This window comes from Erinaceus europaeus, chromosome 4 (assembly GCF_950295315.1).
Source record: "Erinaceus europaeus chromosome 4, mEriEur2.1, whole genome shotgun sequence".
Lineage (NCBI taxonomy): Eukaryota > Metazoa > Chordata > Mammalia > Eulipotyphla > Erinaceidae > Erinaceus > Erinaceus europaeus.
The window spans coordinates 47,173,863-47,245,951 of record NC_080165.1 but is presented as its reverse complement, the minus strand read 5'-3'; the positions used below and the strand labels follow the sequence as shown (position 1 = coordinate 47,245,951).

At 39.5% G+C, this 72,089-nt stretch overlaps 1 protein-coding gene across 2 annotated transcripts; it reads left to right on the top strand.

Annotated features, from left to right (window-relative positions):
• Positions 1-23,407: 23,407 nt before the first annotated feature.
• Positions 23,408-46,735, top strand: MYLIP (myosin regulatory light chain interacting protein). Of its 2 annotated transcripts, none has more exons than XM_060189330.1 (7): positions 23,408-23,741; positions 24,773-24,963; positions 38,372-38,557; positions 40,140-40,337; positions 40,524-40,688; positions 41,985-42,405; positions 43,402-43,588. In XM_060189330.1, the coding sequence occupies exons 1-7, from the start codon at positions 23,655-23,657 to the stop codon at positions 43,507-43,509; spliced, it is 1,356 nt and encodes a 451-aa protein (XP_060045313.1). In that variant the 5' UTR covers positions 23,408-23,654; the 3' UTR covers positions 43,510-43,588. The 2 variants fall into 2 exon arrangements, with proteins under 2 accessions (XP_060045313.1, XP_007539332.1); XM_007539270.3 differs by lacking the exon at positions 43,402-43,588 and adding an exon at positions 45,180-46,735 and having other exon boundaries at positions 23,409-23,741.
• Positions 46,736-72,089: the final 25,354 nt, after the last annotated feature.

Sequence of the window (72,089 nt, the reverse complement as noted above, 5' to 3'; positions counted from 1 at the left end):
AAGATTACTTTCTCATTAAAGTTATATTAATTCAGAGGCTACTATACTGTTATCTACTTAATAGATAACTAATAATAATTTTCTTCACATGGTGACTAAAGAGGGCAGGACAATAACCTAAACAGAATTTAAGAAATAGTAGCTGTGAGTTCTGCTGACCCCAACACTTGTTATGACTTTTAAATCTCTGGCCCTAGTTTCCTAGCCCATAAATTAAATCAGTAGCTGTATTTAAACAAATTATACAGAAAGGCAGAATTCTTAAGTGCTTCATCACATTACTGGTGTTTCTACTGGACTGTTTTTCCTTTTATTTTTGAATGTTAAAATATTAACAACTATATCTGCTACAAGTCCACAGCCATGAACCAGAGAGAGGTTGCCTGCTTGAGAAATGGTTAATATTACTCCCTGTAGTGTGTTTTACTTATTTCTGCTATCAGTTTTAGATTACACAAGACACAAGGTAGTAAGCATGCATTTTTAGCTAGACACGGGAAGTTAAAACACACACACAAAGACATGTATATCCATATAAATATATATGAATGGTACATATGAAAGCCTTGCTAATTTCCATTAGAAGTTAAAAGTAAATTGTTGTATTTCATTTAAATAGTGCTTTAGAAATAGCTATCAGGCAAAATATGATGTTTATAAGAACTTTTGCAGGCAAACATTCTAAAAATCACAAAGTATGCTCTAATCTCAATACTTTTCTGAAACCTCCACCTGTTTTAAATCTTTAACTGCCTCAATTTTGTTCTGGGTAAGCCAGTTTTCCTTTTATTATTCTTGCAACTGGGAAAATGACTTCCTTAAGTTTTCTTGGAGATTCTGTACTATGAAGTCTTTCCACAGTGTCAACATTAATGTGAACGTGTCATGATTAGGAAGGTTACTTTCAGTCTAAGTTCAGAGAAGTAGGGATTCTTCCCCTCCAACCCTGTACAAAACTCTAGATGGGTATTAGGTGTGTGTGTGTGTGTGTGTGTGTGTGTGTGTGTGTGTGTGTGTATGTGTGTGTGTGTTTCTCCTCTTTTTAACTTAAGCAAACAAATGCAACAAATGCCAAGTTATTTATTTACAATTCTGACTTACTTAAATAGACCCAGTAAAAACATTTAACCTGTTTTATCATAATAGTTATACCAGAATCCAACTTGTATTCAACATCTGCCACAAGTCACATTTATTTTTAATATGTGCTGAATTTTATGCATATGTCTACAAATAAAACAATTTTAACATTTATAATAGCATCTATGCGCAATACAAATGTTCATGTAGCTTCTTGTGTATGCCTGTTACTTTGCTAAAAACTGAGTATTCAAAAAGCAAGGGCAAAAAACAAAATAAAAAATATACTAGAGGCTGTATGAGTTACCCTCTCACTTGCACTCACATCTGGATTTGCTTTGTTATATTCTTTTCACCAAAAATGCTCATTGTGTGTTACATTGCCATGTGAATGACCTAGGTTCAGGCCCAACTGGAAGCTTCAGCTCTCTCTCTTTCACTCTCTTTATTAGCTTCTTTATTTCTCTGTATCAGAAAAAAAAGAGAGAGCGAGAGGAAGGTAAAAAGGAAGGAAGGAAAGAAGGGAGGAAGAAAGGAAGGAAGGAAGGAAGAGATGAGCCAGCCTAAGTAGATAGAATCCAAACAATGTAAGATGTACTCTGATCTTCTATGTAGGCTATGTTTAAAATATGCAGATTGTATTCATATATGTAATTAATGTAAAAAATCATACAGTTTGACTCCAATGTACAGAAGAGAGAGAAAAAAATCTTGTAAAACTGGTGTTACATGCTCTTGAACTAGAAAGTTCTTTTTCAATTATAAACAACAGGTAGTACTTTAACACAACAGAGTTTAATGGAACAGGCCTGAGACTGTCTTCTTTAGATAGGCCTACTTTCAATGTTGTCCTAAGCTGTCTTAGAAATTTGCAGCTGGGAAGGATTCCCACAAATCTCAGTAATGACAATAATGACTAACTGTGTCAAACTGTGCAAACAGTAAATTATATGTTGAATACCAGCTTTCTCTTTGGTAATCTGCAATGTTGGCACCTGCTAGAAAAAGAGCCCTGGTGTAGTGCATACCAGGTACTCAATCTCTACCAAAATTTCCTGGTAGACAATATTGCACACACACTGTGACAACTCATACTTAGAGGAATTCAGTGCATCTGTGTGACTCCACTGGGAGAAGACCCTGAGAAACTAGTACCTAGTTTTCCTGGGATTTTTCCGTTATGCCTTTCACTAGACTTATGGTAATTGTGCCCAGTATCTTCCCATTATAATCAGTCTTGGCTCTGACTATGGCAATATCCTAGTTTCTGTGAGTTCTTCTAAGGAATCACCAAATCAGGGAGTGGGCTGGGCTGGGCAGCTAGATTTAACACAGAGAGAATTATCTAATATTAAGTGGCATTTAGTGTTTTATTCAAAAAAAGAATATCACTATGTCAAGGGGTTAAGGAAACAGCTTGAGGGAGTAGATAGCATAATGGTTATGCAAAGAGACTCTCAGGTCTGAAGCTCCAAAGTCCCACGTTCAAACCCTTGCACCACCATAAGCCAGAGCTGTGCAGTGCTCCAATAAAATTTATTTATTTATTTATTTATTTATTAAAAAACCAGTTTGAAAGATTTCCACAGGTCACACATGTACAAATTTAACACTGAAATAAATAATGCTAGAGCAGGAGAGATATCTCACAGGGTAAGAAGCAAGGCTATCATGGGTACAACTTACATTCAGGGTATTAACATCAACACTACAAAACTCTTTCAGAAAATGCAACTGGAAGGAATATTTCCTAACTCATTTCACGAGGCCAGCATTATCTTGATACTGAAACCAGACAAAGACATCACAAAAAAAGAGAAAAACCAATATCCCACATAATTATCGGTATAAAAATATTCTACATAATATTATTAAATCCTTCAATGTGGAAAATGAAATTAGGTGTCTATACTTGCTTTAATTGCCTTCATTCATTTTGTTAATTTATTGCAAGCATCAAGACAAATCTTATTCATAGCTTGTATAATGTTATGTGTTTCTACCTGAAGGGAGTTTTCACCTTTCTTTTGTGTGATCCAGCCAGAGAAATAGTAGTTTCCTTTAAAGTCTTTTGATGCTACACAGAAAGATGATAGGAAGGATTTCATACTCTATGGGGCACTTAAATATCACATGAATTATAGTATTATTGCATAATACAGACACCATGTGGTTCCAAGCACTTTCCCCAGACCTTGCCCTATGTATCTCTTCTACTTGGCTGTTAGAGTTATATCCTTTAGGATAAATCAGTGATCTGTTGATTAAACCAGTTTCTGAATTCTGTGAGTCACTTTAGCAAGTTAATCAAGTCTGAATAACAGGTCTGAATAACAGGAATAACAGGTCAGAACCTGGGCTTGCACCTAGCACCTGAAGTCTAAGGAAAGGGCCATGAGAACCTCTAATTTGTAAGCCAGTTAGTCAGAAATACAGGTAACAGCCTGAACATAGTACTGCTAATTCAAGTGAATGGTGGTCTGGGGATACTGAGCCCTTTGCCTACAAAATCTGATGCTATCAGTAGTGTCAGAAATTAGTTGACTTCTTGGACCCTTCCTCCACTCCCTAGTGTCGAAGATTTGCTTGTTGGTATAGGGAAACTATCACACACTCACACTGCAATTGGATCTCAAGAACACTAAACAGGTTGTAACTTAGCTATGACTTGCAAGATCCTCACTAAAGTGGATAAAAATGCACTTTACTAGCCTATTAAGCTGAAGGTTGGCAATCTTTAGTGACTATATTTCCATGTTGCCTGTGTGGTGTTGCATAAAGAACTCTGAATGAGACCTAAAAGTAGGAAAATCAGACAGTTGGGGGACAGACAAACTGGTCACTGGTAACAAATGACCTACTGCTTAATGTAGCTCATAACCTTTTAGAGAAAACATTTTTTTACTTCACTCAGGAAATATCATAGTCATTGTCATATTAAAATAGATACTTGGCTTCTGTATATATACAAAGACAAATCTTTCTGTATGAACATCTCTTTGGCATGATACAGCTTTTTCCTCATGTTAAAAGTTATTCTTGTATCTGAAATTGCAGGTTGGTATTACAGGAAGAGCTTTGTAATGATGTTCTTTTAATATTTGTCTAGAGGCAAGGAAATAATTTTCTAATTAACAAGGTTCAAAGGACTTTCATATGACTAGGGTACAGAGTGCTTTGAAAATTAAGAAACATAGATTTAAAGTTTAAAGACTCCTGAAACTTCCTACTACTTTTCTAGTAGCCTACCTATCCAAGTACAATTACCTGCTAAACATTATTTGGGAAAGTAACCTGAGTAGTTAATTACTACCCTAAACCGACAGAGTGGGTAGAATAATACTAATATTTATCCTTTGAAGTAAAGCTACTGAAGTTTCAGCCTGCTCATTGTAGAGGTTCATATCAGAGGTTTATTTCTTTGGTGAGTTTAAAATACTGCATTGATATTTAAGTAATTCTATGGGAATACAACATGGTTAGTTTTAAGTCGTGTTTGTAAATAATAAAAGCAATAGCCACATTGAAATAAAGAAAAAAATGTTTGTACATTTCTCCCAACCAAACGAGCCACAATCAACATTTTTGTGCGTTACCTTCCAGGTTATTTTCATGCACAAAATTTGTACATCTTGTGACTCAGGGTAATCCCAACGGTAATCATTGGATCTGTATGAGATCCTAAATGCCATCCCAGGTACCACATATATCTAAGTAATTACTTCACTCTGAAATGAAAAACCCATAGTGGACCCTGTTTTCTGCATTCCAGTATCCCAAGTGGAGGGCTCTGATTGTAGCCAACCTGCTCTCACCTATTTGTTAGCACTTTGATGGACTCTGTTTGTAACCAATCAGCCTGTGCCACACCCACTTTGAAACTGATAAAAGCTGGTACTGCGGTGCGAATGAGTGCAGGTATGGTAGGAATCGGCCTGTAACCTGTTACCATAAAATTAACGTAACTCCCTTCCCTCCCTCCCTAAGACCTCAGGTCTCATTCTTTGGCTACTTTGAGCTATAATATGGAATTTTTATTATAACTTCTCTTTAATACCCACTCTTATTAATAAATAAGTCTTGGAATGTTGGGCATGAAGCCAGCCCCACCCCAAAACCATCCTGCATTGCTTATACTATGGCCTATTTACATAATCATTGTTTTGCCTGAAAGATCCCCACCCATCCCATTGATCTATCTTCTTTCTACTTTGAGACCCACCCTGCCTGCAGGGTAACATTAATCCCACTAGTTAAAACCCTCGCAACACTTGCTATGGAAGTTTCTACCTTCCAAGCATGCTTTTACCTTTCTCCACCCCCTTTCCTAGCCATTTCCGTTTCCAACTTGCCACTTCCTGTTTAATCCTATAAAAGCATTGGTTTTCTGATAAATAGATCCTTTTTTCCATTACCATGCTGTTACAAGTTCCTGAGTCATCTATCTCCCATGTTGCTGAGTGAGTAGCAGCCCAGGCTGAGTCCGGTCAAGTTCTCTCCAACGCAGAGAGCACGTGCTGGGGGAAGAGGCACCCCCACGCTAGCCCAGCATTGGAATAAATAAATATGTACTTTACATTCTACTCATATTTCTCTACTTGGTGTTAAAATTTAAATCAGGGGCAGTGCCAAGATGGTGACTTGGAGACAACACCTAGTGTGAACGCTGCAAAGAAGCTGCTTTCAAACTGGGATTCTTGAGACGCCATCAGGTTCCAGATGCTACCATGATGCCAACTGGACCTCCCTGGGCAGACAGCCCCACCACTATGTCCTAGAGCCCTGCTTCCCCAGAGCCCTGTCCCACTAGGGAAAGAGAGAGACAGGCTGGGAGTATGGATCTACCTGTCAACGCCCATGTACAGCAGGGAAGCAATTACAGAAGCTGGACCTCCCACCTTCTGCACCCCATAATAACCCTGGGTCCATACTCCCACAGGGATAAAGTATAGGAAAGTTATCAGGGGAGGGATGGGATACAGAGTTCTGGTGGTGGGAATTGTATGGAGTTGTACCCCTTTTATCCTATGGTTTTGTCAGTGTTTCCTTTCTATAAAAATTTTTAAAAAATTAAGTCAGTATAGAAATAACAAGGCAGAGGATATAGGCAGTGCAGCACCCAAATAGAGTGCACACATTATCATGAGCAAGGACCTGGGTTCAAGCCACATGCAGAAGGGATACTTCAAGAACAGTGTAGCAATGCTGCAATTTGTCTCTTTTTCTCTTTATATATCTCCCTCCTCTTAATTTCTCTGTTTTATCAAATAAGAAAGGGAAAGACAAGGGGAAAGAGAGAGAGAAAAAGAAAGAGAAGAAAGGACAAAGGAAAAAACGGCCACTGGGAGTGTTGGATTCAGACTTGCAGGCACTGTGCTACAGCAATAATTCCTGAGGCAATAAAACAATTTTAAAAAATTAAAAGAATAAATGAACTTTAGAAAGAGAGAGAGAGAGAGATAGGAAAAAGGAAGACAGAGCAGGAGTTCTGTTGTGATCCAAAAGGCTTTGGGCAGGTTCTGACTGCTCTCTGCTTTTGTCTTACATTTGTTGAGTAAAGACAAAGCTGGGTAGAGAGGTCTGCAGAAGACTGTTCCACTTAGGTGAGATATGCATACAAATGCTAAGGAGGTGTTGGGGTTCCTCAGGGGGAACTAGCCAGCCCATTTCCCACTTCCCCACCTGACCTGTTGGCCACCAGGAGACAGGCAGAGAGCAGGGAACCACGGGCTAGCAGAGGCAGAGGCAAGCTCTCTTAGGGGTCTTCTAGCATACTGTGGCTGAGGACAATACACAAACCTCCTTAGGGTACTATTGCGGGGAACTGAACATCTTTATTGATGCAGTTACAAGTTTATAAAGGGGTAGCTGTGCAGAGGAAGTAGCCAGCTGGTCAATGAGGTCAATATCTCCTTATAAGGGAAAAGAAAGCAAGGCAATGAGAAGGTATGGATGGTGACTCAGGAATGGGGAAATAGAAATAGAAGGAAGGCGAAGCCCACCAGAAGAGGGGAGGGGTGAGGTGATGCACGAAGCTGATAGGAAGGTTGGAATTCCCCCAAGTACTCTGGCTGCATCTTGCTCTACCACCAAGCTGGCATGCCAATGGAAGTCTGATAGACAAGCTTCCGGGGTGGGGGGTGGGGGGTCAACTATCCATGCTCAAACACACATTAGACCCACAAGGAAGAAAGCACCTAATGGTGTATTGAGATAGTTGAAAGCAGGATTTACCTTCTATGTGACACTCTGTGTTTATCTGCATTTCCTGTCTTGTTTGGGGGTTTTGGGTTTTTTGTTGTTTATTTGTTTTGTTTTGTTGTTTTAAGCAGGGATCTCACACATACAGAATCTCAGTGCTTTGGTCAAAGAGAGAAAGAGTGACAGAGAGAGGAAGAAAAACCATAGTCCCAACCCTTTCCTCATTATTCTGCCTAGGTTTGAAACTGTCACATAACCTAGTAAGCTATCTCTCTGGACCTTTCTCCTGATATTTAGATTGATTCAGGCAGCCCTTCCTTTAATCATTTTCCATGATCACACGGGTAAAGGACAACTTAGAAGTAGAAGTACAGACAGGATAGCTAAGAGACAGTGGGCATCTGGTTATTGAAGATGGTAGAAAGGTTATGTGCACAGCCCAGGTTATTATAAAGAGCAGGGCCAGGTGGTGGCACACCCAGTTGAGCACACACATTATCATGGGCAAAGAGCCAAGTCCAAGCCCAAGCCCCAGGTCTCATCAGCAGATGGGAAATTTCACCAGTGTTGAAGTAGGATTATAAGTGTTGCTCTTTCTCTCCCTCACTATCTCCCTCTCCTATTTTAATTTCTCTGACTTATCAAGGACAAAAAAAAAAAATCCAGGAAAAATTAATAAAAATAAATATATGATTATCTAAAAGAAAGAAAAAAGAGTAAACAGGCCATAAAATTTTAACAATCCCAGCAGATAAGGGAGAGAACAATAAGCAATGAACTCTTAGAGTTTGATAATAGTAAGAAGTGAGGACTTGCAAAGCTTTGAAAATCCACAATTTGAAACTTTAGCCAGTAATGGATGTCCAACTCAACCTCTAGCAACGTTGCATTTCAACCTATCTCATTGGAATTTGATTACAGAAGTCAAATTGTCAAGGTAATTAGAAGTGTATGCCTTAGCCTTTTCACTTTAGATCTCCAGATTCCCTATCTGAAAGTCTCTAATATGACACTTGATTAAGAAAAGTGTATGAGAGCTATCACAGAGAAGTCCTGATCTTTAATAAACAGTGCATTTCTTTTATGATTTATAGGAATGCATTGTGCTATTACATTTAGTTACACTGTACTATTGATTATACATTAAAAGGGATTATTATTAAATTGAGAGATATTCCATAAGATCTGTATTCTTTACTCTATCAGTGTCATGAAAAATAAAGACTAATCGACCATTTCAGATGAAAGAAAGGCTAGTAAGCCATATTTTCCATTGTTCTTGAGGACACTAATGAAACAATTGGTGAGATGTGGATAGTATAGGTTATTGTTATATAGCAATATTTTATCAGTTCACTTTTTATTCTGATGATTGTATGCGATTCTGTAAGAGAGTATACATATTTTTTAATATGTGGCTATTGAATATTTGCATTATCCTTAAATTACTTGGGGTTTAATATCCCATCATGTCTGCAATCTAGTTGAAAAATGTTTAGGAAATCTTAAATATATAAAGAGGATGAGTAAAGTTAATATGATCAAAGGCTAGCATGTGAGGACACTGCTGTGAAATTCTTTATTAAATCTAAAATTATGTCAAAGTATTAAATAGTAAAAGATATATTTTAAATCTTAAAAATATTTAAGATGATGTTATTAGTATTCTATAAATATTACACAACACAGACAGGATAGCTGAGAGACAGTGGGCATCACTGCTCAGAGTCTGGTTATTAAAGATGGTAGAAAGATTATGTGCTCAGCCCCAAGTTATAGAAAAAAAAAAAAACGAGGACAGGCGGTGGCATACGCAGTTGAACATTACCAGGGCAAGGAGTCAAGTTCAAGCCCCAGGTCCCACCTGCAGATGGTGGGATGATTTTAATTACTGATAGCTTCGATTTTCCTTTCCATGATATATACTAACATTCTAATAGCAAAACACAATTTTACATTTAAAATAAAAGTAAGGGGGGCTGGGCAGTAGTGCAGCAAGTTAAGTGCACATGGTGTGATGTGCAAGGATGGGAGTAAGGATCCCGGTTCAAGCCCCCAGCTCCCCACCTGCAGGAGGATCACTTCACAGGTGGTAAAGCAGGTTTGCAGGTGTCTATCTTTCTCTCACCCTCTCTGTCTTCCCCTCCTCTCTCCATTTCTCTCTGTCCTATCCAACAACAACGATAGCAATAACAACAATAATAATAACAACAACAATAAGCAACAAGGGCAACAAAAGGGCAAAAATAGCCTCCAGGAGCAGTGGATTCATAGTGCAGGTATTGAGCCCCAGCAATAACCCTGGAGGCAAAAATTAAATTAAATTAAATTAAGAAATTAACTGGTCTTACTATGTAAATATTGTCACAACCAGCAACTCTCATCACTCATGGACCAGTAGGAATTGTCTAATACAATAAATACAATTTACATAAATACAATTGACTAATTGTATTTATGTATGTATGTTAAGTATTGATTGATTTTGCATATAATTATTTCTTTTCTTTATTTCTTTTGTTAGTGATTTAATAATGATCTATAAGGATACAAGATAACAGGGGTATAATTCTACACCATTCACTAAAGTTCTGTATACCCTTTGGTCATCTTCCTCTAAGATTTCCCTCTGAGAGTGTGGGCCAAAATTCATTTTGGGCTACAGATAAAAGAAATTCTGGCTTCTGTAAATGCTTCTCTGCTGTATATAGACATTTGCCAGTTGGTTCATACCCTTTCACCCCCAACTGTTTCAAAAACTTGGTAACTGAAAAAGCAGTAAGATATAAATTAGGACAAATAGTTTAAAAATAAATAAATAAAAATAAAAAACAAACAAACAGGAACCAAAGAGTAGGATTAGAGCCAATGAGACTAAGAACCCTAGAGTGGAAAAAAGCTAGGATGTCTATTTTAGGTGGTACTAGAAGCCTTGGATTTTGCTTGAGCTTAGTAGCTAACATGACAGTAGACTAGAAATATTATCTGGGAGGGTAGTTGTCAAGAGTGGAGAATTGCTGGGCTATCGTGGGGGTGCCTCTTCCCGGGCACATACTCTCTGGGTTGGAGAGAATGCAACCGGAGCCAGCCTGGGCTGCTACTCACTCAGCAATGCGGGAGAGATGACTCATGAACTCTTGGTGGAGTGGCAATGCAATGTCTTTATTGATCAGAAAGCTAACACTTTTAAACGGTAGACCCAGAAGTGGCAAGTCAGAAACAGAAATGGCTAGGAAGGGAGAGGAGAAAGGCAAAAGTGGGCTGGAAAGGTAAGAACTTCCTTAGCAATCATTGCAAGGGTTTTAACTGGTAGGATTAATATTACCTTGCAGGCAGGGAGGGTCTTGAGGTAGAAAGAAGATAGATCAAAGGAATGGAATGGGTGGGGATCTCTCAGGCAAAACAATGATTATGTAGATAAGCCATATTATCAGGAATGCAGGGTGCTTTGTGAGGCTCCTCACAATTACCCGACAGAGAATGGCACTTGAGAACTGATATAAGGCAGAGAAAAAAAAAATCATATATACAATTAACTGTTTACATCGTTCTGACCCAGGGCCCATGTCTAGGGTATTGGAGAAAAATTATGATGCATTTTGGTTTCTAGGTTGTCATGGTCTCCTTCCCAAAGAATTGTGAAGGAGATCATAGTTTCAGGCATTTTTAAGCTTTTATTCAAGAAAAGTCAAAGAACACACAGAGAGAAAGAGAGAGGGAGGGGGAGGGAGGGAGAGAGAGAGAGATATGTAGGCAAAAGGGCAATGTGGCAGTGAAGCTGATTTTTTTTTTGCACTTGTAAGGCCCTACCCTTATTCCCTTTATATATATCTATATTTATATCTATATATCTATCTATATATATATACATATCTATATATGTATATATATAGATATAAAGATCTTTTAAAATGTATTTTTATTTATTTATTCCCTTTTGTTGCCCTTGTTGTTTTTATTGTTGTAGTTATTCATGTCATTGTTGTTGGATAGAACAGAGAGAAATGGAGAGAGGAGGGGAAGACAGAGCGGGGAGAGAATGACAAACAGTTGCAGACCTGCTTCACTGCCTGTGAAGTGACTCCCCCGCAGGTGGGGAGCCGGGGGCTCGAACTGGGATCCTTAGGCCAGTCCTTGTGGTTTGTGCCACATGCACTTAACCTACAGCGCTACTGCCCAGCACCCCCTTATTCCCTTTCTAAGCCACACCTATATTTATTATCACTTTCAATGTTCTAGGTTTTTCCATTTCCCTCTCAGGTAAGGGAAACAAAGCCTAACTTCCTCAGCGGTTTTCCAGATTCTCCTCCCTCTTGGTAGTGGAGACTAAACCAAAAGCTCTTCCTGGTCACAAGTTTCTGGTAGCAGTGAAACTAAGGTTCAGTTATGACCTCTCTGGTCATAACTTCTCTCCGACAGTGTGCCCTTATAACTTTGATGAGAAAAAATAATACAGGTCAAGGGACCTGGGGGTAGCTTAAGAAGTTAAGTGCACATGGCGGTTAGGATTAGGTTCAAGCCAGGGCTCCCCACCTGCAGGGAAGGTCGATTCACAAGTGGTGAAGCAGGTCTGCAGGTGTCTTTCTCTCCTCCTCTCTGTCTTCCACTCCTTTCTCCATTTCTTTCTGTCCTATCCAACAACAATAACAGCAATAATAACAATGATAATAACAGCAACAATGGCAACAAAAGGGAAAAAATGGCCTCCAGGAGCAGTGGATTTGCAATGCAGGCACAAAGCCCCAGAGATAACCCTGGAGACAAAAAAAAAAAAAAAAAAAAAGCTTTGACTCAGAAAAACAATATTAAAAAAAAAAAAGAATACAGGTCAATGTTAAACTAAATGACCTCATTTAAGGACCTGATTTGTTTCTATATCTTTTCACTTTAAGCCACAGTTTCCAGGAACCCATTGATTTCATTACCGAAGACTTATTGTACTCTCTTGAACTTGGAGATTTTTCAACATTTTCACAGCTAGATGAGATTTATATGTATACACACACACACACACACACACACACACACACACACACACACTTGAAACTAGTTAAAAATAACCACAATCTGAGAAAGTGTTCTTTCTTAAAGTGGAGCTAGAAGAGAGAGAGATGAAACATATTACTCTTAAAAGTATCTAAAAGGATTGCCTATTTGTAACCCATCACAGTCCCGAAATCTAATATCTGCCCTCGGTAATTTGTCTGTAGTAAATAAAAATATTATTTATGCATGACATGACAGTGATATCGAGCTATGTGAAATCTTATTTTCCTGAGTATACATTTGCTCTAGTCTATTACAGCAATGTTAATTATAACTTTGTATTAGCAATCTTTCCATATAAATTAGTCCCCAAAGAGATTAGATTTAAAATACTGTGTTCCTTGCATTTACCTTTAGCAACTAGATTCTAAGGGAAAAAAAGAAAAAGAAAAAAAATGGATTGATGCAAAAGAATAAAAAATAATGAAATTTAATTTTTAGTATTTTGAAAGGAAATTGGTTTGAATGTAAGATTTTTGAATAGAGACACTTTATTAACTATTTACATGCTTAATTCTATTGGACTTTAGAGGAAAACAAACAATAATATAAAGATATATTTATTTTTTGAGAGAGGGACCAAAGCATTTACAGTTCATGCATCTAAGGAATGTATTCTACCAGGTGGGGTTCTCCTACCCTCATAAACCTAGTGTTTTTAAATAAAGGGTATAATTCAGATTCCAATGTCACTCCAACTAATTCCCATGTACCTTCAAGCTCATTTCCTCCACCCCCTACTGCAGCTATTCAGAAGCTTCAAAAGCTTTTGCACTGACAAATTCCTCTTCCCAGAAGGTTTTCCCCAAGGATATTCACTCTCAGAACTCCATCTGTCTTTTCCTTCTACCCTCCCATCCTTCGGGTTTTGCTTCTAAAATTTTCCCCTTGACCCTTCCATGGTCAAATTATATACAATTGCATATCATCCCCTAACTTTACTAATCTGATTTTTTTTTTTTTGCTTAGTATTTATTGAAGTAGAGCCTAAAATATTAGCATTTGTGGGTTCTTCTGCCCAGGGCCCGTATGTGCTTAAAAATATTAGAAATAGAAAACAGGCAAACTAGGAAGTGGCACAGTTCATAAAACATTGAATCCTCAAGCATAAGGTCAGTTCCCACAGCCCATGTGTCAGTGATGCTCTGGTCCTCTTGGTCCTCTTTCATTCTCTTTCTCAGTCATGGAGGGAAGGACCTAAACTGTGACTGAGGATATTTTACAGACACCTACCATGGGGAGATGAGAACTTATCTATCTGTGTATCAACAACCATACTGTAAACTGTGAACACCCAATTATAAAATTATACTATGAACTGTTAACACACAATTATAAAAAATAAAATAAAATACAAGTAAGAGTCTTCCGGGTTTAAGAAAAAAACAAATGGGAAAATTGGCATTACACAATGTGGAGGCAGGGATAGTCCAGATAGCAAATCTGCCACACCTGGTGTCCTTCCTTGTCTACCCCCCTTAAAAAATTTTTCTAGTGCCTGATCTTTTCAGTCAGTCTACCTCAAGTCCCCATGCAAATGACTTCTCATTGTTTTCCCTACATTGAATTGGCAATGGAAGCTTCATTTTCTGCCCTGGGGGCTTGGTGGTGATGGGGGGAGGGGGTGGGGGGGGTTGGAGAGGCAGAGGTTCTTTAGACTTTTTCTTGCAAGTGTTTATTTCCAAACCTGTTGACTGAGGAGAGAGGAGATTGTATCTTGCTCATTGATGTTATTACTTACTTGCTTATCTGGTTTGTGGTCTGCTTCCCTTCCTGGAATGTGACTACCATGATGGTGGCTTTCTCCTGTTGGTTGTTTGGTGTGATTTGTTTCTTGAATACATGAATGAATAAATGCTAAAGCCCGAATTAATATTCACAGCAATAAGTAATAATGATATCAATGGAAAAAAATTGTGATGTGCACTGCCAAAGCTACAACTTACAGTTATTTTGTTTGTTGAGTTGCTTACCTTTACTTTGGTACTCTTTCCAGTGAGGATAAATAAAAGATACATGTTAAAAGTGTCGGGTAGCGCAGTGGGTTAAGTGCACATGCACAAAGCGCAAGGACCAGCATAAGGATCCCGGTTCCAGCCCCCGGCTCCCCACCTGCGGGGTGGGGGGGTGTTGTAAGCGGTGAAGCAGGTTTGCAGGTGTATTGTCTTTCTCTTACCCTGTCTGTCTTCCTCTCCTCTCTCCATTTCTCTCTATCTTACCCAACAACAAGATCAATAAAAATAATAATAACAACCACAACAACGATACAAAAAAAAATCCGTCATACAGGAGTCTCTCTTTTTTTTTTATTATTTATTTTCCCTTTTGTTGCCCTTGTTGTTTTATTGCTGTTGTAGTTATTATTGTTGTTGTTGATGTCTTCATTGTTAGATAGGTCAGAGAGAAATGGAGAGGAGGGGAAGACAGATGGGGAGAGAAAGAGAGACACCTGCAGACCTGCTTCAATGCTTTCGAAGAGACTCCCCTGCAGGTGGGGAGCCGGGGGCTGGAACCCCGAGACTCGAACCCAGATCCTTGAGCCGGTCCTTGCGCTCGCGCCAAGTGCACGTCGCCTACTGCGCTACCGTCAGACCCCCAACATATTTCATTTTATGGTGCTTTACTTTGTACTGAGGGAAGTAAGGTTGTAGCCATTCCCCACCTGGTTAAAGACCCATCACACATAATCCCAACAAAGAATTGAGGAGAAAGCATGATTTTCAAAAATTTTAGTCTTTACTCAGGAAAACTGAGAACATCCACATGCTGTAGTATATGTGGGCCATGAGAGAGGAAGAGAGAAGGAGCAAAAGGGTCATTTATTCATATATTGGCAGAGAGAGAAATCACTCCCACAACACAAGTTCATATAAACTTCTAAGACCTACCCTCACTTCCTTTCTAAGCCATACCTATACCTGCTACCACTCCCATTTCCCCATACAACATCTATTTCCTTCCCCCTTTAACATGGGAAACGTGTGCTGGTGTGGTGCAACAGTGTCTGTGTTCCCCCATGTATTTGATGTTCATATCCTGACCTCGACAACTTTATTGTACTTCACAGATTTTGTCTGTTACAGATTGAAGATTTGTGGCCACCCTTAGTCAAGCAAATCTATCCATGCCATTTTTTTTCTACTAAAACATGTTCACTCTATATCTCTGTCACATTTTGGTAATTCATGCAATATTTTGAATCTATTTATTACTATTATATCTTTTGCATTATGGTGACCTGTGATCAGCTATCTTTGATATTACTGTTGTAACTATTTTAGGGCATAGTGAATCACAGCTACATAAACAGCACTTCTAATTGGTAAATGTTGTTTATGTGTACAATTGCTCCATTGACTAGTCGTTCCTCCATCTTTCTCCTTGTTTGGACCCCTTTATATTCCCTAAGATGCAATAATATTGAAACTAGACCAATGAACAACCCTATGGTGACCTCTAAATGCTCAAGCAAAAGAATTTGTTACACATTCTTCATTTGAAATAAAAAACTAGGAACAGTTTTAGTGACAAAGGCATTAGAAAGGTGAGACCAGCTGAAAGTTAGGATTTTGCACCAAATAGTCTAGTTGGAAATGTCAAGGAGAAGATCTTGAAGTAAAATTAAGAGTGTAATTTCAGTTGGTGTGTGAATTACAAAAAATAAAACAAGGCCAGAAGATAGCTTACTTCGTACACCTCATGCTTTACCATGTGTGAAGCCTTGAGGTCAAGTTCTGGTGTCATATGGGAGTATCACAGTTCCATGGAGGGTGGAGTAGTGCTATGGTATATAGATATGTCATACACACACACACACACACACATGTTTGTGTGTGCGTGTATCCAGTCTAACGTATTTTGTTCTGACAGCCTGAGTAAAACAGGCACTAAATAAAATTAAAAATCAGATAGATACTCTAATGTGGGAAGTAGGGGGTAAGTTCTATAGTTTAAGCAGCTGAACTTCTTACCTTTCTCTTCAGTAATTATTTACTATTACAGTTGCTATACTAGCCCAGGGGTAATTCTATTTACTTTAATATTTTATTTATTGATTTATTCATTCATTCATTTTTTTGAATAGTGACAGAGAAATTAAAATAGAAGGAGGAGATAGAGGAGAGAGAAAAAGAAACACTTGCAACTCTGCTCCACCACTCATGAAGCTTCCCTCCTGTAGATGACAAGGGCCTTGAATCCAGGTCTTTGTGTATGGTAACATGTGGGCTCAACCAAGTGTGCCACCATCTGGTTCCTCTACTTACTATAAAATACATACCCAAGTGAGGAGGTTCTGAGATTATTTGCATCATAATATATAAAAAGCTAAGAAAGAGCTGGGCTATTTGAGCTAGTTTGTACTGATGATTGGATTAAGGGAAAACCAAGGACTACACAGAAACTAGGTAGGTCAATGAAAATCTTGGTTTGCTCTTCCAGCTTTTCCAGTGTCCATCAAAGTCTAATAGTACATGCTAAGCTCCACCAACTACTGAAGATTATGTAAACAGATTCTTCTTCTGGAAATCTGGAGCCAAGGAAGGGCTGCTTGTTCCAGTTTGAGAAGGGCTTACACCACCTACCAGATCACTGCTATGTTCCTGGGCTCATATAAAGAAAATGTCTGTTGTGGGGAAAAGCATGCAAGACTTGAACTCATCACAAAAATAGAGAAACGGGGTTGTTTCCACTCACCCTGTGATGTGCTTATCTTTTCTCCCAAACTAAACTAGGCAGCAGAAAAGAGAGAGAGAGAGAGAGAGAGAGAAAGGGGGGAGCAACTAGTAATTGATAGTGGGCACTTAGAACGACTGAGACATTGGCAAAGAGAAAGGAAATTTTTATTTTCAAGTCATTTTCAAATAATTACAATTTCAGAGACCCTAGTAAGATTTGCCTACTCATTGGTATAAACTATGCACATGCCAACAAATGATCTGGGCAGAGATAGTATGTGTTTGAAGTTTAGTGAGAAGTTGTTGTGTCATTCCCATATACTCATAATTTTTGTTATCTTGTTTTCTATCTTGCTTATTAAAATCTTGTAGTAGTCCCAACATATATAGCTGAATCCATCCACCTTTGATATTTCTCCCCCCCACCCAGGGTTATTGCCAGGGCTGGGTGCCTGCACCATGAATCCACTGCTCCTGGAGAACATTTTTTTCCTTTTGTTGCCCTTGCTGTTCCATCATTGTTGTGATTATTATTGTTGTTGTTATTGCTGTCATTGGATAGGACAGAGAGAAATTGAGAGAGGAGGGAAAGACAGAGGGGGGAGAGAAAGACAGACACCTGCAGAACTGCTTCACCACCTGTGAAGTGACTCCCCCGCAGGTGGGGAGCTGAGGGCTCAAACCAGGATCCTTACACTGGTCCTTGGGCTTTGAGCCATGTGCGTTTAATCCTCTGTGCTACCCATCTTTGATATTTCTATAGCACTTTTAATAGTTATTACTTTTTCTTTCTGGACAACAGTTCTTAGTCTTTAATGCACCCTTGATTTGGAAGAATGGTTGCCCCACCAAGTTGTGTGCCATCCTGATAAAAGGAAAGGGGGAAGGGAAGGCCAGTGCTTGCTTCCTCCATCCCAAAAGTCCATCATACATTAGCTCAACAAAGAATTGAGGAGAGAGCGTGATTTTCAGGTACTTTAAACTTTATTGAAAACAAAACATGTTAGGGCATGAGAAGGAAGAGAGAGAGAGAGAGCTAGAGAGAGAGAGAGAGAGAGCAAGGGACTGACTTACATTGTGATTACAATCAGGGCCAAAGAGTGGATCTCGCTCAGACTCCCAGTTTTAAACCCAGAGCCCCGCCTACACCTTCTAGGCCACATCTAAAACTATTCCTATTTCTGGATGGTACCTTTTCCTTCAGCTATGCTACTCTCACAATACATCATTATGCTTCTCTCCTTTCCAAAAAGGCTTGCTCAGGCAGTGGAAGGGGAAGAAGAGAGGTGTCCTTACAGCTCAGCTGGCAGCAACTACCAGTTATATTTGTATATTTGAAACTCAGTCCAATTATGCCTGTTTTTCATGGCTCCTAAATGCATTCTCATGTAACACCAGGATAGTAGGCCTGTTGTGAGTGGATCAACTTATGTGCATCATCAGATTTTCCATAAAAATGCATGCCTATGGTGATTTCCATAAGGAAAAGGTAGATTTCAAAGAATTAAAATATCTTTGTTCTGTTAACAAAATATACCAAGTAGCAAATTACTTCCCAGCTCTGAGCATCTCTCAGGTAAATGATACATGTGAAAAAAGTAAACATATTGGGAGTCCGATGGTAGCTCAGAGGTTAAGCACCCGTGGCACCAAGCACAAGGACTGGCCTAAGGATCCCCGTTCGAGCCCCCGGTTCCCCACCTGCAGGGGAGTCACTTCACAAGTGGTGAAGCAGGTCTGCAGGTGTCTATCTTTCTCTTCCCCTCTCTGTCTCCCCTCCTCTTTTGATTTCTCTCTGTCCAACAACAATGACAGCAACAACAATAATGATTACCACAACAATGATAAAGCAACAAGGGCAACAAAAAGCAAAAAATGACCTCCAGGAGCAGTGTCCCAGTAATAACCCTGGAGGAAAAAAAAAAAGTAAATAAAGTGTGAGGTTTCAGGATATATTTTTAATGGGAAGAAAAACAAAGAAAAGCATTTCGATACCCCAGAAAGGAAAAGAAGGACAAGAGATAGATCACTGGGTAGGGTGCCTGCATTATTATGTGCATGACCCAGGTTTGAGCCCTGGCACAATATGGGAGGCAATATGAAATAGAGGTCATTCCCCCAACCCATCCACTCCTCATTCTTTTCTATCTGAATGAAAAAGTGATCCAAGGCAGTAACAGGTGAATTGTTCTTCAGGGCCATCATTTTGTTCATAATTAGTACTAGGTTTAGATTTGAAACTCCCCAAGTGTATCTTGCTCATTTATATGTTTCCAGAAGCTCATGTAAAGTATCTGATTATATCACAATCAAAATTTAGAATACATTATACAAAAACAAAACAATAGTAATTGGAAATACCTGAGACTATTAAATAAAGTCATATTTTGCTTTCTTCTGGCTGGCAATGCACAGGAGGTCTGGAATAGAATAAAGCAGCATACAAAGGTTTTATGGAGTTTATTGGAATGAGCAAGTTAAGAAATAGTCACCAAAAGAGGGATGCTAAAAGCACTTTGTGTTTTTTCCCTTGTTCTACTCAGTCTTATCCAACTAGTCTATCCTGCAACTAGGGACTTTGCAATATAGTTATTGTCTAGTTTTTCTCCATTTCATTTTCCCCTAAATATATTATCTATTCATTTATTTACTTTGGATAAGGATAGAGAGAAATCTAGAGGGGAAGGAGAGATAGAAGACACACACACACACACACACACACACACACACACACACGAGTATGCAGCATTGCTTCACCACTTGTAAAACTTCCCCCCTGCATGTGGGGGCTGGGGGCTTGAACCAGTGTTCTTGTGCACTGTAATTTTTGCACTCAACCATGTGTGCCATCACCCAGCCCATTTTCTCCATTTCTTTTGTATTCATCAAACATCCAGTTTGGGAAATAACACAGTGAGTCTTGATCAAATTAAACTCCTCCTTAATTTCACAAGTCTATCTAGTATTTCAAATGAGAGATTTCAGCTCACTGAACACATTCTAACATATTTGTGCCTGATAGTAATGAGAAGGATGTAGTCAGTAGAGCTCAGACTATCCTTCCTAAAGGACCTCCATTCAATCCAGCACATGGTTTTTGCAGCCATGAATGCAGAATTGAAGAGGAAAATCTAACCAGACCAGACCTCCTGTGCCATCACATACAAAGATATGTCAACCTGATATACCAAGAAGAGAAATTTTGCAGCCAGACAACTATTGTATCACATCTTATGAAAACTTATGTTCTGTCTTAAACCCTAGTATATGAATTAGAAGTAAAAATGATGGTGCTTGCATGGGTTTGAACACCCATGACTTCACTTGGTTTAGCCAACTCCACCATTTAGATATATTGTCTCCCATCCAGGTACTAACCAGGCCCAACCCTGCTTAGCTTCCACAATCAGACAAGAATTGGAGTTGTATAGCTGTGGATATTAGTTACATTTTCTATTTTAAGATTATGCCTCGGAGGTCGGGTGGTAGTGCAGTGGGTTAAGTGCACATGGCACAAAGTACAAGGACTAGGGTAAGGATTCCAGTTGTAGCCTCCCAGCTTCCTACCTGCAAGGGGGGGGGGGATCACTTCACAAGCTGTGAAGCAGGTCTGAAGGTGTTTATCTTTCCTCCTCTCTGTCTTCCCTTCCTCTCTCCATTTCTCTCTGTCCTATCCAACAACAATTACAATAATAATAACGATAAAAAAGATTATGCCTCTGTGCAACTGATCCCTTTCCTTTGCTACTTAATTTATATGCTATCTTTAAAAAGATGATCCCTAATTAACATTTTAAAAAGTAGACACAGAAAAAATGTAGCACCTCCCTGGCTAATCTAGAATTACTTCAGTCAGAATTCAATTCAAAACAGTTATCACCCCCCTGGCTGGTATATTCAGAGTCTCTTATTTTGGAGTTAGACCCAGCTGGGGCTTAAAACTGACTCCAGACATTTAGTAGCATAACCAGATGGTAGGATTCTCTAGGAAGTGATTCTACTGTGGATTTTCTATCCCCAACCAGGTCTTGTAGCATGATGTGCTCTCTCTCTCTCATTCAGCCACCAAAACTGTCAGACTTATTTCTTAACTAACCAGTCTCATTTTTATGCAAAGAGGTGTGTGTGTGTGTGTGTACATACACACCTTGGAATTATATTCCTGTACATGAAAGTAGTACATGCAGTGTTCTTTTATCTCTTACTCATAAGAAGTCTTCCCCTCTCCAAGCACTGCTTTCCTATTTTCAGTTTTGCTTTATTATGAGTCTTATGTGACAAACATTTCAGAAACAATTAAAATCTTTAACAATCATTTCACAGCAGTAACATGGCCTAAGTTTGGATTAAATTAGAAATACCCTGCCAAAGCCAAAAATATCTGCTACTTTCAAAGTAGTGAGGCCAGGACACCTAGGGGCTGCACAAAGACCCAGGTTGAAAGCCTGGTTCCCACATGTAAGGGGGAAGCTTCCCAAGTGGTGAAGCAAAGATGCAAAGTGTGGGGGCTGAGGAAACAGCAAAATGGTTATGCAAAAGACTTTCATGCCTGAGGATCTGAGATCCTAGGTTTAGTCCCCAGAACCACCATAAACCAGAGCTGACCAGTGCTCTAGTCTTTCTCCCTCTTTCTGTCCTCCTCCACTAAAATAAAATAAACCATTAAAAAAAAAAGATGCTAAGTGTCCTCCTTCCCCTTTCTATCTTCCTCTTCCCTCTCAGTTTTACTGTCTGTATCCTATATAAATAAATATAAGTAAAAAATTACACACACACACACTAGCTTCTTCATAAAATGAGTATTTGACTTTGGTTTTAATTTTTATTCTTGGCCAATCAATATTTTCCCATTTCTATTCCTTACCATGCCTCATTCCACTTATTCTGTGAGCTTTCAAAATTTATACACTAAACTTTCTTCTACTTGAGTTAAGCCAGGTTCGTTGATAATAATAAAAAATGTCCCCCAATGCATCTCCGTCTTTCCTTTTATTTCTTATTCCTGTCCTAAAATTGTCACTGATTAGTCAGAGATTACATAGCAATGATTCAAATGCCATTTCTCAGATAGATTTTCCAGATAAGTAAATTGGGACTAAGGGAGTGAGGAAAAGGAGGTGATACAAGACCAAGATATTTCACCAGCACAGTGTGGTGAGGTGTATACATAACACACAAAGAAGATGGAGTGCACATGTCTGTTTGAGTAGTGGCGCTGTTACCCATAGCTGACTTCAGAGTATAAAACAGTGGTATGAGCTCTTTGGAGTTCCATTCTGCTTTTTTAATAGGGCAGAAATACTAGCAACTCAGGAAAAGGAATGGCGACAGGAGAAGCCATTGGCAGAACTGGCATTACACATGTCCTTATACATGTCATTCACATGCTTCAGTGAACATTATGGCTCTTCATAATAATGACAAAAAGCAGAGCAGACACTGTGGTGTTTTTATATTTTAGTAGGCTTCAGAGAGAAGATGAGGTAAGTTTTCCTACGATCCAAAGCTAAAATCCCATAGACCCAATTCCCCTATACAGCAATCAAAAAGCTAAATAATATATGGCAAAGAGGAACTAGCAGCAAATGAGTGGAGTTGTGTACCTTTAATTACTAGCAACTACTACTCAAGTTGTAACACCTGTTCAGTCCTGAGAAACTTACATTTTGAGACAGGAATAATACCTGTTATCCCTGGGAAAAGAGACTGGCAAAGCAGTGGACACTCAGTATTGAATGAATAAGGTATGAGATAGGATGGGAAACCTGAGAAAGGATCTTAGTGCCCTATTGGTTGTTTTGATTCAACACAATGGGTATTAAAACTCGGGAGAGAATGCATATAGAAGCTCTAGCTTAAATGTTCGGTTTATTTATTGGTCAATGGCAACAAAGTTTTGCAGTAAGATTTTGTTTCTTCAAAGATGAGTTCTTAAGCAAGGATAATAATTGGGGCAAATGCCAATTAGAAAACAGTTTTCTTTGGGTTTTAGGGTCGTTTCCTTTTTTGCTTCCTCACCGACAAAGGTGAAAAGTTGGAGCGACCTAAGCCTTCTTTGGAAGGACAGCAGTTCAGAAGCATAAATCTTTAGTCTTTCAAAATCAGACAGAAAATCGCCCCCGCCTCGCAGCCACGAGAGATCGCTCACTCCTAGCAGCGTCGCCCAGCGGGCAAAAGCAATCGGTGCTTGCTGGGGCCTCCCTCCCCCGCGCAGCACGCAGCGCCCGCAAGCTGCCACCTCCCCTGGCCGCCGGAGCAAATCAGTCGGCGCTGGGAGGAAGGGCCGCGGCTCAGTGGATGCTGCTATTGGCTGGCGAAGCCTCGGAGGAGGGGTGAGACCGTGGTGATTGGCGGGTGTCCCAGCCGAAGGAGGCGGGGTCACTATATTAGCGAAGTCCCTGTCGCGGCGACAGCAGTTGGGTTGCTCGAGTGTGGCGCTGCTTCCGAGACGCGGGGAGCCGGGGAGGCGTGCGAGCTGGCGCGGGGGTGGCGGGGTGGCGGGGTGGGTGCGACAGCCGCGGAGCGCTGGGCAGAGGTCCGCAGAGTCGCAGCCCCCCGAAAGCCACCCTCGCTGGGCTCTGGGCTGGGGTAGAGCGGTGGCGAGGCGACAGCTCCGCGCACACCAGAGAGGAGGCGGCGGCGGCCCCAGCCATGCTGTGCTATGTGACGAGGCCAGACGCGGTGCTGATGGAAGTGGAGGTGGAAGCGAAAGCGAACGGCGAGGACTGCCTCAACCAGGTGAGGGCCAGGGGCCCCCGCAGGGACCAGGAGGCTCGAGGGCCTCGCGGGTGCTCGGTGTTCCAGCGACCTGGCGACGCGGCGGCACTGGCGGACTAGCGAGCCCCGGCGCCCCCTCCTCCCTGCGAACCTGGGGCTCCCCACGAGCCCGGCTGGCGCGCCTGGGGTGCGGGGGATGCGCGCCGTGGGCCTGCCGCCCTGCCCCGCACTTTCAGAGAAGAAGGCTGCCCAGCACACCTGCCGCAGGTGTCTGCGTGATGCCGCCGGTCGGGGCTCCCTGGGGCCTGGCTCTTCCACCTGCGTCCCGGAATGAGGTGGCTGGAGGCGATCCAAGGTCCTTCCGGCTACTCTGCAGACACTCCAGGCCCTTGTCTCTAGCTGCTTCTCAAATGGGCCAGTCGCCTGCACCTCCAGCTCTGGGGAGAGCAAGACCTGCGTTTGGGTCATCTTCTCTCTTGGTTGTCTAAGCAGCATGCGTTTCCTTCGGAGTAAAAGAGGAAAGATTTCAAACAGTGCACATAAGTGTGACAGCTAGCACATTTGATTTCCAGTGACACGCAGTGTTTCCAAATTGCCTAGACCTGATGTGTTTGGATAAATCTCTCGTAAAGCTTAGTTGACACTTGTGGCGTGTTTCCTTGATTTTTTCCCCTCTTTTATCCAGATGGTTAAAACTGTCCAGATTAGAGGCTTTCAAAACAGCTACGCAAGTAGTCCAGGTGGAGGGAATTCCAGTGACTGCAATGCAAAGGAAAAATACTGTGGTTTCCCTTTTCTTTGCAGTTCTGGAAGGTTATTTTTGAAGACTACTCTTCCTGTAACTGGCATGTTCCAGGTATTAAAAGAAGGACAAGCTTGTATGGTATAGCCAGTAATTCAGTATCACTAGAACCTGAGAACTTTGCTCTTTCAACAGGAATTTTAACACAGCCAGATAATGTAAAAAGCAAGAACCTTAGATGAATTTCTTGATTTTGCTTTGACTTACATGCACCATTTATTCATTCATACCGCATGCATTTTTGTTTTAGGTGTGCAGGCGTCTGGGAATTATAGAAGTTGATTATTTTGGACTGCAATTTACGGGTAGCAAAGGTGAAAACTTATGGCTAAACCTGAGAAACCGAATCTCCCAGCAGATGGATGGGCTAGCCCCTTACCGTCTTAAACTGAAAGTCAAGTTCTTCGTTGAACCTCATCTCATCTTGCAGGAGCAGACTAGGTAACGTGACACTAAGATAAACCAATGTCGAATAGACCTTTGATTCCTTCTAGAAAGAGCTAGTGCGCCTTCACAAAGATGTCTAGGGACACATTTGTTTTGCTACAGAGTGAGTGGGTTCATAAACAAGATTTCTGTAGCACAGCCCTTTTGTTGAGGTGAAGAGGAGCTACATTGACCTGGCATAGGTTTTCCAACTCATCCTTTGTTTTATTTTGTTTTGTCTTGTTTTTATAAACTGGGAGCAGGGAATGAATTCTCAGGAATATTTGTAATCAGTAACACAACACCAAGAAGAGAAAAGAAATGAAAAAGAAAGAAAAGGCCTGACTTCCTGATAGTAGCATCTAATGCCCGATAGTAACCTCTGCCTCAGCAATGTTACTATAGGTCATTGTAGATTGCTCTAACAGAAAGCAGGAAACAGTTCCTCCTAGTTCCCTTAAACTTGGTCAACTTCTTTAGCACAGTGTCAGATTACAGAGTGTACTAAAGAACTTTGTCAAATTTAAAGCAGACTTTCAAAAGTTTTTAAGCCTCTCAAAAACTTAGAAACTGATTTTAAGGCCAGTGTTGCCAAAGTCTCACCCATAGATAGACTGCACACATGTGTTTAGATGATTGATTTTTCTCTTCTAAAAACTCATTAGTCATGGTTAACAACTGGAGCATGTGGTTTCTTTCTTCAAACAGAAAATGTTTTCTTCACTAGACTGTTTTACTCAAGGATAAGCTAAGAAATTAATATTTTATGTTTATCTCTGAAATACAAGAAACCTAATCTTATAATAGCATCGGGGTGGGCAGAACACACATCTATTTTTAAACACAGCAAACTTTGGATTTAAGTTCTGAGGCTTTTTGTTTGGAAATGTGCCATACACATGAACAGTGTGAGTGGAAATTTTGTGTGATGATGAGTGAACATATCATTTGAGTGTTGATAACATGCCATTTTATTGTTGTCATTTTCCAAAGAACTACTAGAAGCCTGTTTTGAAATACTATTATTTGAATTTGAAATCTCGGGTTTGGGTTTTCCTTTACAAGAGGTTTTAAGTGGTGAAATGTCTTATTTCTGAAGCAAAGTATTACATTGAATTCTCAGTGCTCCTGAAAGTAAATACCCTGCAAAAATTGTCCAGCCTTTGTATATTCAGGATGTTTTAGCCATCTTTGTTAAGGTGGACCAGGACTACCGAACTCCAATTCACAAGTACACTACATATGACTATTGAGTTAAGATTGTTGCATTATTGAAAGCCGCCAGTAGTGGTAGACAACTAGAACATGTGGTTTCCTTTCCAAACAAAATATTTGAGGTGTTTTTGTTGTGTTTATACTTGGTGCTGGATTGAAGTGACCAAGTAGTGGCTCAGCATAAACACACTCTTATCCAGGGTTCGAGTTGCAATATCTATACATATGCTGAAGTGGTGCTCTGGTCTCAGAGAGCTCTCATAAAGTAAATAATATCCTTTAAAAAGCTTCCAGATTGGGGGTCGGGTGGTAGCACAGCGGGTTAAGTGCATGGGTTAAGCGCACGTGGCGCAAAGGTGCAAGGATCCCGGTTCAAGCCCCCTGCTGGCTCCCCACCTGCAGGGGAGTCGCTTCACAGGTGGTGAAGCAGGGCTGCAGGTGTCTATCTTTCTCTCCCCCTCTCTGTCTTCCCCTCCTCTGTCCATTTCTCTTTGTCCTATCCAGCAACTAATGACATCAACAATAACAATACCCACAACAAGGCTACAAAAACAAGGGCAACAAAAAGGGGGAAAGATTCATGGTGCAGGCACTGAGCCCCAGCAATAACCCTGGAGGCAAAGAAAAAAAAAAGCTTCCAGATTGCATTTCAGTGTGATAATTTGTAGTCAAGAGGAAAGCAATATATAACACAAATAATAGAGTTTACATTATGACATGTCATAAATTTGTAATCATTTCAGTGCCTCTAATATACAAACCTATTTCAATAATGCAGACTTATTTTTTTTAAGCTTGAAGGTCCAGATACAAGATTTGAACAGTGACTGTAGTCATAATAATACATATATTTATGAAGACATTCAGACTTTTAGAATTTACTATTACGTGGTTTTCGCCTGTGCTTTTCTGTAGTTGAGTTAATACCTATTACCATCCATTTTATTCATTTAAGAAATAGAGACATTTTATGAATTAGAATTGGGATCATATTCCCTAATTTATTGACTCAATTGACTTTGACTCCTGAGACTTATACTTAATAGCATTCAAAGAATACACATACCTAGTTAGACTAGATACTTTTAATTGATTTTAATTCCTTTTGAAATATTACTGACAAATTATTGAGATGTAAAATTTCAGTTGCTTTTGAAATACTGGATTTAGAGCCAGCAAGATAGCTCAACTACCAGGGTTCCTGCTTTACTGCTTTACCCAGGTTTGAGCCCAACACCCACCTAGAGAAGTTTCAGTGCTGTGGTGTCTTTCCCTCTCACTCACCCTCTTATTTATATCATATCATATGAACTTGTTTTTTGGATTTATCTGAAATACAGAATTTTAGGAAAACGTCACCTAGAGTTTATGTAGTATTCCACTTTAATAGCTAGGTAATACAGTTTGTAATTTTTATTTGTACCTTTTGATTAGGATCAGAGATTGTAATGGGTCTAGTGTAATTACAACTAATATCTTTATATGCAAATACTGTAGAACAAAAATACTTAATTTCCATTAATGTTAGTAAGATGAAACTAGTAGCACAATAAACATTTTGATGTTTAATTTTTGTCATTTATGTAAAATGATGTGGAAATAAAATATGTGCATGCGGTAAATAAACTCAGCTTTGCAGTCCAGTTTTAGAAGCTGCTTTTTTTTTTTTCTTTTTCTTTTTTTTACTGTTTCAAAGTCATGAGGGAACATTTAGATTTAGTATATAAGAAGTGGTTGGGCAGTTTATTAAATAGTACTGTATTTCTTGGCCAAGTTGTCCTATGTGGTCAATTAGTGTAGTCTGCTCACAGTATAACTGGGAAACAGTTTATTAATTCATATCAAATTAATGATTTTTATGTAAGAATGAGGAACAAGAAAGAGCCCATATGGGGGATGGGAAGTGGGGTAAGTCCTCTATTTGGGGTGAGTTCATGTTTGCTACCACCTATTAGAGATTTATGTATCTGTTCTAAAAATAGACATTTTTGCTTTTGCTTTCTCCCCACATTATTGTCCCAAATACATTTCTTTGAAAATAGAAAAAAGCATGTTAAGTGTCTGCTGCATAGCTTAATACAAAAAGTTAATCGAGACTCCAATTTTGCCTAGTTAAAGATTTGGTTCTTTAGCCAGATTATGTTTGCTCTTAAATAGGAATCTTGAAAGTAACCTGAGAGTCTTAGGCTCAGGTGGCACATTTCAGAGATGGAAGCAGCAGGTATTATCAGCAGATGTTTGCCATATTATCAATTAAAACTAAAAGTGAAGCTAATATATTCTGGAAGTAGATATGAAATAATTGAAATTCTTGCATTCACAGCAATTTAGACCATATTTTGTCAACGCTTCAAAACTAAAGATTAGAGAATTATATGCTCCATTTTCAGAGACCTAATTATCTCATGCACGGCCAGTAAAGTAATTTTTCTCCTAATTTTGCTACATTTTAGCAGAGCTCTGTGATCTTTGCCAGAGTTAGCATTGTTTTGCTAAGACTCACCTACACCTGAATTCTCTTTTCCTAGAAAAAACACAAATGACTCCGTGAGTCCTGAACTAGATGCTTGAAGCAGTGCTTTGATCCTGAATTATAAATGATCAAGATTTCAGTGGAACAACAGTGAGGGGTTTGATTAGTTCCCCTTGTCCTTCAGATCTTGGCCTCAATGTCTCTAGAAAACTTTCTGTAGGCCTGTTGGTGAAACTAAACTCACCCTGGACATGGTATAGATTTTCTTTATGTCATTTAATGAACATGTGACACTATATTTACTTAAGTGACAGCTTCTTTATGGTCAGTCTCTCTAACAATATAAAGTCCTTTAGACAGGTGGCAGGTCAATTTTGTATCCTCAGTCTATTTGCATAAATAGTTATTGAATCAAGTTAAGAACTTGGCAGGGGAGAGTTGTGAGGAGGGGCTAACTGACATACTGAATATTATTTTTTTTTTAAACTGTCACTTTTTTCTTAATATTTATTTATTTATTCCCTTTTGTTGCCCTTGTTGTTTTATCGTTGTAGTTATTATTGTTGTTATTGATGGATAGGACAGAGAGAAATTACAGAGAGGAGGGGAAGACAGAGGGGGAGAGAAAGACAGACACCTACAGACCTGCTTCACCGCTTGTGAAGCGACTCCCCTGCAGGTGGGGAGCCGGGGGCTCAAACCAGGATCTTTATGCCTGTCCTTGCACTTTGCACCACCTGCGCTTAACCCACTGCACTACTGCCCAATTCCCCATACTGAATATTCTTATAGCTATTAAAACAGTTTCAGGTTTGCTTCTATATAAACTGAGAAGTTGAGACGAAGAAATCTTGCCATTGAAGAAATGTTGCAGTGATTGTTCTTGGTTCAGTGCTTGACATTTCTTTTAACCTTCTTCCATTCACCTCCTCCACCTCACCTTGGACTATTTACTTATTGTGGGTATTTATTCTTCCTGACATGAACTACCACTTGCCTAGATCACTTCTGAAACTCTGATAGTTTTCAAGCTAAAATCTTACATAATTTTAACTAATTTGTAGATCCTGGATACTTACTAATCCAATGTATCCCTGTTTCCCAACAAAGATCAGTTATACATGTGAAAATCTATAGAAAATGGCATCATTGAATGTGATTACCTACAGAGTAAGTGCCACATTCAGTCTATAGGCAGCTTGAATATATGATCATCTCAAGCACAGTCAGAGCTGAATCACACTGAACCTACCCATTGTCTGTCACTATGTTCAGAGACTTAAAGCAATGTCAGCATTGGTATAGGTTGTTTACATAATTTGCTCCTGTGTGACTCAGGGTGGTTAGGTTCTGTAAGATGCTGCTGCAGCAGTATTTACCTGTTTTAAAAGTATCATTTATATATTTTTTTCTTTATCAGAGACAGTAAGAAATCGAGAGGGAAGGAAAGATAGAGAGGAAGAGAGAAAGACACCTGCAGCAGTCTTTACCACTCACAAAGCTTTTCCCCTGCAGGAGGTGGGGACAGGGTGCTTGAAACTGGGTACTTGTGCATTGTAACGTGTACTTAACCAGGTGCACCACTACCCAGACCTGCATTTATATTTTTCATAACAAGTGCATGCCTAAGAGTGGAATCTTGACACCACTTCTCCCATGTTCAAACACAGAATATGCTCAAAGGTTTTGTTTTTTTAAGGCTAAGACAGACTTGTATGTGCTGCACCCAAAGTAAATATTAGTCATATTTATGAATTCTAGTTTATCTACTCAGTTTCTATTTTTTGCTAGAATATAAATGTTTATCTTAGCCATGGACCTCTTTTCAGTCTCTTTAAATATGTGACATTTAAACATTTGTATGAACTCTTAAGAGAACATTGAGAAAGTCTGATTTTTAATGTAATCAAGGTGAACTTTTCATTTTGAATACTTCATTATAAGTAGAATCTATTTTCTCAGGATTATTTTTGCAGCTTGGTGCCTGCACTACAAATCCACTGCACCTGTGGCTTTTTTTTTTTTTTTTTTTGGCTAGGATAGAAATTGAGAGAGGAGGGGAAGATAGGGAGAGAGAAAGATAGACAGCTGCAGACCTGCTTCACTACTTGTGAAGTGACCCCCCCCTGCAGGTGGGGAGCTTGAGCTCAAACTGGGGTCCTTGTGTGGGTCCTTATGCTTTATACTATGTGTGCTTAACCTGATGTGCCACCGCCCACCCAACCCACCCACATAAGTAGAATCTAAATATTTAAATGAAAATTAGTGTCTGGCCAGTGAGATACAGTTAGTTCCAGCACTACCAGGAACATTTATTCTTAGTCACATCCCATTGAAACCTGATCAGACTTCTCTTTCATGTCTCACAGACTCCCACTAATCTGGATAGTTGAGAAAAAGATAGTAATTAAACAGTGAAATTGTCCTCCATTATAGCTTACCTAGGACAGGTATCATTGTAGCAGAATAACATCTTTTTTATTTTTATTTTTTTTAATTTTTAAAATTTTTTTTTATTTTTTAAATATTTATTTTATTTATTCCCTTTTGTTGCCCTTGTTGTTTTATTGTTGTAGTTATTATTGTTGTTGTTGTTGTTGGATAGGACAGAGAGAAATGGAGAGAGGAGGGGAAGACAGAGAGGAGGAGAGAAAGATAGACACCTGCAGACCTGCTTCTCCGCCTGTGAAGCGACTCCCCTGCAGGTGGGGAGCCGGGGTTCGAACCGGGATCCTTATGCCGGTCCTTGTGCTTTGCGCCACCTGCGCTTAACCCGCTGCGCTACAGCCCGACTCCCATAACATCTTTTTTAATTGACAATTTTAATAATTTTATAGGAGTCAAGCGGTAGCGCAACAGGTTAAGCGCACATGGCGCAAAGCTTAAGGATCCTGGTTCAAGCCCCCAGCTCCCCACCTGTAGGTCTGCAGGTGTCCCCTCTCTGTCTTCCCCTCTTCTTTCCATTTCTCTCTGTTCTATCCGGCAACAACGACATCAGTAACAACAATAATAATAACCACAACAACGATAAAAACAAGGGCATCAAAAAGGAAAATAAATAAAATATTTTTTAAAATTAATTTTATTTTGTTTATTCATTTATTGGGTAAAGACTGAGAGAAACGGGGAAGAGGGCTATAGAAAAGGAGAAAGAGACACCTGCAGCACTGCTTCACCACTGGTGAATTTTCTTCCTGCAGGTAGGGGTTGTGGGGTTGAACCTGAGTCTTTGAACACTTTAACACATGTATTCAACTGAGTGCACTACCACCATGGTCCCATAGAATTGTATACGCTCCAGTATTCTTTGGTGTGAGGTTTAGTCACTTTCTAAGTTGACAGTTTCCCTTTTCCATACCCTCCTTAGTTTTTAACTGCTTTGGATGAAATTTATCAGTGATTACTATTTTGTGTTGTAGGGCTTGAGAAAGATCTCCTTAAATTATCATGGAGGTCTTCTGTGTTATTTGACTGTGTAGCAGGATTTTCAGTTGCAAAACCTCCAGAGTATAGTAGATATGACAGTTCATTTTAAGTATTACTGTCCTTTACTTTGGTGCAGTATAGATTCTTTATATAACCTAGACACTAGTCCTTTGCCATTCATATGTTTTGTAAACATAATTTCTCCTGTGACTTGGCTGTATTCCTGATGTCTTTGATTAGAAGTTTTTTGTTGTTATTTCTGGTGAAATGTATCCATTTTCTTTTATGGGTTTTCCTTGCTTACATTATGAGAAATCATTGCCAGCTCTCAATTTATGAAGATACTCTGAGAGTGCCGAGCTGGTGTAGTGGCTCTGCCCATGGACTTGAGGCAGACAGAGCTTCAGGTTCAAAGCCTGTCCTCACCAGAAGCCGGTGGTTCACCACTCTGGAGAAAGAAAAAAAAAAAAAAAAACAACTCTATTCTGTTTTTATTCTAAAAGTGCTTTGATTTAGCTTTTACTTTTAAGTCTATGATTCATTTTGTACTGATTATTTGTGACACCAGAGTTTAAAACAGAAACATTCTTATAGTAAATCTGCTTTGTTCTCATAGTTTTCGAATATAATTTGGCAGTCATGACTGGGTTTAAAATAAACTGATGTGGTTAAATGACTCATTGTCTTGAGGCATTTAGAAGGTGGGCTCCTCAGTAGACATTGAACTAAATAAAAGGGCACCAGCAGTTACTAATCATGGCCAGTTTCAGTTAAGTCTTTGAAAGAAATACAGTTGGGATTGGAGAGTTTTTCAAAATAACTACTTAGCCACTTAATTAAATTAATTAATTAATTAGTCACTGGCTTTACCATTTGGGGCCAAATATTTCAGCTTGATAGGGAGAGAGACATAGGAGAGAGGGAAAGATACCTCATGACTGAGGCTTCCTTCAGCGCATGGATGCTGGACTTGACTCTGGGTCGCATGCATGGCAGAACAGCTGCACTATCCAAGTGGGCTATTTTGCTGACCCTATTTAGCTATTTAAGGGATGCGTTAGGTTGCTCATATTTTAAGTTAGCAGTGAATACAGATGTGTATGTACTTTGCTCTTGTGCCACAAAAGACTCTTTAACTGGAAGGCAGTAGTTCATGATTAGCAGGAATACAACTCCCAGTTGGTTTGCAGAAAGTTTTGCTCTGATTACTAGATGATTCCTTTAAGGGACAAATCCATGTTGAGAGGAGAGTTCTTAAAAGATAAATGATATTACTTCATCCCCTAAATTTATGGAAAGGAATTCATTTTTAAAATAGTGGGAGTATTCAATTGCTTTGAAATAATAATATATTAAGAATGTGAAAAAGTTTAACTCAAGTTTTGCATATCATTTCTTGTCTTCATAGTGCTACCGAAAGTGTAAATTCACTTGTACCTTAATGAGTTTCCTGCTAACCCTCTGCATTCCAAAATGTTAGCTGTAAATTAGAGTTATACGTGTTCTTAGTAACTCCATAAAGCTTGAAGAATCATGAATTTTGGGAAGAATGTTTAGAAAGTGCAGTGTGAGCTTATGCCTGTAGGACACATTCACAGACATTTGATTAAGACAACTATTTCTTTTCCACTGGCTATCTTTCTGTTTCTGATTTGAACACTTAAATTGAATTAGATAAGCAATGCTCTTTTGACCTTTAGGGAAAACAGTTCACTGGCTGAACTTCTTTCACTACATCTGCTAGTTTTGATATTATTGATAATCTTTCCTCTACATGAAAAGAAGGGGGAAATCAAGGAGATAAATACAAACCAGCTTGTTCAAGACGATATAATAGGAGAAAATACTTGATTCAAAGCTACCCTAACTACTGGATTCCTTCTTGAAAGATGTTTCTTCATGCTCTGCCATCTTTCCACTTGAAAAGAGAACATTAAATAGTCAGCTGATGGCTCCACACAGTTGGCGACCTTTGCTGTCACTGCTCCTTAATACTGTTCTGGAGAGCAGAAGCTTTTCATCCAAAAGCCAGTTTGTAGCTAGACTTACCTTGCTAGAAAAATGTTCCTTTATGCTGAAAGGGTATAAGTTTCATCTAGACAAACTATCAAATAATGTTCACCATGTAACCCAAGTGCAGGCCTTAGCAGTGAGGTAGTGCATGAGAAATAATCTGTGGACTTGAAATGAAAAGGTTGTTTTATAGTCACAGACCTACAAAATGCAGTAAGAATCTTAACAGAAAGTTAGGAGGAGGATTTTTTTTCCCCCCGTGTGCAAGGTGTTGATTGTAGTCTAATGTAGAATGTGGAGTGATTTTTGTCAGCTGTTTCCAGAAGTAGATGTACCTCTCCAGAACTACCCACAAGATAGTTGGGGACATTGAGGAAGAGACTCTGGATTGATTTTGAATCTCTACCCTGCACTTCTCTCTGTCCTCTACCAACCCTCTCATCATTGCCCAGGCTTCACTGCTCAAAGAGAGAGAGAGAGAGAGAGAGGGAGGGAGAGGGAGAGGGAGAGAGGCAGGCTGAGACCACAAGCACAGCATTGAAGATTCCTCCAGCGTGGTTATACTTTCTTACTGTGATGTCTTCATAGGGACTTTGAAGAGAAAAACTGCAGTATTTCGTATTTTGATCTTATATAATGCACAGAATGTTGGATGTAAATATCTCTTTGTTATAGAGAGACTACTGGCTCTTGCCAGCCTGACATTTTTGAGACACTCAATAGAGTCCTCCCTTTAATTTCCAGTCTCTCTTTCTCCTATTTCTTTTTCTGACATCTCTCATGTTATACCTTTGAGTTGGAACATCAGACACAGAGAAGTATATAAATAAGAACACGGTTGAGAACTTGAATATCACACTTGACCAAGGTGAAGAGCTGAACTTATGTAGCATTTATAGCTTTACTAATGAGTGAAATTCTGTTAATATAAAGAATAATGTAGCACTTAAGTATGTTTCAAGAAGTATCAACGAAATAAACTATAATGTAGGACAGTCTACATGTGGTAGTATTGATGCTTTATTTAAACCTTGGGCAATAATACAGTGCCTTCTTCTTCTTCTTCTTCTTCTTCTTCTTCTTCTTCTTCTTCTTCTTCTTCTCCTTCTCCTTCTCCTTCTCCTTCTCCTTCTCCTTCTCCTTCTCCTTCTCCTTCTCCTTCTTCTTCTTGCGTTTGCCCTTCTTCCGTAGCCAGTCAACAGCGTCAGGTTGAGCCTGATGTAAAGTTTCGAGACCTCCTTTGAATCTGGAGAGGTGGCAGTCGTTGACTATGTGGGTCATAGTCTGTCTGTTGCCGCAGGGGCAGTTCGGGTCGTCTCTGGCTTCCCAGCGACGGAACATAGCGGCGCACCAGCCATGGCCTGTTCGATAGCAATTGAGGAGGGCCCAATCATAACGTGCTAGGTCAAAGCCGGGTTGACGCTTGCAGGGGTCTGTGATGAGGTGTTTGTTCTTTACCTCAGCTGACTGCCAACTCTGTTTCCAAGAGTCTGGAACAGAGAAGTTAAGTGTAGGCGTAGGGGACCATATTGGGTGATGAGACATCAAGCGTTGGACAGGGTGGGCGAAGATATCCGCGTATATTGGCAGGTCCGGTCGAGCGTAGACGTGGGAAATGAACTTAGATGATGCTGCATCCCGACGAATATCTGGCGGGGCGATGTTGCTGAGAACTGGCAGCCATGGAACCGGGGTGGAATGGATGGTTCCAGAAATTATCCTCATGGAGGAATATAATTTGGAATCGACCAAGTGGACATGGGGGCTACGGAACCATACTGGGGCACAGTATTCTGCAGTGGAATAGCATAATGCCAGAGATGATGATCGTAGTGTGGAAGCGCTCGCGTCCCATGAGGAGCTGGCCAGTCTTGCAATGATGTTATTCCTCGCGCCCACCTTTGCTGCAGTTTTTATGAGATGTTTGTGAAATGACAGAGTGCGATCGAGAGTAACGCCAAGATAGACTGGCTGGGCTTCATGCCGGATTCTCGTATCGCCAAGCTGCACATTAAGCTCACGCGAGGCCGAGGCATGGTGTAGATGGAAAACAGATGATACTGTTTTTGCAGTGCTAGGGATTAGTCGCCATTTTTTACAGTAATCAGATATCAGAGACATGTCTTTCATGAGTGTTTCCTTGAGGATATCGAACTTGGATGCCTGAGTTGCACAGCAGATGTCATCGGCATAGATGAACTTCCTTGAAGAAGTTTCTGGGAGGTCATTGATGTAAATATTAAATAGCGTAGGAGCCAGAACAGAGCCCTGGGAGAGGCCACTTGAGACAAGTCTCCATCTGCTAGACTTGTCACCCAGATGCACCCGGAATCTTCTGTTTTGGAGAAGAAACGATATGGTGCCTGATACAGTGCCTGAGGCCCCAGAGGACAAAAGTTCAATCCCAAGCATATAGAAGTGAGAAGCAGCACCCTAGTACCCTTCCCTGTCTCTCTATTACTTGAAAGTAAATAAGCAAATCTATTTCAAAAGAATCTTGGGCAATACAGATTGGTAGACAACACAATCTGGATTTTTCTCTGCATTTCTAAGAATGACATATCTATTAGCAAATGAGAAATAGTGTTGTACACAACCAGGAGAGGCTCACATAAACTGAAGTTATCATGAGAGTATGATTACAGACAATAGGCAACTTTACATATATGTGTAGAGCTCTAAAGTTAGAGGCCCTCAAGAAGTTAGCTTACATACAACAAATTAGAAATTAAAATATGCCAAACACTGTAACAGAGGAATGAATGAACCAATGGCCTTCAGAACACAGGATGCGGAAACAGAGCCATGGACCATCTTGACTTCTCCAAGAAGAGGAATTGTTCCTTCCTGGGTGATAGCAGCTGGAGGGAATGACAAAATGTAATGACTAGAAAGTTGCGGACTCCAGGAAACTGATAACTGTGTTTCTTGGGCAGAATGGAGATCACTTGAAGGATTTTAGAGCAGAAAAATGGTGAGTTTTTTTGAGAAACAGAGCTTGGAAGGTGGATTAGCATAAAGTCTAGGAGAAAACAGCTTAGAGCATAGGAGGAATTATAAATTCCGATAGTAGAGATGAAAGTAGGACAGAGGACCTAAAAACTGGAAGAATGAAACTGATTTTAAAGTGTTTTCAGACACAGAAAAGTGGAAATAAGTTAAGAGTCAAAAATGAGTTTATGGGCTAATAGTGAGTCCATGATTTCCAGTGGGAGGAAAAAATAATCTAGAAAGGCAACAATGAGTTTGATTTTGACTGAGCTGAAATTGGAATACTGAAGAAAACATTCTAATAGAGAAGTCTATAAAGAGTTGGATATTTGAATATAATTCTTAGAAAAATTGACACAAAGACCAAAAATATGGGACTCATTTATATAAAAGTGAGATTCATAAGATCAGTTCCTTGACAAGATAAAGGGTTTTTTTTTTCTTTTTCTCTTTTGTAAGATTGATTGACTGATTTTGAGAATGATGGAATGAGAAGAGGGGGAGAGAGAGAGAGATGACTAGAGCACTACTCAACTCTGGCTAAAGGTGGTACCGGGGTTTGAACCTACAGTCTCTGAGGTCTCACTCAGGGTTGCAAGTTGATGCTCCAATAGGTTTAGCTGTCTCCCCAGTCCCAAAGGCTTTTTTCTAACATAATCTCTTTCAAAAATGAGAATACCAGAAGCATACAAAATTCTTTTTACACTTTGTAATTTGAATGTTACTGAGTTGATCTTACATTTATTTGGCTTTCACTTTTTATACTAGAAAAACTGAATCCTTAGACTATTTTTTCAATATTTGTGATAGGAAAGATTTAATACTGGTAAGCATTTTCAGTTTGACTTTTTTTTTTTAAAATAATTTTACGGTCTTTTTTGTAAAAATCTTTTTATATTTATTTATTTCCCCTTTGTTGTCCATGTTGTTTTTTTAATTGTTGTAATTATTATTATTGTTGTTATTGATGTCATTGTTGTTAGATAGGACAGAGAGAAATGGAGAGAGAGGAGGGGAAGACAGAGAGGGGAGAGAAAGATAGACACCTGCAGGCCAGCTTCACCACCTGTGAAGCAACTCCCCTGCAGTTGGGGAGCTGGGGGCTCCAACCCATATCCTTACACCAGTCCTTGTGCTTTGCGCCACGTGTGCTTAACCCGCTGTGCTACCACCAAACTCCTTTTAGTTTGGCTTTTTTAAGTAATCTGTTTTTCTACTTAACAAGGGATTGTGAAACTACTGAGCAGGTTGACTTTGCTGTCCTGTGAGCCTCCAGCACAGCCTCATCCTTGTGTTGTCCTGCAGGCATATCTTCTTCCTGCATATCAAGGAGGCCCTCCTGGCAGGCCACCTCCCATGCTCCTCAGAGCAGGCTGTGGAACTCAGTGCCCTCCTGGCTCAGACCAAGTTTGGAGACTACAACCAGAACACCGCCAAGTATAGCTTTGAGGAACTATGTGCAAAGGAGCTCTCCAGTGCCACCTTAAACAGGTGAGTCTGTACATAAGGTTCGTGTTTATAGTCATAGTTCTATCACAATTACAAGCATTTCCGGAAGAAAATAAATCTGTAGTATATACAGATAATTTGTGAGGTGAAGACTAGACCATAGCCCATTTTTATCAGTGAGTTTCTACAGACTCAGCCTTTCCTTTGAGAAATTTATAAACACAAAACATAATCTGCAGAATTATTGTCTTTATTTGAAATGCTATATAATTTGTATGGCCTTTCAAGAATGCAGATCTCCTAAAATAAAAATTTCTACCAATATATTTTCTTCTCCCTAGCAAGTACTAAATCAGGTTGCCTAAAATAGGCATCTTATTTCTCTATTCCTGTATCATCAAGTGACCCCAGATTTTAGTGACTTAGAACAGCCAGCATGGAACAAGGGAGATAACTCAGCAATATAGCTCATGCCTTCCTTACCTTCATGTGTGAGACACACACACACTGCATGAAACAGCAGAACAGTGGTCTCATCTCTCTCTAGCAGTTAAAAAACAAACATCTTTTTTGTTTTGTGGTTTAGGAATCTGTCCGTAGCTAGGCTGAATTCTCTGGCTCAAGATCTCTCACAGGATTTCAGTCAAGCTGTTAGTGAAGTTTTTACTTTCGTTTGGAGTATCCACTGAGGGAAGGATCTACTTGCAGGTTGACTAATGTGGCTTGCTGACAAGCCTTAGCCTTTTTCATCACATGGGTCTCTCAATGGGGCTGTTTTATAATATAATGGCTGACTTCACCCAAGCAGGCCATCCAGGGCAGAGTAAGAGAAAAATGGCAATGCAGAAGCTAAAAGTCTCATTGTGACTTAGTCTCAACTGTATGTGATGATGGTGACATTTGATCTTTTCTGTCATATATTCTGTTCATTAGAAGCAAGACATTAATCCAACCTACACTCAAAGGATGGAAATTAAACAAAACCTTGAATACCAAGAGATAGGAATCTCTAAGGATTATACTGGAGGATTAGCTGCAGTAGATCAAATGAATCCTTTATGCAAACCATTTAATCAGACCCTTATAGTAATACAACATGATTTATTAATGTACATGAGAAGTTCTACATACTACAAATTTCTGGGTTTGTATTCTGCGAAACCAGACCTTGGGCATGCATAATCTCATTGCTCTTGGGTCACTTTTTCACCCGGATAGAGTGGCTGCAGAGATAGCACAGCACAAGAGCTTCTTTCAGTGCTGTGGTACTTCCCTGTGGTGTGCTAGGACGCAAACCTGGGCTGTGTGCATAGGAAGGCATATGCCCAACCTAGAAAGAAATCTTTCAGGCTCCTAGAGTTCTTAGCTATATGCTTTTAGATCTTATTCATAATTCTTCAAGTTCATCTCTGTTCCCTAATATTTCTACTGAATATTTAATAATTTTCATCTTGAACAGGTATTATATGTTTGCTCAATAAGTGAAGCAACAGTTATAAATATGTTGTTTATTAAAAATATGAATAATACAAAACAAGTGATCTATAAATGACAATATCAATATAATTCACTAGTGAAATGGAAGTTAATCTCACTGCACTCTTCTCTTTTTGGTATACTGCAGCATTGTTGCAAAGCATAAAGAACTGGAGGGAACCAGCCAGGCTTCAGCTGAATACCAGGTTTTGCAGATTGTGTCAGCAATGGAGAACTATGGCATAGAATGGCATTCTGTGAGGGACAGTGAAGGACAGAAATTGCTCATTGGGGTTGGACCTGACGGCATTTCAATTTGTAAAGAAGACTTTAGTCCAATGAATAGGTAACTACTCTACCACCCCCCCTTCCTCCTTTTTCCTACCCATCCACTCCTTCACAACCCCCCTTTCTGGTTAGAAAATAAACACATGGATACTTTCATAACTGGGCCATATGCATACCAGAGTCCTACAGAGTTACACAGGGTGAAAAATCTTTCTCTGCCCACTTATCTCTTTTGTTCTCACAGGATTGCTTACCCTGTGGTTCAGATGGCCACTCAGTCAGGAAAGAATGTGTACCTGACTGTCACCAAGGAGTCTGGAAACAGCATCGTACTCTTATTTAAGATGATCAGCACCAGAGCAGCCAGCGGGCTATACCGAGCAATAACAGAGACACATGCTTTCTACAGGCAAGTACTGTGATGTTCCCCTAGGGTCTTGCCATAGCCCATAACCTAAGTTTCAGTGCTACTTTGTTCACTTGACAGCAAGGCTTCTACTGTCTTGTTACATTGTTGTGTTGATGAATCTTGTATAGCATTTAAGAAAGCAGCCACTTGGGGCCAGGTGGTGGTGCACCTGGTTGAGGGCACATGTTACAATGGGCAAGGACCCAGGTTTGATCCCCTGGTCCACACCTGTAGGGAGAAAGCTTCACAAGTGGTGAAGCAGGGCTGCAGGTGTCTCTCTGTCTCTCTCTTTGCCTATCATCCCTTTCCCTCTCGATTTCTACCTGTCTCTATCCAATAAATAAATAAAGATAATAATAAAAAAGAAAGCAGCCACTTTTGGACATTTAGCTTCTGCTATGGAAGTGGAATTTTTTTTTTAGTGTTTTTATTTATTGGTTATTGGATAGACACAGAAATTGAGAGGGGAGAGGGAGATAGAGCGGAAAGAGAGACACATGCAGGTGAGGATCAGGCTTGAACCCTTGCACATCTGTGTGTTTTAACCATGATGTGCTGCCACTTGCCCCCCTCAGTGGAATCTTGATTAACACTTCTCTGCCATTCCCATAGCAAGTGTGTCTACATGTGCTGTAGACACATTCTGCTGCTTATTTCATACTCTCTCAGAACACCTCTTGTCTTCCAGACCTGCTCAGCAGCTTCTCCCATCATTTCTTGGCAGGATGATATAAGTCTTCTCTTCTTCCTGGTAGAGATGTTCTCCCAATTCTCACTATACATACATAGTAAGGAATTTCTTTTTAATAACCAGATTAATGTTCTCATTTCAGAGTAGAGTGCTTTAAAGTAGAATTTTGATTTCATTCAAATAATTGGAAACTTAAAGACAGGGAATTTAATTATATTAAAGTTGGCACAAATTGTGAAGCAGAGTGGAGTGTTTGTAGAACATTTATATTTTTAGTATAAAGGCAAGATTTCAAAGAAAGAAGCCCTTTTTTGCCATAAGCTACTTTGGACATAGCTCTTCTCTGCAGAGGTGTACACTCACTCTTTCCTATATTTATAAGTTTTAGCAGAATTGCTCTGGAGACACTTAAGAAACAAGAATAGAATCACTGAAATAGTTAACACACATAAAACTTTTGTGTTGACTGGGTGTGTTACTTCCAAGCAGGCAAACAAGAATATTAAATGGAGATATGAATATTCTTATTCACAGCAGAGCTTACAAATCTGAGTCATGGAAATACCAAGCTTGTCAGTACTGAAATGTTCAATCTCTCCCCATAGATGTGACACGGTGACCAGTGCTGTCATGATGCAGTATAGCCGGGACTTGAAGGGTCACTTGGCATCTCTGTTTCTGAATGAAAATATTAACCTTGGCAAGAAGTATGTCTTTGATATTAAACGAACCTCAAAAGAGGTCTATGACCATGCCAGGAGGGCTCTATACAATGCTGGTGTGGTAGACCTTGTTTCAACAAGCGATCACAGCCCTCCAAACTCTCCCTTAAAGTCCACGGAGAATGGCCTCAACTGCAACACCTGTGAGGGCCTCAGCTGCCAGCAGACCAGAGCCCTCCAGGAGAAACTGAGAAAGCTGAAGGAAGCCATGCTGTGCATGGTGTGCTGTGAGGAGGAGATCAACTCGGCCTTCTGTCCCTGTGGCCACACCGTGTGCTGTGAGAGCTGTGCCACCCAACTCCAGGTGAGGGAGTGTCAGTTGTCCTGTCATCCTAGCCACTCTCCACCCCTCAGTTACTTGTAAATATAGGGCTGGAACTACTCGCTAGTGCACTACTAAGTATGTCTCTCTCTTCCTGGAAAAGGTCTTTGGAAATATTTTGGGTTCTTTATTTTTATTTACTTATTTATTTATTTATTTATTTATTTTTTCCTTTTGTTGCCCTTGTTGTTTTTCATTGTTGTTGTAGTTATTGATGTCATCATTGTTAGATAGGACAGAAAGAGATATGGAGAGAGGAGGGGAAGACAAAGAAGGGGAGAGAAAGATAGACACCTCAGACCTGCTTCACTGCCTGTGAAAGCTTCTCCCCTGCAGGTGGGGAGCCGGGGACTCGAACCGGGATCCTTATGCAGGTTCTTGCGCTTTGCGCCACGTATGCTTAACCCAGTGCGCTACCGCCCGACTCCCTACTTTTTTAATTTTTATGATTAATAGTAGGTTACAAGTTTGTAGGGCTGCAGGGTATAGTTCTACACAACACCCACTACCAAAATTCTGTGTCCTCACCCTCTCAGTGGTGACTACCATAGTTTGCACAAAGTCTTAGAGACTGTTTCACTTTTTTTCCTTCTTTTTTTTTTCTTTTCCTCCCCTAGGGTCTTGTATTCCAGGTCTAGATTCCACATATGAGTGAAACCATCCAATAGTTGTCTCTTACCTCTTATTTCATTGAGCATAATTACCTCCTGTTCTGGAAACAATACCATCTTTTTTGATTGCAGAGTAGTATATATATATATATTCCAGTCTTTGGCTATGAATAATGTAGCTATGAACATAGGGGTGCATATGTCCCTTTCATTAAGTGTTTATGTGCCCTGTAAAATAAGTATCTAAGAGTGGTATTTCATAAGGCAGTTCCTTTTTAACTTATGGACTATCTATACAGTCTTCCAAAGGGACAGTACCAGCTTGCACTCCCACCAGCAGTGTAATAGAGTCCCTCTTTCTCCACAGCTTCATCAACACCTATCATTTTCCTATTTTGTTGATATCTTGGACCAACATAGTATTTTTATCAACATAACTCCTCAAGGAGACTTTTTTCCAGCATCTGCAAATTAGGTGCCAATTCACAAGATAAAACATCTTATCAGTGAACCAAAGACTGTTCTCCAGAGAGTCAACTCAGCACTTCCTCCCTGTGTTGCTTTCTGTTGTCTGCCACTTAAGAGAATAATCTGTATTATTTACTTAAATATATTTAGAAAAGAATACTTGAGAATTTTGTTTTGTAGTTAATTTATTGAGTTGTTTATTCTGATTATTTATGATTTTTTACTAGTGCTTCTAGGGCCTCTTACTATTATCACTTAGCAAGTCAAACTAATGTTGATATCAATGTTAAAAGTAAGCAAACCAACTCATACATACTGTCTTTCCCATTTTGTACGTTACTCTCATAAGATTTTTTTAAATTCACATTTTAAAAAAAATTTTATTTATAAAATGGAAATGTTGACAAGACTATAGGATAAGAGGGGTACAATTCCCACCCCTAGAACTTCGTATCCCATCCCCTCCCTTGATAGCTTCCCCATTCTTTATCCCTCTGGGAGCATGGACCCAGGATCATTATGGGGTGCAGAAGGTTTAAGGTCTGGCTTCTGTCATTGCTTCCCTGCTGAACATGGGCATCAACAGGTTGATCCATACTCCCAGCCTATCTCTCTCTTTCCCTGGTGGGGCAGGGATATGGGGAGGCAGGGCTCTAGGACACTTCGTTGGGTCGTCTGCCAAGGAAGTCAGGTTGGCATCATGGTTATCATCTGGAACCTGCTCGCTGAAAAAGAGTTAAGATATAATACAGAACAAATTGTTGACTAATCATGAACCTAAAGGCAAGAATAGTGTTAAATTCACATTTATTTCTCAGAGCTGTTTTCCTAAGTATAATTGTGGCTATATGTAAAACTAATCCTAAGTAACATCAAAAGATGCTAATTTCAACTATTTTTAGGGTTACATAATTAGCCAGCAGGATGCCTATGCCCTTCCTAAAAGTAGATTTTGCTACTATGATGAGTCATTTTCCCAGGAGTCGTTATGGATTTGCCTTTTTCCAGTCAAATATTCTGACATTTGTGTCTATAGCTCCCCTTGTGGTTGAAGAAGGCCACATTCCAACAGCCAGCAGGTTCAGGGACACAGTGTCTCCAGAAATCTCATCACTGTTGGCAGTGCCCAACATGACCATGCGGGGACTACAACCTCACTGCATTGCAAGCAGTCTTTAAGGATCACTTTATTTCATGCTCCTTGTTCAGAGTTTGAATAAAATCTAGTTCATGTCTTTCCTTATACATTTCCATATTATTAAATTTTAACCACATACATATACAGAGTATAAGTTTTCAAACCCATTAGAAAGAGGAGCTCTCTGCCACTTGAAAGCTAGGAATACTAGTGACCACAACTTATTTAGAAATGAAAATATGGGGCCAGATGGTGGCACACTTGGTTGAGTGCACATGTTATAGTGCTCTAGGACCAAGGTTCAGGCCCCGGTCCCCACCTCCAGGGGGAAAACTTCACAAGTGGTGAAAGGGCTACAGGTGTCTCCTTGTCTCTCTTCCTCATTATCTTCTCCATACCTCTGGATTTCTCTGTCTCTATCCAATAAATAAATAAGATATATGTTTAAAAAAATGAAAATAAGAGGAATTACAACTAAACTTGGAAAACGCAAATCTTCAAAAGTGTCATCACAGGTACTATTGGTTTCTGTTTTCCAGTCATGTCCTGTCTGCAGGTCGAGGGTAGAGCATGTCCAGCACGTCTATCTTCCAACCCACACCAGTCTTCTCAACCTAACTGTAATCTGATTCCTGCTGCGCACTTACTGGATATGCCATGTTAGCGTGAACTACACTGTGGTAAATGATGAAGGTGATAGATTGTGGAGGAGACAAATACTCCAACACCTATCTGCCATGCAGCATTTAATAAAACGAAAAAGACTACAACAACTTCTTGCAGCTGAAATACACAGTCTGCGTAGAATTGGCACCTCCAGTGGTGAGAACCTGGAAGAGTTCTAGGACACACACATTCCTTGCACGTTCATTCATTTTTATGATCAAGTAAAGGATTAAGGTAAATCTTTAATGTCAGTGAAGTGGCAACATAGCCAAAAATACTGGATACTGTTTAGGGAATGATGTTGTAAATCTCCTTAAAGTGTCTCAAAGTAAGTTTCCTACCTATGGAAAATTTTGTAAGGAATAGTTTTAAGAATTTACTTGGTTCTATTTGTATGGTCATTGAGCTCCAAACATTTTTAATAGGAAAAAAGAAAGAACTTTCTTAAGGAACTAGTCATCATCTTAATGTCATTTCTGTTTTTATAACATGTTCAAGAATGATTGGAAGGCAAAAAACATTTAAAAATCAATTTTGTGACTTTCATGAAGTTGACAACAACGTTGTCATATTTAAAGCAGTCAAGCTAGTGGAAACAGAACTCAATGTGGCAGCTTCCAGTTCTTTTTTTTCCTCCCTCCCCCTCCCCACAGGACTTTCAGTTATAAAATGCTACTGGTCTGGTTATAAGATTTCTGTGGAGTAGTCAAGCACTCCTTATACCTCTCAAATTGGTAGAATATTTTATTTTGAGATTGTAAAGAGACCATGTGTTCCTTGGGGTGGGAGAACAGTGCTGAGATGAATATTGTTCTGTAAGCTACGTGTGGTCATTAGTTCTCCCACTCTAGCTTCACCCAATGGGGTCGCTTTGCTTGAGCTATCAAGCCTTCTATAGCCTTATCACAGGAAAAACTTTATAGTATAGTACTTTTTCCTTTATTTTTTTTTCATTATTTTTTATTTTTAGCTAAATACTTAAGTATTAACTTTTTGGTGTCTCCCTTCCATATATTTTAGAAGGGATTGATTTTTGTTTCTCTTGCTTTGATGTTTTCCACTCCCAGTTGGGCATTTTGATCGCTGGTCAGCTTGTGGGTATTCTAGGCCATCAGAAACCTAGATAACCTTATTGGGTGCAATACTAGCTGTGTTAAAGCTAGAAAACGACACTGTCACTTTACTGAGATTTCTGCGTATACTTTTCATATTGCCTTAATGTAGCAGTAATGTGTTTATGCATTTGTTTCTTTGCACAGACATTTTGTCAGATATTAAAACTCTACTTTTTTATGGCACATATTAGCATATAAGCCTTTATTCCAAGAGGTATTTATTTTTTCACTTGTAAAAAAAAGTTTCCACATAAAGGATATACTATAGGACTTCTGTCTTTTATATTCCAAATAATAAAGAATTTAAAAATAAACAGTGTTTGTGTGGTTAGTTATTGTCACTTAAGCTGGTTTTGTTCATTTAATTTTTTTCATTTTTGTGGTGCCAGACCCTTGTGCTTGTGAAACCCCACTACTCCCTAACTGACTTTTTCAGTCTTCTTATTTCAATAGAAGAGAGACTACAGTGCTGCTTCACCATCTGTGAAACTACCACTGATGCTGTCTGTGGTGATTACATGTGGTGCTAAACCTCAAACCCAGAACTTTGAACTTGGTAAGGCTTGTACTTTACAAGGGGAGCTCTCTCCTGGCCACTAGTTTTATTCATTGCATCATTGTGGTGATTTAATTTGGCCCAATGTCGAAAATTGGTTAAGCACACATAGTACTAAGCACAAAGACCCATGCAAGGATCCAGATTCCAGCCTCTAGGTCCCTACCTGTGTGGTGATACCTCACAAGTGGTGAAGCAGGTCTGCATGTGTGTCTTTTTCTCTGCCCTCTGTGTCTCCCCCTCCCCTCTCAATTTCTCTGTCTTCTTCAATTAAAAAAAAAAAAGGCTACCAGGAGCCATAAATTCATAGTGTTGGCACCAAGCCCCACCAATAACCCTGAGACTGAAAAAAAAAAAAAAGAAAATGTTTAGAGTGCTGGTTATAAATGAGGACATTCACCTATTACTCATCTATTATTTTCTGGTTACGGTATTGGATTATAGGTGAAAATAGGGTATTACACATAAGCAGATGGAATGGGGGTGGGAGTGTGGAGTTCTGAAGGACCCTGGAGAAGGAAATAATTGGTGAAATTGAAAATTAAGCCCATATCTGCTACTAGTGTGTCAAGGACAGTGAATGCTGGTTTAGGTCCTGGTAATACTGGTATCAGGCTAGAGACTCTAGGACTGTTTTCTTGAAGACAGCCAGTGTACTGTTGCTACCTTGGACCTAAGTGCTGAGTATGACAGTGTATATTTTGTTTTTTAAGAAAAGTTTTATGGAGTAAAAAGCACTTTGTAGGGTCAGAGAAACCACATAATAGTTATACATAAGACATTCATGGCTAGGCTCCAAAGTCCCAGGTTCAATCCCCACACTACCATAAGAGTTGTGCAGTGGTCTCCCAAAACAAAACACACCAATAAACACTTTGCATTATATCTTTAAATGGTAATTTTAACAATAGAAGAAAGTAATTTCCTGTGCTAAAAATATTTTGTTCCAAACAGATCATCTAAATTTTTAATTGACTGTTGGGGACTTACTTTCCACTATTTCTATACCTAAGTTAATCATACATCATTTTATTTTATTTTATTCTTTGTTTTTTTTTACTTTTTTAAAAATGTATTTATAAAGTAGAAACACTGACAAGACCATAGGATAAGAGGGGTAAAATTCCTACCACTAGAACTCTATATCCCATCCCCTCCCCTGATAGCTTTCCTATTCTTTAACCCTGTGGAAGTATGGACCCAGACTCATTATGGGGTGCAGAAGGTGGAAGGACTGGCTTCTGTAATTGCTTTCCCGCTGAATGTGGGCATTTTTTTGTTGTTGTTTTGTTTTGTTTGTTTTGTTTTTTCCCCAGGGTTATCACTGCACTATGAATTCACCGTTCCTGGTGGCTATTTTTTTCACCTTTTGTTGCCCTTGTTTATCGTTGTTATTGCTGTCATAGTTGGATAGGACAGAGAAATCAAGAGAGGATGGAAAAACGGGGAGAGAAAGATAGACACCTGCAGACCTGCTTCACCAGCTGTGAAGCAACCCCCCTGCTGATGGGGAGCCGGGGGCTCGAACTGGCATCCTTAACGTTGGTCCCTGCGCTTAGCACCATGTACAATTAACAGGCTGCACCACCGCCCAGCCCCCCTTGCATCATTTTCTTCACTCAACTCTGTACTAAGTTAACAATGGAAATTTAGCAACCATCAAAACATGAGTGATGTAGAATTCCTACATAGTGTACTTGGTTTGTAATACTATTTTCTGTTTATAATATATTAATACTCAAATTCTAGAATAATAGTACTGCAGAAGATGGCAAGACAAGAGCAAGGGCAAAGCTTGTTGCTGTTGTTGAATTTTACTGAAGAATATTTATTTATTTTTACAAGATTGTACAATCTCATATTGTCCCAAACTAGGTGTCAGCACACTTCACCACCACCAAATTATCTTCCACCACAGGGCACAGGGCCTCCAAACCCCTTTCAGGGTCTCCCCCTGTATGTTTCCCCAACTCTTAATCTCTTTCTAAAATGCTTCCTCTATATTTGTTCTGTAATAGATGTAGAACTCACATGCAATGCTGATAAGTTCTGAGGTTGTCTTTATCAGTCTGCCACACAGCATTGTACTTCTCTTGTGTAGAAAATGAACTCTTCAAAGAAAAATTGGAGAAAGTGTTGTTCCTTTTTTTTTTAATGTAGATTTCCTAGCACAAACAAGTGGGAATATGTAGGATGAGACGTAATTTTGCTTGAAGAAGGAAGAACACAGAGCATGTTTGATTGTTGTGAGAACTCTAAGTAAACCAGGAAGATTGAACTTGTTGAACTTATTTTCACCAACCAGTAATAAAAGAAGCTTAAGTGGAATCTGAAATGATTAGGGCAAAGTAGTCATTTTTGTCATCCTCATTGCTTATCATAGTGGCTTTTCAGAGATTCTTAAAACATTGCAAATTACTTTCTTCATACTTGGACAATTTCCTTGGAAACAGTTTGGTAAAAACTACAAGATATTGAAGAGTTTGTCCCAAGCCTGGACAAACTTATAAACAACTCTGAGGACTGCACACTACCTAAGGAAAATAATTTATTAGGGACCAGTAGTGATGTGCCTGGTTGAGCACACATGTTACAGTGCACTAGGACCCACATTCAAGGACCCAGATTCAAGCTTCCAGTCCTCACCTGCAGTGGGAAAACTTCATGAGTGGTGAAGCAGTGCTGCAGGTGTCTCTCTGTCTCTCTTCCTCTCTATCTCCCCCTTCCCTCTTGATTTATGGCTATCTCTATCCAATAAATAAATATAAAAAATCTATATTAAGAAATGGATTTATTTCAATCAAAAGCTTACATCCATAAAACTTAAGCTAAAGCAAATAGAATGCACAAATCAAAGGTGTAAACAAGTTTTGTATAAGTGTTTCTTCTAGCTTAGAAGAAATTTTCCAAACATACTTGTGAAAAAATTATAATCATTTAAAGACCAAAACTAATACTTATGGAAGTACTGAGGTGTGTGTGTGTTGGTATATACATACAATACTTGTGATTTTTCACCAGACAGTATTCATAAATATTCAGAGAATATGAAATAAATTGGTCATTTGTGGAATGAAACTGGAGAAGCCTTTTTGAAGTGGATGTATTATCCTTTGTCTAAAAGGAAATAAAGAATGTGGACAGGTGGTAGCATACCTGCTTATGTACAAAGACCCAGGTTTGAGCCCTCAAACTCCACCTGTAGGGGCAAAGTTTCACAAGCACTGAAGTAAGTGCTACTTGTATCTCTCTATCACCTTCTGTATCTCCTCCTCCCCAATGAAATCCTCTCTGTCCTATGAAATTAATTTTTGAAAAGGAAAAAATGGCTTCTGGGAGCAGTGGAGTCATTGCTGGAGCACAGAGCCCCAGCAACAACTCCTGGTGGCAATAAAAAATTTTAAAAAGTGAAAAGAATCTGGACTGGTAGGAAGGGAAACAAATCATGAAAATGCAGGAGAGCCTATAGGAGGGAGTAAAATGTAAGAGAGAAAACCTAAAAAGCCTGTTAATAAAGTGATATAACTGCTAGAGAGTATTGAAAGTTATAGCAAAGCCTTTTTCCAACTTTTAATTCCATTATTTATTCATTGATTTGAGTACTGACTTACCAACTCAGCAAATATGTACCAAGCACTTAGTATGTGTCAGGCTCTGTATTATATTCTTAGCCTGGGACAATTTTCTCCTTCGGAGCCCCTGAACAATGTATAGAGAGTTGTTTTTTTTCAATGTCATAACGCTTCACCAACTACCAAATTTTCTTCTTCTTCCACCATAACACGGCCTCCAACCCCTTTTCAAGTCCCTATCCATCTCACCTTTTGAATATGTTTTCCCCAACTATCTCTTTCCAAAATGCTTCCTCTTCTATCTGTTCTATCACAGATGTGGAGCTCAAATGTAATGCTGATAAATTCTGAGGTTGTTTATCACTCTGCCACACAACATTGTGGGCCAAAAGTAACACAATGAATTCTTCAAAAGAATAGGGAGAATGAATTCTTCAAAGAAAAATTGGAGGAAGTACTGTTCTGTGGACGTCTATGGGGATGTAGTGGGTAGATGCTAAACATGCAAGAAGTTTTCCAGCTTACAGTGCTAATGTTACTTCTGAGAAATCCTGGGTTAAAGAGTATAGATAAATAAGAAACATCTTTGACCTCTCTCTGGTTTGCCAGAAAGAGGTAACACTGGAAAGTAATACTTTCTTTCTACTTAACTCCACAATCAGAGGAAGAATTTGTGCTATAGAAGAGGAGGAAAAGATGCCAGTATCTTGGCATGGGTTTGAAAAGTTTTCTGGAAGAAAGTCACATTGGGATTGAGTCTTAAAAGATGAGTCAAAGTTCACCCAGATAGGGAGATGGGTAAAAGGACAATGTTTAAAATCATGGCATATTTGGCATAAAAGGAATACTGGTTGGGTAGATTGGGATGAAATGGTGGAGATATGGAGCTGAGACATTCAGTTGGGACATCATCCAAGAGGGTGCTCTGGGTTCAGCCACCCCAATCCCACCTGACAAAGTCAAGTCACGTCCACCAGTTTATATAACAAAGTTTATATAAGCAAACCACAATGTAGCTGAAAAACATTCTGTAATCCTCTTGTCCATAGAGTCCCCTTCCATAGATTCCATTTAGTGTGTGTCCTCTTGAGTTCTTTTTTTTTTAAATATTTATTTTATTTATTTATTCCTTTTTGTTGCCCTTGTTGTTTTATTGTTTTAGTTATTATTGTTGTTGTCATTGTTGGATAGAACAGAGAGAAATGGAGAGAGGAGGGGAAGACAGACACCTGCAGACCTGATTCACCGTCTGTGAAGGGACTCCCCTGCAGGTGGGGAGCCGGGGTTCGAACCAGGATCCTTATGCCGGTCCTTGTGCTTTGCGCCACCTGCGCTTAACCCGCTGCGCTACAGCCCGACTCCCATTCTCTTGAGTTCTTAGTGAAAGTAATAGGAAAACAAAACCCTGGCCAATAATTTGCCCTAGAGATTGAAACTGTCAGATAATCATTCACAATTTAAAAGCTCATCTCAATATTCCTTCAGATGAAGAAAATGGTAAGATAAAAATATATCAGAGCTTGTTAGTAACATCCGTTTTTTCCCTAAATGGTTAGAACATGCTGCTTTCCCCTGCTCTGCACATCAGAGCTCCCATTAGTAAAGCTGTCGATTTTTCAGTTCTGAATCCTGTGAGGATTTTTCTCCATGAATTTAACATGACTAAGGAAACTTGCTCTAGGGTAAAACTTTGCTGCAAATTATCTGAGACTAGGCTTTTTAATAAAAAGACTGAAAATGAATCATGGCCTTTTTGTAGCTTCAAATGTGAAGTTACCTCTCTCCTTCACCTCCAATTTCATGATTATTCACAATGGAAATAGACCAGATTTATAAAATAATTGAAGGAAATGAAAGTCCTTTGTTTTGTAAGCTAGAGACTGATATTTTGTGAGTCAGGAAAGTATGTATATGAGAGGAAGTAAAGGAGAGATAAGATGAAACTACTATTTCTGAGTGTCTGCTAAAACAATTCCAGTATGTGTGGCCTGATGTTCATGGGTGGTGGGTGGGTAGATACTCCTGGCATTTAACAGTGTTTTTTTGAAATTATACTGAGCTAATCTATTCAAATTCCAATAGCAAATCGATTGCTATTACTGTCTTGGTTTTTAGTTATTGTATAAGCTCTACTACAAGCAAATGGAATTTACATAAATGAATCATTAATACTAGGAAAAATAAATTCATATTTATATGTCTTTCTCATCCCCATCTTCCTACTCCTCCATCACTACAGAGAAAGGATTAGGTATAACCCAATACTCCTGCCTGTAAGACACATGAATCCCACCCCCATTTCATGAATTAATTCTAGGATATTCTTGCCTCATTATTTTTTTAAATTTCTTTATTTGGGGGATTAATGGTTTATAGTTGACAGTAAAATACAATAGTTTGTTCATGCATAACATTTCACAATTTTCCATATAACAATACAACCCTCACTAGGTCCTCCTCTGCCATCATGATCCAGAACCTGAACCCTCCCCACCCTCACCCCCACCCCCCAGAGTCTTTTACTTTGGTGCAATACACCAATCTTCCCTTTTTTTTTCATTCTTTTCCCCCCTTTTGTTGCACTTGTTGTTTTATTGTTGTAGTAGTTGTTGTCATCATTGTTGGATAGGACAGAGAGAAATGGAGAGAGAAGGGGAAGAGAAAGACACCTGCAGACCTGCTTCGCTGCCTGTGAAGTGACTTCCCTGCAGGTGTGGAGCCGGGGGCTGGAACCGGAGGCTGGAACCGGGATCCTTACCTGGTCCTTGTGCTTCGCGCCACATGCGTTTAACCCGCTGTACTATTGCCTGACCCCCCTTCCCTCTTTATTTTTTTAAATATTTTATTTATGTATTAATGAAAAGGATAGGAGGAGAGAGAAAGAACCAGACATCACTCTGGTACATGTGTTGCCGGGGATTGAATTTAGGACCTCATGCTTGAGAGTCCAAAACTCCATCCACTGGGCCACCCCTTTGCTCCTTATATCAGAAGGTCTTTTTCCTTTTGAAGAACTTATGCTTTCCAAGCAAGCTGTAAGACTTATGAGAACTATAGTGGTTAGCTTTGGTAGGGTGGGGATACAAAATTTTGATGGTGGATGTGGTATGGAGCTATACATTGTAATCTTACAATCTTGTAGCAAACTATTAATAACAAATAAAAAATTTTAAAAAGAACCTATGCTTTTCCTCTCTTCTCTGGTATTTAATTTATATTCACAGAATATTAAGAAATCTTTGGTAAGGTCTTCTGACAGGAAATCAACTTATTTCTTATTCACAACATGTATATGAAGTATGTGAGCTTATTGACCTCATTAATAAATGAGAACCAGAGGCACAGAAAGAAGACTTGACTTTATAGAGAGAAAGAAGCCAGAAACTAAATGCAGGCTATGGCACATCTTATACTACACCAAATGTGACGTCAAGAAGACACAAGGCTTCATGTACAGAACATCAGAAGAGGTATAACAGCAAATCAGCCTTTTTGTTTGTTTTATTTTTAAGGACTATGATAACAATTATTTCTCTAGTAGCTTTGAGGGTACAATTATTGATTATACAAGTCTTCACTTTTCTTGTTTTGTTTAAGGACTTGTTAACATAAGAGAGAAAGAGATGAGGAAGAGACACTCTGGCACATGCAATACCAAGGATTGAATTCAGGATCTCATGCATGTGAGTCCAGCCTTTTACCCACTGTGTTATATCCCAAGTCACAGAAATCCTCACTCTTCATGGTTCTTATGCTTCTCATTTGAGGCAGCTCAATTCCACTCCATAAAACAAACTTACAAGGATATATGTCTATTTATTTCCATATGTTTTTAAGAAATTTATTAGTGATTAAATATTGGTTTATAAGATTCCATAAATAGGAATTGGCATATTGCACCAAAGTAAAAGACTCTAGGGTGGGTGGTGGGGGCAGAATACAGGTCCAAGAAGGATGACAGAGGACCTAGAGGGGATTGTACTGTTATATGGAAAACTGAGAAATGTTATGCATGTACAAACTATTGTATTTACTGTCAAATGTAAAATATTAATTCCCCAATAAAGAAATTAAGAAAAAAAGATTACAGAAATACAGCTCCACACCTCATCTGCCAGCCAAGTTTTTTAAAATGTTACTATTTTTTAAAATTTCTTTATTGGGGGATTAATATTTCACATTCAACAGTAACTACAATAGTTTGTACACAACACTTCTCAGTTTTCCACATAATAATACAACCCCCACTAGGTCCTCTGTCATCCCTTTTGGACCTGTACTCTCACCGCCCCCACCCCCACCCCACCCCAGAGTCTTTTACTTTGGTGCAATACACCAATTCCAGTTCAAGTTCTACTTGTGTTTTTCTTCTGATCTTGTTTTTCAACTTCTGCCTGAGAGTGAGTTCATTCCATATTCATCCTTCTGTTTCTGACTTATGCCACCCAAGTTTTTTAAGGGCAAAAAATATCTTTAAAAAGTAAAGAAGCATAAAGGCAGAACCAAGTAGAATTAGGATTCTGGGATTTCAAGGTGTAATCTTGAGTGACCTGAAGAATCATAGGAAACTAAAGGGCCTAAGTACTGGCAAAGCTTTACATATTCAAAGTATTAATGTTCAGACCCATTTCTTTGCTGGCCCTCCTTACCTGGCTTCAAATTTCTGCCACTAATCCCGCTGGAGAGAACAAGAGCCAGGACTTGTTAGGCTTTAGGTTTGGGGCAGAGAATGTAAGTGCAAGAGATACTTTTCCTGTAACCTGCACAGAGTGTCCTCACGGGCACTCCTGTATCAGGACCTCACCCACTGGGAAATAACCAACATACTGCTTATATAGTCAGCTGTATATAAAGCATACCTCATTCAAGCTATTAAGATGGTGAAAGCTTCCCATTATACATATGGTGTTGTGAAGATGATTAAAAACCTCCATGCGAACAGAAGCTCCATAGTGGCACACACACACAGTTGAGTGTACATATTACCATGCACAAGGTTTCAAGTTCAAATCCCTGGCCCCCACCTGCAGTGAGAGAGCTTCACAAAGATGAAGCAGGGCTTCAGGTGTCTTCTCTCTCTCCCTCCTTACCTCCTTCTCCCCTCTCAATTTCTCTCTGTCCTATTAAGTAAAAAGAGAGGAAAAAAAAGAAAGAGAAAGAGAGAGAGTGAGGGGGGGAGAGAGAGAGAAGGAAGGAAGGAAAGAAGGAAAGAGAGAAAGAAAGAAAGGGAGGGAGGAAGAAAGTCCACTGGGAGTAGTAGATTTTTCCTATAGGTACTGAGTTCCAGTGATAACTCTGGTGGCAAAAAATAAAAATACCTCCATGTAAATATTTCTGTTCTTCCATTTCAGGCTCTATGAACACTAGCAAAGAGAGGAGGCACGCTACATAGAGAGGAAAATGTGAAAAAAAAAAAAAAAAAGGGAAAGGGGAATAAGTGGAAAATAAGATACATTTGTTAGCTGGGTTGGCAAAGCAATTTAACTGGTGAATGATAGTGAAATTAACATGTGAAATAAAAGCATTTTTTCTTCTCTTCTCTTTTGATTACATTGTTCTTATGAATGATGAGGGCGACTTTCAGTGTCAGGAAGTGAATATAGTGGAATTCACTACTTTGTGAAATTTCTCAAGTTCTTGCCATGCAGTTTGTCAATAGACTACACAAGTCACTCATCTTACTGAAAGCTCTCACTAAGGCTTGGCACAAGAAATAATTAAGACATCAGTCGATGTCAAACTTTCAGTTTCCAAACTGCTCCACTACAGCTATTTAAGAAAGAGGCTGTCTCACTTAGTATAATTCCTTCAAGCTCATGTTAAGTGAGATAATCTTAAAAGAGAAAGAAGATAATCTCATAGACAGAATTTAAGGAACAAGGACAAAAAAGGAAAACACAAAGCAAAATCTGAACTGGTTTGGGGATATTATACCAAAGCAAAGGACCCTGGGGAAGGAGGAAGGGATGGGAGAGGGAGAGAAGGGCTTTGATGTTCTGATGCGTGTTGGCAGAAAAGAAACCAAGATAGGGGTGAAAGTGTTTTGCAGACACCTACCACAGGGAGAAGAGAGATTGTGCCTATGTAATAACTTACTGTAAACATTAACTGCCTTTCTCTCTCCTGCCCCCCAATGAAATGACAAAGAAAGAAGCTGTCAATCTGTCTGGCAGAAATCTGTCTACAGGCTTTAAACTTGAATATCAGGGACTTAGGAATAAAAGAAAGATCAACTTTTAATGTAAATTCTAATTGGTTATCCTGAGTCATCTCAGAAATTAGATGTCACTTGTCCCTTAAAGGAAACTAAAGACTTTCTTAAAAAAATAGTTTTATTAACAAAATAATGATTTATAGGATAGTTGCCATATGAGAACAATTTCTTATCTTCCTGTGACAGGCATCTACACATCACTCACACCATTAATTTAAACCCTCTTTCATCATCATGTACTGGCTTCCCAAGACTTTTTCTTTTTTCTTTTTTTTAATTCATTTTTTATTTAAGAAAGGATAAATTAACAAAACCATAGGGTAGGAGGGGTACAACTCCACACAATTCCCACCACCCAATCTCCATATCTCATCCCCTCCCCTGATAGCTTTCCAATTCTCTATCCCTCTGGGAGCATGGACCCAGGGTCATTGTGGGTTGCAGAAGGTGGAAGGTCTGGCTTCTGTAATTGCTTCCCCGCTGAACATGGGCGTTGACTGGTTGGTCCATACTCCCAGTCTGCCTCTCTCTTTCCCTAGTAGGCTGGGTCTCTGGGGAAGCAGAGCTCCAGGATACATTGGTGGGGTCTTCAGTCCAGGGAAGCCTGGCAGGCATCCTGATGGCATCTGGAACCTGGTGGCTGAAAAGAGAGTTAACATACAAAGCCAAACAAATTGTTGAGCAATCATGGACCCAAAGGTTGTAATAGTGGAGAGGAAGTCTTGGGGGGGGGGGGCGTTACTCACTGCAAACTCTAGTGTACTTCTGCTTTCAGGTATATATTTTGCACTAGTTTATGGATACATGTGAACATATGCTCTCTCTCACAGAACCTGGTCTATATCTAGGTTTTGGGACTTTGTTAGAAAGTGAACCACCTGCCCAAGACTTTTTCAACCCCTCTCTGATTACATCATGGCCCCATCCATACATCATGCTTCATACCACTACCACCACCAGAATCTCCCAGAGTCCTTGGTTTTGCTTCAATGAACCACACTTAGTACAACTGTCACCTGTCTTTCCCCCTTCTTTCCGTGTTTCTGAAATTCCACCTATAAGTGAAATTATCCAGTACTAATCTTTCTCCTTCTAGTTTATCCCCACTTGTCATGATTCCTTCAAGTTCCACCCAAGATCCACAAAGGTGAGGATTTCACCATTTCTTATAGCTGAGTATATGACTCTTCCTGTCTCAGTACCACTAGGTGACAGCCACCAGGGTCATCACCGTCCCTAGGTATCTCTTTGCATCTGGACCAGGCTCCCAGCTGATACATCACAGCCTGGCACATTACTATTTGCAATTATGTGACCTCAGGCCACTCCCTATACAGATGGCTCAGTAGTTCCTCACTGCCTGCAGAGCTCATGCCATACTCCTTGGCAGTAAAGTTCTCTATCACTTGGCACCTATGCACCTTTCCAGACCAAATTCCTGTCCCATGTTACCCCAGTTGTTGTTTAGAGTGGAGCAGGCAAGCTAGTAAATTTTTCAGAATGTACCTACTTTTCCCTTCATTCTTCATCCCCTCAACGTTCACTGAAACATTTCATAGTGACTGGGGAATCATTTTATGTCCACATTTTCACCTAGTCTAAACTATTTTTTCCAGAGTCCAGTTTAATTTTCACCACTTGCACACATGCATTCCAGAATAAAATCCTCTGTCACAATAAATGTTTTCATTATACTCCCAAAGCACTTTGCACCACCATTTAACATTAGAGGATTTTGAGGGTTCTTGTTTAATGTACATTCATATATGCAGTTCTTTCATAGTACCTATCACTCACTGTCTGTCCCTTATACATTTATGTATTTATTTGTTGCCTGTATCTCCTCCCAAAAGGAAGTATAAGTATGCCTCATTTGTGGCTGTATTCCGATGCCTAGAATAGTGCATAGCAAATAGCAGGTGCTCAAGAAATATTTGTTCAGGAATTAGTGAATGACTCACTAAGTCTAGAGGTCTCAGACTGCTTTATTCACCTTTCTGTCCCTGAAAGTGGCTTTGTATATGCTTTTTATCTGATTGGAATGATCCAGTCACCTGGCTCTGACTACGTGTCTGCTCTGCTGTGAAAGAGATCGATTTAACTGTGATTATACAAAGTTGCTTCTTTGAGGCAGGCAGACATAACAGACAGTGTGACTCTTACAGGAAAACCCTGGGTTAACAGGCAACCCTAACTGCTAAATCTAATTAGGAAGAGGAAATTAGTTACATTAAAGATCCTTCATGTAAGAGAACCAAAGAAGAAGCTGCTGGGTGAAATTTTTCATTTTTCATTCAATTCAGTCAGTTTACTTATGGAAAGCGCAAAGGTAGTAGGACCTCAGCAAGACAACTTTATTATATTCTTATAGACACATAAACCTAAAAAGAAAGAAAAACCTGGTGTTTGGCTACTATGGTTCCTCTTTGGTGAGTGCCTGGGGGAAGCTGCTATGTTCCCAGTCATAACACTGTAAGGATTATCCTTGTGAAAGCTCAGGGGAGCAGGCTATAATCTTTACCAACATGCATCCAATTTGGAGGGCTAATCCTCTTAATTCAGCAAAAGTACACACCCATCCCCCACTGAAACAAGAAATACAGAAGTGTTGTGTACTTCTCCAGCTCCAAAACAATTATTTGTGTTGCCTTCAGTTATTTGATCTGAAAGATATATTTTCTCCTGTTAACATCTGCAGTTTTCATTGTGTTTATATCATCTTCTGAATACCTTACATATCACTGGGCCCTGCCTCTCCCTTCTTCCTAAGAAACCCAACAAATATGTACTAAACATGAATATCCACAAGAATTATCAGCATCAATTCCAAAAGATTTGGTAAACATAAAAATAGATGATTATGATAGATAGATAGATGGATGATTGATTGATAGATGGATAGATAGATAGATAGATAGATAGACAGATATCATTTAGTCAGAATTAGATTGGCAACTTAGTATCAAATCTACCAAGATTCTAAGTAAACTGTTACTAACCATGTGAACTAGTACAAACACTATAGACTCTTCAAGCCTTTATCTCTTCATCTATAAAATAAGGATAAAATTATACCTGTTCAGTTATTTTGAGATGGGGTGTTTCTCACTTAGCACTGCAATGTAGAATATAGTAACCAGTCTATGTGGCAAGACCATAAAATAGTAAGCTGTCAGACATCCTGCAACCCACTGGGGCAGAACTGCTACATTCTGAGACAATGGGACCTACTCCCTACACCCTCCAAATAACTGGATCCTAAAATTTTATTTATGACTGTGCTGGTTACTCTCTAAGGGACAACATACAAAGATCAGACCCCAAGAATTTGTATGTTGCCTATTTCAACTTTATAGCATGCTATAATAATTCTTCCAATAGGTGGAAATAAAAGTATCGTAAGGCAGGGGAGACTCTTTCTACTTTGTACAAAGGCATTATATGGGCAAAGGCTAGTCCTGGGTAGTAAAGACAAGCACTGGCGCCAGCTCCCTGGAAGAAGACAACCCGGGTTAGATGACTGTGCTTTCAGCTACAGATGGGCTCATTCACGGGACACTGAACACTGTAAGTATTGTTGGAAGGGGCTGAAAAGCTTCTCTCGCTGGATAGCCTTTTGATTTATAAATGTCAGCTACTGTGTTTGTTGTTTTTATTATATTCTTTATTTTATCTTAATACTTTATTTTATATCATTGGACTTTTGCCTGAAATAGTTTGTCAGCTCCATCTACCTGCTATGATCAAGGTCAAAAGTCAACTCTGGTGAACATCATACCACCAAGAAAGCAGCCTATCCTTTCTAGAATAAGGCCCTCTGTGGATTCAGCTTCTTTTTTTAAATTTTAATTTTTATTATCTTTATTTATAGGATAGAGATAGCCAGAAACCAAGAGGGTAGTAGGAGGGAGAGAAGGAGAGAGAGAGAGAGAGGGGGGGGGGACAACTGCAGTATTGCTTTACCACTTGCAAAGCTTTCTCCCTGCAGGTGGGGACCAGGGGCTCAAACCTGGGTCTTTGACATTGTAATATGTGTACTCAACCAATTGAGCCACCACCTAGGCCCCAGATTTAGCTCCTTTAGACTGAAAATTGGGCATGAATCTGATGACCTGATCTACACCAACTGCCTAGTTGAGGGGTAATAAGAATGTGCAAAACTAAGGTTTAGGAGTTTTGAAGAGCAATAAGCAAACAGGTCAACCACACACACAGAGGTAGCTGTTTTGGTAGCTATCTGAGCAACGTGTTCTGGAAACCATATATGAACACAAGGATAGGATAGACTCTAAAGTGAAAAACCTCTCTCTTATTCAAGATTCTGTTTGTACCTCTCTCTATTACACTTACATGTCACCTGGTCATCCTACAAATATGATCATAAAAACACCAGAGGAAAGGAGTCGGGCGGTAGCCCAGCAGATTGGGCACACATGATGCGAAGTGCAGGGACCAGCGTAGGGATTCAGGTTCAAGCCCCCAGGTCCCCACCTGCAGAGGAGTTGCTTCACAGACAGTGAAGCAGGTCTGCAGGTGTCTATCTTTCTCTCCCCCTCTGTCTTCCCCTCCTCTCTCCATTTCTCTCTGTCCTATCCAACAGCGATGACATCAATAATAACTACAATAATGGAACAACAAGGGCAACAGAAGGGAATAAATAAATAAATATTTTTTAAAAAGCCAGAGGAAGCTCAGCACTTTCTCTTATCTGAGAGAAAAGAGGAAAAAAAGACACACAGAAGTAATAATAGGTGTAGGGGCGACTTAGAAATGAATTGAAGGCAGGACCATTGAAATAGTGGGGAAATATATATACACACCCACACATACATACATACAGGCAGAGAGTTATAGAATCAGTTTGTATCAGTGACCTTGGGAGAACAACTGCAGTTTGCAGTGGAGAGGATAGGGACACAGAACTCTGGTGGTGGGAACAACATGAAATTATACCCTTATTATCTTACAATTTCATAAATAAATGTTAAGTAACTAATAGAAATTATATAAAAAAGAAATATATTCATAAAAGGGCAAAGGGTATAAGTAGCATGAAGCACTATGACTTGTTTATACTGCAGTAGTGAATTCATGCTGGCTGATCATAAACCTATTCACCCACTTTCAGAATACACGTCCATATCTTACCTGTAGTGGTGGTTTTACACAACCCTAGACATTTGCCAAAACCCATAGGACTGTGCGCCACAAAACGAGAGTTTTCATGTGTAAATTAAGAGATTATGGAAGATATCATAGTTGCCTACCCAGTGGCCTGTCTTCCCACATTTTGCTACCTTACTAACAAAACCCTGATTGTATGCAGGCAGATAGAGGATTTAGAGAGGCTAGAACTTCACAATTTCTTTACAAGGAGATTCACCTTGGTTAGTGTAAACCAATTGGTTAGCTGATTCATCTTGTCAGTAGTTGGTTTAGAGGTAGAATTTAATAGATTTTTTTTTTTCTGTCAGGTAAGGCCTAGTTATATGCACAATCCACCACTCTCAGACCTTCTTTTTATTTTATTTTACTTTCTTTTACTTCTAATATAGAAAGAGCCAGAAAGTAGTCTGGGAGGTGGAGTAGTGGATAAAGCCTTGGACTTTCAAGCATGAGGTCCTGACTTCAATCCCCAGAAGCACATGGACCAGAGTGATGTCTTGTTCTCTCTCTCTTCTCTTTCTCTCACTCATTCTCTCTCTCTCCCTCTCTCTCATTAACAAATAATTAAAATGTAAAAAAAAACAAAAAGAGTCAAAGATCAAGAGAAAAGGAGAGATCCCTGATACCATAACACTAGACCTTCTCCTGGTATTGTGGCACTACCATGTGGTGTCAGGGTTCAAAGTTGACAAGGCATGTAACTAACTACCTGGGTGAGCTAGCTCCCAGTTCTTGGTAACATTCTTGGCAATTTAAGATATGGAGGTCTAGAAGTTTCTATTCAGGGTTGGTTTTCCTTTTAAAAGGGGACTTTGGGAGGGTCATTTACTCTCTCTTAGTATTATGGGGGGATATTATGCCTGGAATAGATAAAGAGAGTTAGCACACAAGCATAGGATGTTAAATCAGATAGACGAAAAGAACCTAGTTTGTCTTGACAGCATTGAGCAGCTGAGTAAAAATGAACCTAGAGACTCAACACATCCCTAACTTCTCTTCACTCTGCTATAATTTTTTATGTTTTCTGGGAGTGGTAAATTCATAGTGTCATCCTTAAGCAATAACCCTGGAAGCAATAAAAAATTAAAAATTAAAATAAGAAAGTTATGTTTAAGAATATGATGATGGGAAAGGCACTAGAACATTGGTGATGATGAGAATAGTGACACTAATATATCTGCTGAGATCTGAAGCTACACTCACAAGATTTATACAATATGTTAAATAAATAAAATTTGATTTATTTTTTAAGTTTAAACATAATCAATGTTCTATGGTTGAGGAAGATAGAAAGTTAGTAGAGGGTATGGTATGCTGACACTTACTATGGAAAGATAAGAAATTTACACCAGTGATAAGTCTTGCAAATCACCATTTCTTCTTCTTCTTTCTTCTTTTTTAAATCTTTACTTATTTATTGGATAGAGACAGCCAGAAATTGAGAGAGTAGGGGGTAATAGAGAGGGAAAGTCAGAGAGACACTTGCAACACTGCTTCACCACGTGTGAAGCTTTCCCGTTGCAGGTGGGGACCAGAGGCTCTAAGCCGGCTCCTTGAACATTGTAGCATGTGCACTTAATCAGGTGTGCCACCACCTGGCACCATCAAATCACCATTTCTTTCAATAAAATCTTTGTTAAGAAAATAATAATAATAATAATAATAATAATAACAATAATAATAATAATGGGGTTGGGTGGTAGTACAGTGGGTTAAGCGCACTTGGCACAAAGCTCAAGAACCCTAGTAAGGATCCCGGTTTGAGGCTCAGGCTCCCCACCTGCAGGAGGGTCCCTTCACAAGTGGTGAAGCAGGTCTGCAGGTATCTATCTTTCTTTCCCCTTTCGGTCTTCCCATCCTCTCTCGATTTCTCTCTGTCCTATCCAACAGTAACGACAGCAACAACAACAACAACAACAACAACAATAAACAAGGGCAACAAAAGGGGAAAAGATAGCCTCCAGGAGCAGTGTATTCATAGTGCAGGCACTGAGCCCCAGCAATAATCATGGAAGCAAGAAAAACAAAAAAGAAATGAGGAAGAATAAGAAGAATAAATGTTAAGCCACAGAGATAACACAGAGGTAGTATACAAAACTATGTATTTTTTAATTATTTATAAAATTCTTTTCTTGGGGCAAGGTGGTAGTGCAGTGGGTTAAGCACACATGGCACTAAGCATAAGAACCCGAGTAAGAATCCTGGCTTGGCACCCCAGCTTCCCAATTGCAGGGGGTCATTTCACAGGTGGGAAGCAGGTCTACCTTTCTCTCCTCCCTCTCTGTCTTCCCTTTTTTTTCTTGATTTCTTTCTGTTGTGTCCTATAACAACAAGGGCAACAAAATGGGAAAAATGGCCTCCAGGATTAGTGGATTCGTAGTGCAGGCACCGAGCCCCAGTGATAACCCAGGAGTCACAAAGGATAAATAAGTGAAAAATTAATAAAATTCTGCTGTTCATTGTTTGAGGGAATTAATGGTTTACAGCAAATACAATTGTTGATACGTGGGTAAAATGTCTCAGTTTTCTGCAAAACACTCTCACCCCCAGTCTCAGACCCCTGCAAGCGCCAACCCGGCTAGCACGTTATGATTGGGCCCTCCTCCATCGCTATGGAACAGGCCATGGCCGGTGCGCCGCTATGTTCCATCGCTGGGGAGCCAGAGACGACGCAAACTGCCCCTGCGGCTCCAGACAGACTATGACCCACATAGTCAACGACTGCCACCTCTCCAGATTCAAAGGAGGTCTCGAAACTTTACATCAGGCTCAACCTGACGCTGTTGACTGGCTACGAAAGAAGGACAAATGCTAGAAGAAGAACCCCCAGTCTAGGACCTCCTCCACCCTCCTGCACCCTCCAGGACCTGAAAGTGGCTACCCCTCCCCACTCCCACACTCTCCCCTTGCCCACTCTCTGCTCCTCAGAGTCCTTTGCTTTGGTGTAATACATCAAACCCAGGCCAAGTTCATTTTGGTGCTGACACTCTTGACATTCTCACTAGACTACCTAAAAAAAATCATCATAAAATATTTAGTACGACAAATCAGTGGATTATTTAAAGAACAGGAGTTTGAGTCTTATGAGTGAAGGTTTGGGCACATTGAGGAGATTGTATCTGTGATCATCTTCTTAGACTTTACTGGGCAGGAAGAAAGATAAAACTTATATACTCTCAAAAGGTAAACTAAAAGTTTTTTTTGAATTGCAGTATAACATTAAATCTTACCTTATTTGCCTCCCCCATCATTAGTCCTCAATTCTCATTTCTGTTTCACTTTATTCATTGCTCATTCGTTTATTCATTCAGTAGTCACTATGTATCATGTGGGGGGCAAGCACTATGCAGGATTCTTAAGAAATATCAGTGACCAAACTGCACATGATCCTGTCCTCTCAAAGCTTATATTCTAGTGCTGAAAACATAACATTTTAATAAACTACAGCCAGGGGCCAGCAAAATAAACATAAAACTAGCTCATCTGCGTAGTGTGCTGCTTTGCTTGCGTGACAACTCCACCATTCCCGGTGACCATTTTTTTCTTTTTTTTTTTTCTTTTCTTGAGAGAAATAAAGGGGAAATAGAGAAGGAGAGAGAGAAAGAGAGAGAAAGAGACTCCCAGTTCTGTTTCACAGCTTATAGAATTTCTCCCTGTAGGTAGGCACTTGTACTTAAACCTAGGTCCTCACGCATGACATGTGCTTTCTACCAGCTGCCCATTGGCCAGTCCCTGGTTAACAACCTTTTAATGAATTTGTTGGCCAGATCACTTTGCTTTCTAAATTCTCTGAAAAGAAAATGATGCAATTCTAGCATGTCTGTGAATCAAGAAGCACAATTCAGACATGTCAGTAACATGTATATGTTGTGAATCAGGTTCACATTGGCAGCAAATTACACCAGAGAGGTGACTAAAGAAGCTCTGATGTGATCTGTTTCTCTTCCCTTCTCTTTTAAGGAATAAAGAGTTCAGGGAACTCCGGAGAGAAATAAATAATGAAATAAATATTGAATTTTCTGGAGGCATCTGGATCTGACCAAATAAAACAACCACTAAAATATTTTCTAGTGCAAAGAAGATTAACAGTTTTGATATGCAAACGCTTTGAAGCGCTTTACCTTGAGGCACTTTATGGACACAAAATGTCAATCTTTTAACAGGGCTTAGGTTTCATTATCTCCTGACTAGCAATTCATATTTTAAAATGGGAGACCCAGACTCAAATATAATCTTGTCTTCAGACTTGAAGAGAAATAAAATGTGCACAAACACCCCACCCCCACCTCTGTCTCACTCTCTCATCTAATACATGAATAAATCCAGGAAAATCCTCTCCAGGGAATAGAAGGTGTTCACAGCTCTGTTGTACTTCCTGACTGTAAGTATGTGAAAGAAACTTTCAGTGAAAAATGTTCCCCAAAGTAGCCTTTTAAAATACTAAATCACTGCACTTTGGAATCTGAGATAAAGAGCTTGGTATCCCTAGCTATTTCTCTGTCCCCTTTTCCCGAGATAAACCTCCTGTGTAATCATTTCTTTGGTGTGCTTTGTTCTGAAGAAATGTTTCATGTGGCTGCTGCCTTGTCTCAGTAATCAAAGGCACACTGAGTCAGATTTGGCCTTTGGAAAACAACCCAGATAATGACTGCCTATAATTATATAAATGCTTAAATAACAACTAGGTTTTTATTTAATTTAATTGAAGCAAAACTGAGTGCATCTTTACCCAGTGTTTCTCTTTGTAAGTGGCTTCCACGTCCTCTGAGTAACCTCATAATATAGCAGCAATATCAGGAATACCATAGATGCTTTTATCAAATAGTTGACAGATGAATGAATGAGAAAATGAGTGAGTGAGTAACTAATAAATGGGCTTTATCTGATGTTACAGCAATATTTTTTCCTTTAGAATTTCAGCCCTTGAATATGGGCAAGAGACTGGCATACTTTAATGATGACTCTTCAGTCACTATCAGGCCACCCCATCAGCTGGGGCCCTATTCGGGGAGTCCTGAGATTCCCAAACAGACATGATGGGCCTAGACATCAAATAAATCCCTTTCTCCATTGTTACTGGTCATCTCTATCAGGAACAACAAAATAGACCCCTGTGTGGGCCTGCATAGGACCTTGCCCTCAACTTGGATCAACAATGGTAGAGAATGTTCCATCCTCCGTAGAAAGGATGAACAACATACTCTATGCTATGCTTCCTCTATGAGGAAGATGGGTCCTGATATTGGGGCAGCTTGGAATGTTCCTACTCATGACCACAGAATGTGAGTTCAGATCTACAGGGAAGCAGAGATCACATAGTCTCCTAAGCTGAACATGGGCCCCAGACCAAATCAAATTGATGGTCAACAATATTTATACACCTTTCCCATATTAGGGAGCTACTCTCTTCCCTGATCCAGCTTTTTGTACCTTTTCCAATCATGACATCAACTCTACAGACAATAACTTGGATCCACTTGCATATCAGATTTCATGCTCAGGGGAAAAAAAAAAAAACTAGTATAATCATGGGCCCTTTGGAATATAACTAAAATATGCCTACTAGCTATCTACAAAATGGAAGACCCAACTCTTCATCTGCATTATTCCAGCCTGTAGGTTCATGATTGTTCAACAATTTGTTTGGCTTTGTGTGTTAACTTTTTTTAGCCACCAGGTTCCAGATGCTAGCATGATGTTGACCAGACTTCCCTGGACAGACAACCCCACCAATGTGTCCTGGAGCTCAGCTTTCCCAGGGCCCCCTCCTACTAGGGAAAGAGAGAGAGAGGCTGGGAGTGTGGATCAACCTGTCAACACCCATGTTCAGTGGGGAAATAATTACAGAAGCCAGACCTTCCACCTTGTTGCACCCCACAATGACCTTGGGTCCATACTCCCAGAGGGATAAAGAATAGGAAAGCTATCAGGGGAGGGGATAGGATATGGAGATCTGGTGGTGGGAATAGTGTGGAGTTGTACCCCTTTTATCCTATGGTTCTGTCAATTTTTCCTTTTTATAAATAAAAAAACAAATTAAAAAAAAGAATTTCAGCCTTTTAGTCATCACATTTTAAGTGTCTACCTTAATTTTTCTTAAATATTGTAGTTAAGAACAGGATGTAGTCAAGAAAATGCCTTCTTTAGCACAGACACTCTTTTTCAAATAAATTCAGGGTGTGTTCTCCACAAATTGATGGGGGGAAATGCAGCTGAGATTAAGTGTCTGGTGGTTTTTCTCCCCTAAACTACCTTGGAGTCAGAGCAATATGACAATGGTTTCTAGCTTTGGGGTAAATTATCTTCATCCCCACTCCTCAATAATTCCAAAATTTTATCTCAAATTCTGTCTGTCAAAATGGCAAGTGCACTCTGTCATGCCACTGGACACAAAAATTAAAGCTATATTCTTTACAAATATCACTCTTCAACTTATCAGCTCTTACTTGGAGGAGTCCATCAATAGTACTTAGCCATAGAGAAGAAAAAAAAAGTTTCAGCAAATTACCTAAGAACTTTTAAACCAAGAATACTTGGATAAACTAATGATGGCACTTGGACAGGCCTAGGGGAAAGGATATTCCAAAGCTGTTGCTTCTCAAGTCAGTCCATTAGTGTTGACAACAGGGCCCTGGGGTATGTAAAAAAGAGTGATGTTTGAAGGGAGCAAGGACCAGTGTAAGGATCTTGGTTCAAGCCCCCAGATCCCCACTTGCAAGGGAGTCACTTCACAAGCGGTGAAGCAGGTCTTCAGGTGTCTCTCTTTCTCTCCCCCCTCTGTCTTCCTTGCCTTTCTCCATTTCTGTCTGTCCTCTCCAACAACAATGACATCAATAATAACAACAATAAAACAATAAAACAAGGGCAACAAAAGGTAATAAGTAAATATTTTATATAAAAAAGTGGTGTTTGAGTCACCAACTAGGGAGTAGAGGAAATAGAAATACTTAACTCCTCAGGCATCTTTTACCAGTGTTTATTCACAAGTTGTCTCCAAATGCCCCTTAGCATTTCTGGAGAAACTGCAGTGTATGGGAAGGTATATAGTGGAACAGGAGATGAATCAAAGAGACCCTCTTTCTCTCTGCCAGTCTGTCTTGTCTTACTGCATCCTCTCTCTCTCTCTCTCTCTTCCCTTTCACTCTCCTTCTTTTTTCTCCTTCTCTATCATTCTCTTCTTTTTTAAAACCAGAACACTGATAAATTCTGGCATATGGTAGCAGCAGGGATTGAAGCTAGAACTTCTGGTGACTTGAGCTTAAAAGCATCCTGCACTACACATGGTGTTATCTTCCTAGCTCCACAGTCCTTTTATATCCATTTCTCACTGATTCACTATCCCTGTGTACAAAATCTGCTGGTGATATTTGTCACTCACCATACCAGCTTTCTCAGAGGGCGAATGCCATCCTTTTAAATTTTTTTTATTATTATCTTTATTTATTGGATAGAGAGCCAGAAATCAAGAGGGAAGGGGGTGATAGAGAGGGAGAGAGACAGAGAGACACCTGCGGCCCTGCTTCACCACTCATGAAGCTTTCCCCCTGCAGGTGGGGACCGGGTGCTCGAACCCGGGTCCTTGCGCATTGTAATATGTGCGCTCAACCAGGTGCACCCGGCCCCAGGTGAATGCCATATTACACACACACACACACACACACACACACACACACACACACACACACACACACACACACTTCTAACAAATAAATGACTACTAATTAAATTTTTGAAAAATTTCACAGGCACAAAGCCAAAGAAAATAACATGCGTGCTCCTATATATTCACCATCAGGAATAGACAGAATTTGCTAATTTGCTTATTCAGTTTGGCTCTTTTTTCTTTTCAAGAAATAATATTTGAGACCAACTTATTAGATAACTCCCATGTATGGTACATTTGCTTTTTCATGGACCCAGATTCAAGCCTGGGCCCTATCACATTGAAGAACACTTCAGTGCTGTGATGTCTTTCTCTCTGCTCTGTCTCTCTATCTTAATCCCTATTTTTCATTCTGAAAAAAAAAAAAAGGCCTGGAGGAGTGAAACTCTGGAGATGACCCCCCCAAAATAAAAAAAGGTTTTATAGAGCCATGTTCTACTTTCTACAATTATTCAGTGTGATTTTTTTCACATATTGCTTGAATTTTGATTACATGAGTTCAAAAATAAAAAGTAGATGTAATGCAATGAATATCTATATATCACCATCAATATTGTCTTTCTCATATTGCTTTAATTTTCTTCTCTCTATTGTGGGAGATTTCAGATGTATATTAAATCAGGAATAATTTTATAATGAGCTTATTCTGTCCTTCAATTAATTTCAACAATCATCAAGTCACAGACAATCTTATTTTGTCTATGATATATTCATATGTACTATAGATTCTACAGCTATAGTCATTTTTCCTATCATATTAGTTATCTATAAATATTTCAGCATGCATCTTTTAAAGCTAGTAACCCTACAAAAAGTTATTGAAGAATCACTATCATATTGAATGTCATGATAATTTACTGATTATTAACCAATACCCAGTAGTGTTCATGTTTCTAAATGTCTTATTATAAAAATAGGCTTTGCAGTTTTTATGTTTGAATCATAATCTAAACAATGCTAGATACCACATAGGTTTATTCATCTTTTAAATAACATTTAATATTTAATCCCCCACCTGCAGGGGGATTCCTTCACAGGCGGTGAAGCAGGTCTGCAGGTGTCTATCTCACCCCATCTCTGTCTTCCCCTCTTCTCTCCATTTCTCTCTGTCCTATCTAACAATGACAACATCAATAACAATAATAACTATAACAACAATGAAAAACAACAAGGACAACAAAAGAGAAAATAAATAAATAAAATATTTTTTAAAAAATTACCATTTTGTTAGGGAGACTGAAGGGAGTGAAGCTAGATTTTGCTGAATAAACAGAGTTTTTCCTATTTGGCTTTCATTAAATCTGAAATTAAAATGTATTATTTTGACCACAGTGATCCTGTAAATGAGTGCTCACTCAGTAAAGAGATAATGAAATTGAAAAATAAGGATCCAATATTTGTACATAATGATCCATTACTCAGCTATAAGTAGAAGAAATTCTACCATTTACAGTAACATGGATGAACATAGAGGGTATTATGCTAACTGAAATCAATCAGATAAGGAAAGCCAGACACTGTAATGTCACTCATATGTGGTATGTTCAGAAACATATGAAATAATTAAAATAAAAACAAACTTTTATTTTATTTATTTACTGGATAGTGACAGAGAGAAATTGAAAGCAGAGAGGGAGACAGAGAGGGAGAGAGACAGAGAGGTACCTGCAGCCCTGCTTCATCACTCGTGAAGCTTTCCCCCTGCAGTTGGGGACTGGGAGCTTGAGCCCGGGTCCTTGTGCACTGTAACATGTGTGCTTAACCAGATGCATCATCGCCTCACCTTAAAACAAACTTTTAGAGTACAATATTAAGCAAGAGTTTACTAGAAGGCAAAAGAAGAGAGACTATGTATAGTGATGGATTCATTGAGAAGGATAGGAATAGACTTTCAGTGGTGAATTTAATATAATATGTACACAGAAGAGTTGGTTTATTATGATCCATGTGTGAAACATATAATGCTATAATAGCATTTAAATGTTAAGAGAAAGACAGAAAGTATTATAAATTGAAATTGTAATGTTTAAAACTTGAAATTAAAACAATGAACTTGAATGTATATTCAGATGGAATAAAAATCAGAGTGAAATAATTTCTAGTAATTTTATACACAAGAATTTGGCAGTGTGAGAGAGATGGAGAAATGATAGAGTGCATTTCTTTAATGAATGGAGCCGTAGGTTTGATCCTGTGCACTATACATAAAGGAGCAGCACCCTGACCTCTCATAATTTTTTTTCACCTGAACAATGTTCAGCTCTGGCTTATGGTGGTGCTGATGACTGAACTTGAGACCTCAGAGCCTCAGGCACGAAAGCCTGTTGCAAAAACCACTGTAGTTTTTTTCTTGGTTCTATCTTTCACAACTTTGTAAAGAGCTTGACAATAAGTTTCTAATGAAATACCTTCTAAAGAAAAACAGGTACTACTCAGCTATTAAAAATGGTGAATTTACCTTCTTCACCCCATCCTGGATAGAGCTTGAAGATACCAT

Bases quoted from the DNA above. Each gene is read 5' to 3' on its own strand.
- MYLIP (XM_060189330.1), top strand. From the start codon at position 23,655: ATGCTGTGCTATGTGACGAGGCCAGACGCGGTGCTGATGGAAGTGGAG. The intron at 23,742-24,772 runs GTGAGGGCCAGG...TTTTTGTTTTAG, and splicing joins GCGAGGACTGCCTCAACCAG to GTGTGCAGGCGTCTGGGAAT. The intron at 40,689-41,984 runs GCAAGTACTGTG...CTCTCCCCATAG, and splicing joins GAGACACATGCTTTCTACAG to ATGTGACACGGTGACCAGTG.